At 39.9% G+C, this 72,089-nt stretch overlaps 1 non-coding gene across 1 annotated transcript; it reads right to left on the minus strand.

Annotated features, from left to right (window-relative positions):
• Nucleotides 1-29,147: 29,147 nt before the first annotated feature.
• On the minus strand, nucleotides 29,148-29,266 carry LOC145401547 (5S ribosomal RNA). The gene has a single exon (XR_013897636.1). It is a non-coding gene; the product is annotated as a 5S ribosomal RNA (ribosomal RNA).
• Between the last annotated feature and the right edge of the window lie 42,823 nt (nucleotides 29,267-72,089).

Below are 72,089 nucleotides of genomic sequence, written 5' to 3' on the forward strand. Positions count from 1 at the left end.
AAAGCATGTTCCTCTTCAGATAACTCTCTACTTCTGCTTTCGCTCTCCATGTAGCTTGGGTATCCAAGCTTCACTTCCTATGTGTCACGAATCCCAATTCATGACATAAGATTCCTTTTATGTAGAGAAACCACCGAATCTATTAGTGGAAAACTCACTGTGTCATCAGCTCAGCTAACCGTTTCTCCCTCCATTATCGGAGTATACTTTTCAAATCATTCGTCAAATCCGTTTTCAAAGAGTGACCGATTTGCTAATGCACGATCACTAAGTGCTGTAACACTGAGCTTGATACTATTGTTTTTTATTGTTCGCCTCTGCTCATATTCGACAAGCCGTTTAAAAAATGCGGCCGAGTGCTCCAGCTTTCCCACGACTTAGTCTTGTGTTTGATGTGACGGAGGAAAGGTCCTGTGCCGCACTTTGAGTAGGTCAGCTAGTATTGCCAAACTCCACTTCACGAGATTCTGAAGTCCAGTCTTCTCACACACCATCATGGTGATACGCAGCCATTCATCTGACTATAGTATTTCTTTTGTGTATTTTCAGTTAATATAAGAGTTTAATTAAAAGGTGTTTTTTTTTTTTTAGACAGTGAAGTAATTTAGCCTCGTGTGAGAGTGAGTGAGTGCGTCTCATTGATTTGAAATGTAACGTTAAATTTATTTTTGTAATTAATAAATTTAACAGTTCTCCTTTCTCGAGCTTAATGTAAAGTAAAAATCTTTGTTTCATTTCTCATAATTAAGCTTATTTTTCCACTATAGCTCCTAGCTTGCACCAGCGTTTGCTTTCATAACTGGTACTTGTAGACCAGTCTTGTATTAAACCATAAAATCCGTTGTGCCAGGAGTTAATGCATCAGCAAGAACCTGATGTTATTATTATTAGTATTAGTTATTTATTGTCAGGGGTGATGTAACTTCTTCTCCAGAGGCTAACAGTACAGTAATTCAGCGATTGTGAGTAATTAGTCTCTGCTGTGTACTGTTGAGAAAGTTTATAAATTCTCGTTCTTGAGAATCTTAGCAAGTCAGCGTAAAGTACTCGTTGCTTGGATGTAGCAAGACAATCATTGTCTCTGCTCTTCAATATTATTGAATATTATTATCAAATTAAATAATATTTAACCATTTATTTTAAAATTGCTGTGGTAGTATAAAAATCCCGTGACAATTGGCGACCTCATTCCAGGATATTAACTCCTAGCTCTAAAGCTATTCACGAGATAGTGCTCACTCATTCGTATTTAGGTATTTATCATTAAAGTTTATAGGCACAAGCTTACTGGTGTTTACCGTTAATTTAGCAAGTGAATTTTTGCTTTATCAATCCATACAGTACTTAACTCTACTTTATTTTGGTAACGCCAGACGATTTTATTCGCTCCTGGGAAGTCGCCGTACCCATTGTGTTTATTATTGAGTCTTCCCAGTCATTTACACTTTTGATTTATTCTTTGCCAGTTAACTGGATAAGACTGGTCACCACTAGCTTGTGTCTGTACTCTTTACTTGTGGTTATTAGCATTCGTTTGCGAAGCAGCAATCAGTACCGAGTCGCTAGTTATTTAGATTGAGTTAGCGACATGGCTACCACCGTATTTTTACAGGAAGCCAAAGATATGGGCCTTACGGACCCAACTGAAATCAAAGAATACATACTCTCACGGTTCAATTACGAGCAAGAACGTGAGAAAGATGCTCGTGAAGAGCGTAGAATTCAGCGCGAATACGAGCGAGAACAGCGTGAACACGAGCAAAAACAGCGCGAACTCGACTTGGAACACGAGCGAGAACAGCGTGAGAAAGAGCGCGAATACGAGCGTGAACAACGAGACAGAGAACGAGAACACGAACGTGCCGAGCGAGAAGCACGAGAAAAACATGAACTTGAAGTGCTGAAGCTCAAGCGAGATTCCTTGGGTTCAGATACATCTGGTGCAGTTGGTTCAAGCTCCACGAGCGCTCTCCCTGCACATGTTATGGCGACCCCACACATCAAGCTTCCCCCATACAAAGATGGCGAGCGAATCGAGCCATACATAGCTCGATTTGAAGACATGGCTCAGCTTTACCAGCTCGATGATGCAGCTAAGCGGCTTCAGTTTCTTAGCCTGTTTGAGGGCCCTGCCCTCGATATTCTCCACAGAATTCGTGGAGACAATCTCACGTATGAAGTGATGAAAGCTGCACTCATTAAGGCGTATGGTCTCACAGTAGACGACGCCAAAGCTCAGTTCATGCGAGCTCGTCTCCAAGACAAGGAGACAGCTGTTCAGTTCCTCGACCGTCTCACTGCTTACCTAGGTGAGTGGATGGAGAAAGATGAAACTCCTTCCACGCGTGAGGGGATAACTGACCTTATGCTGCGTACACAGCTAGAGAGGTCATGGCCTGCTGAGCTCATAGCACAGCTTAAGATCTGCCAGGTGAAAGATGCCAGCCAAATGGTAGAGAAGGCTGACGCATTCTTTACTGCATACGGGTATCAAGCTCGTAAGCAAAACACCTGGAGCAGAAAAGATACTGCCAAGTCTGGGAAGCCGTCTCAGACTGAACCCCAGCAACAAGGCCATTCTCAGAATAATGGCCAAGGTCCAAAACCGCAGTGGAAGGACCAGGGGCAAAACACTCAGAAACCTGAGTGGAAGAGGTACAACAAGTACCCTAACCAGCAGCAGTATCAGCCACGCAACCGACCGTCGGGACAAACTTTTCCACCACCAGCTCAAAAGAGGCAGGAAGCGAATGCAGCCTTCATTCCTCAGCAGCAGCCTGGTGGTCACGTCCCTACCAGTGTGGGTACTTCCCCACAGTTCACTAGTCCCACAGTGACAGTGAACCCCCTCCACAGATGGCCAATGTTCCATCTTATAACTCACAAGGCACAATGTTTGCCACATCAATTCCAGCAGCCTCATGAGTGGCTAGCTGCTTCCTCCACAGGCCCTCCCACAGGTGACAGTACCTTCCTTGTACAGCCAGGGTTAGTGGGAGGCATTCCTGTGAAGGTCCTGAGAGACAATGGTTCCTCAGGTTGCTCTGTTAAGCAGAGTTTAGTTCGGCCTGAGCAGTATACAGGTCGACAGATCCATGCAAAGCTTATTGATGGATCAGTGAGATTGTTCCCTGAGGCATGTATCCAGGTGGCATCTCCATTTTATACTGGTATGACACTTGCAGTTGTCATGCCAGAACCTTTATTTGAACTCATCATTGGAAATATTCAAGGAGTCAAGGATAGTTGCTCCAATGATGATGCTACTCAGACTTCGGCTGCTGCGGTAACACAAGCCATGGCTGAGGCTCCAGACTGTGTCACCCCAGTGATCATTGAATCGCCGCAAGATCTGATGTGCAGTCAACTTGTTGTGCAAGAACAACATTCTGACCCGACACTTGCTACCGTGCGGAACAAACAAAAGGGTCGAGTGATCAAGTATTCACGGGGAGGTCGAGCCAAGTTCCTTCGCAGACAAGGACGGCTCTACCGTGAGTCCACGAACACCCGAGGGCGAGGTTCGATTGCAGTTTGTCGTTCCCGCCAAGTACCGCCTAGCAGTGTTACAATGGGGTCATTGTTCAGCCTCAGGAGGTCACATGGGCAAAAGGAAGACCCAGGGCCGTATCCGAGCTGACTTTTTTTGGCCAGGGATGGGACGGGACATAGATAGTTTTGTCCGTTCTTGCAGTGTGTGCCAAAGTATCACCACTAATCAGGGACATGCCCTTCCTGTGCCATTTGTAACTACACCTGTAATCTCTGAGTCAGTTAAGAGACAGGGTAGTGATAACGTAGGTGCAGACCTGATGGTCTCACCTACTAGCTGCTTACTAACTAGCAACTGTTGTATGTTGGGTTCCGTAATAGGCATCCTAAGCGATTTGAGTAATCCAAGGACCAGCCTGGTTCCCAGTTAAAAGTGTAGACCAGACGTCTCACTCGTTGGCCCTACAGGACACAGTATATCCAGGGCTTGTACATACATGTATACCATAAGTTAAGGGGAAGTTTGAGAACCTTGCAGAGACAGTCCGAGGCTGTGTATGAATTACCTTGTGGAATGTCTCGAGCTGTGGGCCTCTCTGAGGATTCCCGGAGAATGCACATTACCCACATGAGTGTTCACACCCACGGTGGGTGTTAAAACGTGACCTGCCCGAGATTGCGTAGCGATTTTCAGCTTCCTGTATTACTCGTAAGTGTAGAGTTAGGTTAACCAGTAAACTGCCCGTTCTAAGCAATTTGTGAATTCAAGAACTGGCACGTTTCCTGGTTAATAATGTTAGGTTAACCAGTAAACTGCCCGTTCTAAGCAATTTGTGAATTCAAGAACTGGCACGTTTCCTGGTTAATAATGAAAGCGTTAACCAGTAAGCTATAAGGGTTCTAAGCAATTTGTGAATTCAAGAATTACGTTTCCTGGTTAATAATGACAAGTACTGATTGCTAGGCAGAGAGAGAGAGAGAGACAGAAATAACAGTTTTGATGCTCCACCTTAATTCCTTTCGCAGGTGTAGCTGGTGGGTGCAGCATTGCCGTGCAGATCAGCTGGCCGTTCCTGTTGCATGCTGCCGCCCCTTCACTTCTGCCTCGTCATCATTATTTTACTATAAATTTGTATTACTGTGTCATTTTACACGTAGGTACAGTTACACTACAACTGTCACACCTACACCGTGTATTACATACACAACACTACATAACAATTAGTTGTTAATGTAAATGTAGCGAACTTTCGCTCAGTTTGACCTGAGTACAGGATTTTCACAGTCGTCACGGAGTTTTTCCCTCAAGCTTGTTTCTATTAACGTAAATACGAGGTTTTTTCGCTCACTGGCGACTGCGACATACTCCTGTAGCAGGATAGCACACACACCACAGTGTGAATCTTGTGTGACTGAGTTAGGATGTATATGTATGTATATTGAAATCTTTCTTCTGAAGGAAGAAAGATTTAATTTTCAAGGGGCGTAATGTCACGAATCAATTCCCGACATTTCCTTTTTGTGAGAAACCACGAACTATTAGTGGAAAACTCACTGTGTATCGCTCAGCTAACCGTTTCTCCCTCCATTATCGGAGTTTTTTCAAATCATTCGTCACCGTTTTCAAAGAGTGACCGATTTTAATGCACGTCACTAAGTGCTGTACTGAGCGATACTATTGTTTTTTATTGTTCGCCTCTGCTCATTCGACCGTTAAAAAAATGCGGCCGAGTGCTCCGCTGTCCCCCGACATAGTCTTGTGTTTGATGTGACGGAGGAAAGGTCCTGTGCCGCAGTGTGAGAGGTCAGCTAGTACCCAAACTCCACTTCACAGTTAGTCCAGTCTTCCCACCCATCTGGTGATACGCAGCATTCATCGACTATAGTATTTCTTTTGTGTATTTTCTAGTTATAAGAGTTTAATTAAGGTGTTTTTTTTTAGACGTAAGTATTTAGCTCGTGTGAGAGTGAGTGAGTGCGTCTCATTGATTTGAAATGTAACGTTAAATTTATTTTTTTGTAATTAATAAATTTAACAGTTCCTTTCTCGAGCTTAATGTAAAGTAAAAATCTTGTTTCATTTCTCCATAATTAAGCTTATTTTCCACATAGCTCCTAGCTTGCATAAGCGTTTGCTTTCATAACTGGTACTTAGACCAGTCTTGTATTAACTTAAAATCCGTTGTGCCAGGAGTTAATGCATCAGCAAGAACCTGATGTTATTATTATTAGTATTAGTTATTTATTGTCAGGGGTGATGTAACTTTCTCCAGAGGCTAACAGTACAGTAATTCAGCGATTGTGAGTAATTAGTCTCTGCTGTGTACTGTTGAGAAAGTTTATAAATTCTCGTTCTTGAGAATCTTAGCAAGTCAGCGTAAAGTACTCGTTGCTTGATGTAGCAAGACAATCATTGTCTCTGCTCTTCAATATTATTGAATATTATTATCAAATTAAATAATATTTAACCATTTATTTTAAAATTGCTGTGGTAGTATAAAAATCCCGTGACACCATGCGTTACGACAAATTAAATATATGTAAAATTTGATATTGAATATGATTATAGGCGATCAGAATACGAATGACCCAGTAAAAAAACGAAAAAAATTATGAGAATAAATTTAAACGTGATCAGATTGATCTGATCAGATTGATCACATCGCTATCAGTAGGAGGCATAGAAGTTCTCTGCTAGATGTTCATGTTAAACGGGGAGCGGATATTGGTAGTGACCATCAACTCAGCATTGCAAAAAATAAGGTTTAAACTTAAAAATCAGAAGAAGGAAAAATCTGGTGTTGGTAGATACGATATTGTTAAGCTTAGAAGGGAAGGAGAAGAAAAGGAGGAATTCAGATTAGAATGCAGAAATAGGTTTTTGGTGTTGGAAACGTTGGAAGAGGGGGAGAGAAGTGTAGATGAGATGTGGGAGGATGTGAACAAAGTTTTGCATGAGACTGCTGAATGTACGATTGGAAGGAGACATAGATTCAGGAGAAAGAAATGGATATCAGAGGAAACGTGGGATATGATAAAAAAAGAGAGGTGAGGCTAAATTGAGGAGTGAGATGCAATGCGTTGATGAACGAGAGATTGAATTAGCAAGAGCTGCGTACTGGAGTTTGAATTCAGAAGTAAGAAGGTTAGCTAGGAGAGATAAAAGAAGATGTGTGGATGAAAAGGTTGCAGAGACTGAAATCCTAATAAACAAAAATGATGGACAGAGTCAAAGAATAGCATATGAATCGATTAGAGAACTGAGTGGTAATGCAGGTAAACGCAAGGAAATACCAATTAGAGACAGGGAAGGAAATTTATTGACCAAAGGTGAAGATATTAAAAATAGATGGAAAGAGCATTTTGAGACAGTTCTTAATAGACCAATACCACCAGAAGAGGATATACCGTCTGCTCAGGAAGATTTAAATATAGAAACAGGAGAGTTGAGGCTTGCAGAAGTGGAGAAAGCAGTAAAACAGTTAAAGAATAATAAGGCACCAGGGGAGGATGGTTTATTTCCGGAAATGTTTAAAGTGGAGGGGGATAGATTAATAATGATCTTGACCAAGCTATTCAATAAGATATGGGTGACGGGGTTACTACCATCAGTTTGGAAGAATGGTGTAATTGTTAAAGTTCCGAAGAAGGGAGACCTGAGTGAATGTGGTAATTGGAGGGGAATCTCTTTGTCACCGATAGCTTTGAAAGTTTTCAGTAGAGTGTTGTTAAATAGGTTGGAGCCGGTGGTTGAGGGTATTCTGAGGGAAGAACAGGCTGGTTTTAGAAAGGGACGTGGTTGCAATGATCAGATCTTTATAGTTAGGCATTTGATGCAGCAAGTTAATGAAATGAGAGTACCGTTAAGTCTTTGTTTTGTTGATTTTGAAAAGGCTTTTGATAGTGTTTCGAGAGAGTCTATGGGGAAGATCATGAGACATTATGGAATACCAGAGGAGTTTGTGAGGGTCATTATGAACATGCATGAGGACACATTTTGTAAAGTGATGGTTGATGGTTGTCTGAGTGATTCGTTTGAAGTCAAGTCCGGAGTACTTCAAGGTGGTGTTCTATCGCCTTTACTATTTATATTGGTCATTGATTACATTATTAAACGTGCTGGAACAGAAACCGGTGCAGGTATACTTTGGGGAGAGAACAGGAAACTTTTGGATTTAGATTATGCAGATGATATAGTTTTGATTTGTGATGGGCTAGAAGAGATGCAGAGAGTGTTGGACTGATTGGTGAGTGAAGGTCGCAAGGTGGGTTTGGTTATTAATTGTGGAAAAACTGAAATAATCAATATGAATATGGAAAATGCGCAGGAATGTGTAATTGGAGGTATGGTTGTAAAGCAAGTTGATAGGTTTAAATATTTAGGTACTTATTTAGCCAAGGATGGTTCTTTGAACCTTGAATTCGAGGAAAGGTTAAAGAAGGCTAATCAGGCAATGGGAATGCTTAAAAATATTTGGAATAATAACAATTTCTCTGTGCATACAAAAATCAAACTTTATAAGGTAATGGTTAGGAGTATCTTAATTTATGGACACGAGTCTTGGTACAGCACAGTGACTATGGAAAATAAATTCTTGGTGTTTGAAAATAAAGCACTTTAGAAGAATATTAGGAGTTAAGTGGTGGGAAAGGATACCAAATAGTAGAATTAGAGAAATAACGGGAGTGCAGCCGATCGATGAATATGTTAGATTCTCACGATGGAAGTGGCTAGGACATGTGTATAGGAGACAGGGAATAGTACGAGGTACACCAGGGTGGGTGGCACCTGGTAGGAGAGGTAGAGGAAGGCCAAAAGAGACGTGGGTGAGGACAATGAGACGGGAAGCTGGAGATGAGTGTTGGGGAGATCTTGAGGAATTAGCACAAGATAGGATATGGTGGTGTGAGTTCATCGAGGCCCTATGCATCCCCGAGGGTGCCACAGGAAATGATTGATTGATTGATTGATTGAAAAGTGCCACGAAGAATAAATACTCCAAATCCATTTAAGTGCAAAGCATACACCATAAGAAACAGACATACTCGAGCCCACTACGCAAACATACGTAGCTTCACACCAACCGAGGCGGAAAACCAATCTTCTCTCGGCATAGACAGTCCTTTCCACAGGACCACAGGGTAATTCCTTTCACTCCAGAACGTGCATGCCACATTATGAAGACAGTAAAATACTTGGAAAACATAAGGCTGGATAGCCTCCAGCAAACTACACCTGACACACTTCCGACCACATGACATCCAGGGCCTCACAAACATCAGCATCTACTCTATTGCACATTGCAGCATTTCCATAATTTGAGAACATGGAACAATCATCATTATGCATAAACCAACCAAGGATCTAAAACACTCTCTCTCATACAGACCCATAATGCTACATTGCACGCCATTCAAGATACATTAATGAAATCTAAAATCTTTTTAGTCACAGCCCACGGCCACACTGCTCACACAAAACAGGATTTCAGAACACTACACTCCGGAAACACCTTACTAACCAATATCAGACAACATGCACCTGAGAAGCATCAATTCCACCAGACCCGCACAATGTAGAAAATTTCTTACAATAGACATAATAAAGCCTCTAATACTACCCCTGTTGCAAACAAGTCACCAAAACCTACAACACAAAATGAAGAACAGCACCAAACGCTTGCTTGCCAAATTCTTATCTGGTAGACAAGCTCATGTTACATTTCAGGCCAAGTCATCACGAACACAAAACTTTCCCAACGAAGTGAGACAGGGCTCCGTTCTTTCACCAGCACTATAAGTCTATACATGCATGATATTCCCACACCCCAACTACCCATAGATATTGCCTCATATGCAGATTACATATCTATAACATCCTCACATAACAATGCAGATGCAATCTGCACACACACTTCTCGCGTGAGTCGAGAAGAAGCTGACAATCGCTCCATCCAGATCTATGATCATATTCATCACCAGCAGCAAACATCAGAACACGTACAGCCATAACATCACACTTAAGAATGTACTTGGAGAGATGACACTGGACTCACCTTCAAGAATCACATACAACACACAAAGAGGTGTAACACCTCTATTCACAGTGCATTCCAGAGCACTTACCGGGGCAAACTCCGGGCAGCATAATGTAACACTCTCCTTCGACAAATAATGTATTAGACCAACTATGCCCTATATCTCTCTGGCAACAGTTTCTACTACACATAACACCCATTACAACACCTTGTGGACCCCACAGAACAACACTACACATAATCTCGGCTGCACTGAAACCATTCCTACAGCGCACTTGGAAGTATGAAATTAAACTTCTCCCTGTTACAAAAATATATTGATATGAGGTACACAGTTCAACCCGGCATCCTGTGCTAACACACAACAACCCTGTCATTGTATGACAGATACAAGTAACACAATAAGATAAAAACCAGTCACACTACCAGACCACCTTCAGCAACACTCCACCTCCAGGCAATCCAATTTCTAGCAGTGAAGCACATACATACTTATTTCACGTGGATGGCAATACAATACCCTCAGTCGAAACGCTATACCATATGCCCCCCTCCTGACATCAACCCATCAGAGGCAATAATAAACAGAGCTGAAAGAGTATACAGAGCAAGGCTTAGAGCAGGACCCATCCACTCCTTTTCAGATACCAGTTCAGATTTGATCCACACAAAATAACTCTTATAATGGAACACTGCACGCCATTTCACCAAGTTTGGCACAATCAGCGATGTCCTCAACGCCTGAAGTGTTGCTGTAAATCCTGAGCACTAGGTGAACCTGTATTTATTACCTTGAGACCCAATATAAAAGCAATAAAAAAATGTATATCCGCTACTGAGGACCTTTGTGAGTGCTACAGGTGCTGAGAGATCACTGATTTGGTGCCAGACTTGGTGACGTGGAGTATAGTATACAAGTTTCCAATCATAATTTTTAAGGGAGTGGGCCAGAGTTCAGCCCACTGACCAATGTAAAACTCTCAGAAAGAGTGAAAGGAGGGTAGATACGGCTTTGATATCTTAGTACATGGCGTACAATGGACTCTCATTCGTAATGTGATGTTTGTGGGACATGATCCCCCGCCATGATTCTTGAAGGGTCAGTCACCCTCCAAAAACGATGAAAAATAGGAGAAATTGAGAGCAAGGATATAAAAGAAACGTCTCAGGTCATTTTGTCAGGTTTCTTGATAATGTCTTCCACTCTATAATAATTTCCACCATCAGTTTTCCGGGAGGTCAGTCACCCTCCAAAAATGTTAAAGGTTAGAAAACAGGGAAAGGAGGGAAGATATCGCTCTGATATCATAGTTCCTGTTCTACAATGTGCTGTCCTCCTTCATACGATATTTAAGCAAAGTGACCCCCCTCCCCCCACACTGATTCTTGAAGGGGTCAGTCCCCCTCTCCCCCCAAAATTAAAAATGATCAGAAATAGGGGAAAGATTTGGCTGAAGTGTTTTGTTACTCCGAAAGTTTTCCACTACATATGATTTACCAACCATGACTTTTGGGGGGTCAACCCCCCTCACCTATATGAAAACGATCAGGAATAGTGAAAGGAGGGCAGACATGGCTTTGATATTTTATTTGTTGTTCAATGGGCTTTCACCCATAATGCGATATTTGTGCAGTGTGACATCCCCAGTGATTCTAGAGAGAGTCAACCCTCCCTCCAAAAAATAAAAACGACCAGAACCGGGGAAAGTGAGCACATGAGTTCCACAGAATGGGCATAAAAATAGCTGGGTTGTAAGTATACAGTTTCCAATTTTGCTCTGAATCCACCGGAAAAAACTACACAGATACTTTATTTTCACAACGTTTTTGTCGTTCCTCCTTTGATTATTAATGATTTGTTGAGCTTTATGAAGCTCATAATAACATCCACTAACACCGGGTGTACTACACTGCCCTGCCCCTCCATCCACCACCGACTCAGCCTGTCCCACTCATTCCTTACCCTACTCCTCATCGTTTTTCTGCCACCACCCTATCATTCCCATCTGGGTACAAGTTCTAAATGAAATCGTTCCTCCCATGGGAGTCTGTGGTGCATGGTAAACAGAGTCAAGATCACAGCTGGATAAACCCGAATTCATTTCTCGGACCGGCCAGGTTCTTGGAAAAGGTTTGTTTCCTCCTTGTTCCAGTCAGCCCATCAGTACTATTAGCGCCCGGGATATAACGTCGATGTTCGCGATTCGTATTCTATGGAAAGACTGAGACTTAGCAAAATTTTGTCGTCTGCCTTAATGATTCTCGATTAATCGATAGGTATTAATGCTAATCCTCCTCCTCCCCCTCCACCCCTCCTATTTCTTCTGCAGCGCGTCATACAACAGTCACCTCCAAAGAGCATACTCGTCTTTCCATGACTCCTTCTCCTTCATACTAAGCCAACCGGTCCACTCTACGCCACGCACCTTTAGCCACTCGGTAACCACTGAGCCTCCTAACTCATACATATAAATCGGTAGCCTACGTAGCGACCATGCTGAAATCCATGAGTTTTGGAAAATTTCATTAATCGTGTAAAAAATAATATACATAACTTTTTTGGAATCTGCCTTCGTTGGTATCAGCTAAATCGAGTTGTATTTACCTGAGTTAATCTGATAGACGTGCGGGGACTCGAACGTATCATAATGACCTAAATTAACATACATATTTATGAAGGCTCTTAATAAATCTACATGGCTTGAAAGGACCTAGTTAGATCTTAATGATCTTAACTAGGCCATGGTGGCCCTAAACTTGTTTTGAAACAGAACCTTATCGAAACTAGTCAAATCTGACTGGTCCAACATGGATTTAAAGGTTCTGAATGAACGTGAAATGTATACGATTAACTTCAATAAACCGACTTGTGCTACAATAATTTAAAAGTATGAAGTCATTTTCAGAGGCTGGAAAACAGTAAGCAGGTCTTTTCAGAGATAATTCAGCAAGAGAGAGAAAATAAATCATGATCTGTCCAGGTCAACTCTGGAACTGTCTCCCTCTGTCTGTATTTCCTGCTGCCTGTGATCTCCAGTCTTTCAAACGCAGTGTGTCCAGGCATCTCGAAATGAATGGATCTTGAATTTGGCTCTCTTTTGTATTTTGTTTTTCTCTTGAAGGGAACTCTTATTGCGGGCTCATGGCATTTGGTTCCTTCTTCCTCGCGTTAAAAAAAAAAAAAAAAAAAAAAAAAGATTCTTAGATACCGGTACCGTGTTTAAACGACTGGAGATCATGGGGATCGGAGAATAAGGAATGAAGAAGATAATTCAGTAGTTCAAAAGATGCATGTTTCACAAACTGAGAGTCTCTACTGACTCTTGCATTAAAGAGTTGCCTAGAAGAGGGATGTGAGTGCGTTGCTAGATGAGTACTGTATGCCCACCATAATGAGGGATGGTTGTAAGAAGATAAATCAGAATGCAACTGAACACAGAATGAAATTAGGGGGAACGAGACATAACACTGCTGTGATGAGAGACGGGTTGTAGGGAGTAAGGGTGAGACTAAGTTGGGAAGGCTAAAATGAAGGCGCTGCTAGAATTATATAATTCATAAGATGGAATTATGAAAACTGAAGATCTGTTCCAGAGTCGGTTTAAAGCCTGTGAGACATCAAGCACAACAGCAAAGCCTTAACCATTTCCCGTACTAAGAGACGAAGATGGGAAGACTAACGTGAAGGTGCTCATAGAATTATAAAATTCGTAATGTGGCATTATGAAAATTGAAGATGTGTGCCAGAGTCGGTCTAAAAACTTTGAGATATCAAGCACAGCACCAAAGCCTTAACCAAATTCCCGATAGCAAAATGAAGAAAAGCATGAAAGGAATGGAAGATGATCTTCAGAAGAGAATCCTAGACAGTGTGATGGGGTACATAATTGGCCGCGTAGGCAGAAGGCAAAGTTGGGCACCTCTCTTCGGCTCAGTTGTAACATGACATGCATTGTGGTAAAGTGTTGGGACCTGAGTGTTTGAATCCCGGCGAGGATAAAAATTTAATGTTAAATTTCAATTAGTTATTAGAGCAAACCCCATACTAATGGTGAAAAAGAATATGAAAAATGTGCTTCAAAATCTTCCCAGTAAGGATAGCCTTAAAGAATTTGGAAATACGTAAAAAACAAAGCGGTTTTGCGATAGTTTGAGGGCTGGAAACGATCATTCTTCCTCAGATTATTCTGAAACCGATCGAACTTACAACAAAAATGAACGGTGCAGTTTCTTGATGCACTAAGATTCTGACGATTGATCGGCATATAATTATATTTTCAATACCTGTACATGTGTATATGTTGGTGTGTACTTTCATTTTCATATACCTTGTACATAATGTCATACGGAATAGGAAAGTGAGCATGGAAAAAAGAAAAACTCACTGAATGTCAGTATTGTGCCTCCAATCTAATTTTCGGAAGCAAAGATTGGACCTTGTTGGAGGGACACTAAAGTGAGAGCAGAGGAAATAAGTTATATGAGAGAAACATTTGAATTTACATGAAAGCAGAAAGAAAAGTTGGTAAGTAAAAGAGAAATGTGATGTTGTTTATGACTGACAGCATTCAGAGAAATAATTTGAGATTGTATGGCCAAGTGGAGAGGATGGAGAATGAGTAACTGGTGAGAATAGTGCAGGTGAGCGAGGAGGTGAGGGATAGGTGAAGGGGGAGAGCAAGGAAGTGTAGAAGGGGTGGAGTGGAGAGATATTTGAAAAAGGATGGTGTGAGTTGGATGAGGGGCGGCCAAATGGCAGAGGTGAGGACCACATAGAGGGCGATGGTTTGTGGCCACCCCTTACACCATTAAGACATCTGGCTAATGTTGTCATGTAACGAGCTGTATTTACGGGAATATTTCACATCTCCAGTACGCAATGCAAAATTTAAGGATAAAAACAGTATTACAAAGAACTAAATATTCAGTGAGTTTGCAAATGAAAGCTACGGCAACACTCTGCCCATATTTTATTCCTGGTTTTAGTAGAACAACTTCCTGGTTTGGTAGGACAACGTATGGGTCGAGGTGTCATATATATCATGTCATGCATGGCGTCCAGAGAATATAATAAAAGCTGCGAAATTTTGGTCGCTGCAGAGTATATTTTGTATGTAGTCATATTACGCTCGGATGACACACACACACACACACACACACACACACACACACACACACACACAAGAATCAGACGGGGAATTCTTATTGGCTCTAATCTTCAGGCTCTGAGAATGATGTCCTGAGAAGTCTTTTCAGGATGAATTCAACTAAGGTTTGAAGGTTCTCGGTTAATTAAAACACCCTTCGTACTTTATTCTTGGGACCAGGAGAAAAGCAGTCAATATACACTATAAAACAGGTTAGAAATTGAAAGCAGAGAGAAAAATCAAGTCACCCAAATCATGTGTATCTGGTAATATCGCTACTTACATAATCATGGCTTGACGATCACTGATTTATTATGGAAGGTAAACAAACACACCTTTGAATTGTGACAAGATTTATTTGGGTGAGACATGTTGAGAGTTTAAGGGAATCTAGAAACATAGAGATGACTTATACAGTAGAGTATTTTGGATAATGCCATGGTAAAATACAAACTAGTCATGGCTAATAGAATAGAGGGGAATAGTGAGAAATTCTTGTTGCATGTAAATGTTACCATTCTGCGAATATGTTATGAATCAGCTCACATATCTTTCGTTAACAATATGAATTTTCGAAAGTGCTCAGAGAGTGCATACCTCCGCCTACGCCATTGCCATTAAAAAAGGATCCGGATCCGCCCCAAAACTTAATCAATTCTTTCTTGGTCCATGGCCCACCATTCCACAAAATTTTATTGATATTCATTAAGAACTTTAGATATTGTGAGGGATACTCTGGATCCGGATTCAGATCCACCCTCATATTTAATCATCTCTTCCTTGGCCCATGGCCCACCCTTCCACAAAATTTCATCAAAATCCATTCATAACTTACTGAGTAATCCCGGTTCAGGATCCGTGGATATAGGATCCGGATTCGTCCCCAAATTTAATCAGTTCTTTCTTGGTCCATGGCGCACATTTCTACAAAATTTCATTGAAATTCATTAAGAACTTTTGGAGACATTGTGCGGGATACTCTGGATCCAGATCCGGATCCGGCCCAAAATTTAATAACTTATTCCTCGGCCCATGGCCCGCCTTTCCACAAAAATTCATCAAATCCGTGTATAACTTTTTGAGTAATCCTGCTAACATACAAACGGACAGACAAACCGACAAACCAACCTACGCGGGATAAAACATAACCTCCTTGACGGAGGTAAAAAAAAAAAAGGGTTGTTTACCCTGGCCACACTTATACCATACCTACTGACTAAGGCAAGTCAGGCTGATTGATTAGGTTGTTACCTTCGCCAAGAAGGTTATTTTTACCTCGCGTTTGTTTGTTTGTTTATCTGTTAGCAGGACTACACAAAAACGGATCTGGATGAAACTTTGTGGAAGGGTGGACCATGGGCCAAGGAATAAATTATGAAATTTTGGGTGGGATCTGGATCCGGATCTGGAGTTTCCCGCACAATATTTCCAAAAGTTCTCAATGAATTTGAATGAACGTTTGTGGAAAGGTGCGCCATAAACCAAGAAAGATTTCATTAAATTTTGGGGCGGATCCGGGTCCGGATCCGATACTACTCGAAAAGTTATGAACGGACTTTAATGAAATTTTGTGGAAGGATGGGCAACGGACCAAGGAAGAAATCAATAAATTTTGGTGCGGATCCGGATCCGAATCCGGAGTATCCTGCACAATATCTCCAAAAGTTTTCAATGAATTTCAGGGAAAGGTGGGCCATGGACCAAGAAAGAATTGATAAAATTTTGGGGCGGATCCGGATCCTATATCCACGAATTCGAATCCATTTTAATGGCCATGGCATTGGCGGAGGTGTGCACTCTGTGAGCGCTTTCTACTATTTCACATGTTTTTGTTGTTGTCACTGTCACCGCACTGTTTGGCCTAACTAGGGCGCTGACTGTAGCCTACCATGCGTGTGGTATCCTGAAGAAGTTTTCTTCGGCAAAACGTCAAATAAAATGGGCCCCTGTCGAGTACCTGGGGATTCTCTATACATAATATATAATATACAGTAGACTCTCGCTTTACTGTACCCCACAAGACCTGATGTCGGATTTAGCTAACACTCTGGGGTCCGCAGACAAACTGTCGAACGTACTGGATATCATCCAGTAAATGGTAAAAGTCTTGCGGACCTTCCGGACAACGCAGATATACCGGATCACTTCCTGTGTGCGGGGTGACTCAGAGTGCATTTACCAATGCTGAAGAGGCTTTTTTTTTTCTTTTTCTTTTTTTTTTCTTTTTTTTTTACCAATGGGGCTAGTCATGACAAGGGTGTGAAATGATGGGACAAGTAAGTGTAAAATGGGTGTAGTTTTCATTTCTGTTATAAGAATATACTATTTCACTCATTATACAGTATGCTTCTAATCCTACTTCAGGGGGGAACCTTTAGACTTACCAGATTATTGCCTTTATAGGATCTCCTTCCCCCCAGTTGATCCAGTATAGAGAACTCTACTCTATTCAAGAAAATATCAAAGAACTTATCAATTACATGACAAGGTAATTATTAACTTTTTCTGCAAATGCCTTTTCTGTATATTTTGGCAAATACAAAGTTTACGACTGACTTTCATTGGTATTCATTTAAAGTTTGCTTTTGGACGCCCCACGTAGTGACTTGGTTCCTAAAGATCATCGTTGGTTACATTGGTCATTTTGTGAAAGCATTGAGACAACTGGTGTATACTTCTTTTGATTTTTGAGGGGGGGGGGGGGGAAGTGCTTCTGAGAGTGCACTGTATGGAGAATAGATGGCCACCGCCAAAGAGGTGAGGTGATACAGCTACCTAAGTCGGTCAAAAACAGGGAGATTATCAATTTGGTATCACGAGCCCAAGATAAGTAGCACTAGATGTTACACGTACCACATCTGGCAGCAATGTAAGATGACGCTGGCGGTCGTTTTAATTGCTTAAATTGCTACGTTTGATCAGCTTACATATTCTTGGTTTTAATATTTCTAGCATTTTAAGTTCTCCTGTTATTAAAGTATCCACATTTTCCATGTAAAGACAATAATGACTCTGTGGGTAATTGTATGTGTCCGACTCTAGGCAAAGGCTTCAGGGCCTATTGTTAGGGGGCAGTGGCCTATCACAAGGCCCAGTAGTCCTCCTACTCCTCCACGTCACCACTTCGGCGCTAACACCCACCGTCCATATTAAATACATGCTAGGGCTGTCTCGTACAGGACTGGTGTACTGGTATTACCGTGGGTACTTTTACATGTCGGCGGGTCTTCTTGTAGATCAGTAAAGTCAGCATTATGAAATTCAAATCCATAAACTGTTCCCTGCCCCAGCCGGGAATCGAACCTGTGACAATCAGGACTGCAGGCCGCTTCTCTACCGATTAAAAATTGCATTACTTATTTTTCTGTTTCATTTTTATTAAACATTACTATTTTCTAATTTTTCAACTATACTGGGGATGGCTGCACATGTTATCCCCACCAAACCTGTTGTAGGGTTTTTGGCCTCTTACCCCATCCTCCTAGGATCAATGTCCATGCTACACAGGCAGAAGCTTATGCTGCATGTAAGAAGAGAACCTCTGAGGCTACAGCACTGTACGCCAGTGGTGTTCTTTGTGCAGATGTGTGCATATGGGTAAAACGTCCACCACTGATATCACTGGTGTCATGAGCGTTAACCTCGACTAGTTACTGTCTGTCTTCTCAATGCTCCATTATTATAACTGTTATTGTGGAAACTATTTCCCCCAGAAGGAGATATCCTGTGTGTTGCGGTATATTCGCGTCTTTCAGTATGGTTGTCTTTGTTAAAAACCAGAGGATTATAACAGAAAACATATAGTGATATAACAGAGAACATTTAGTGATGCTTGAGAGTGGTTTAATAACCCAGGGATTTGCTCTAGTTTTCTGGTTAAGTCTTTAATATTAATATGTTAAATGCTACTGCATTTAACCTTTTATGGACAATTGTAGTGTAAATACGTGTATGAATTTCCGATGATTATAAGAATCTTCCATGTACATGACTGTGCATGCATCGCATAATGACATGGAAAATGGAAGGTTTCATCATCTTAATATAGATAAAATGAATATTTGGCTTTGGTTTTTATTTAAAAACAAAGGTTAACTCGTTAAGTTGGACCTTCCTTGTAAATTTCATAGAGTAATTTTCTGTATTTAAGTAACTGTAACTGAATGGCCTAATATTTGGCATCTCTGAATCCAATGAAGGAGGAGGTGCACCATTTTTAGTTCAAATAAGCTAGCTGATGGGAAAGCATTGTATATACTGACAGCACCAGGACGCTTGGATTCGACCCACACAACCCAACCAAGACTGCAAACCCATCAATATCTGTCAATCCGATATATCTAGCTAAGTATGCTTTAAGATTTGGCCAACTCAAGGGAAGTTAGCTAGGATAAATTTATACCTCACTTATTCAGAGAGAATCCTATTACTTTAACACGTTAGTGGTCCGACCCCCCTGCAGCCAGCAGAACCCTTGGGCTTTCCCCCACCCCGCTCTGCCTCCCTCTTCTCCTGCCATGCGCTCGAGTTTGTTCTTTTTCGATCATTTTTTCACACCAAAATATTTGGATTAGCGGATTTGTTTTTATACTGTTAAGTTGAAAGAGTGCATAAGAATGTTTATACGAAATCCGCGCCCTAGAGTATTTTCTATTCTGATAATTATTTCACCCCGAAGTATTAGGATTAGCGGATTTGTTTTTATACCGTCAGAAAGCTGGGACTTTGTAGAATAAGACTGAAGAAAACAGAATATGGTATTGCATTAAGTAAAATAGTTATGACGAGTACACGTTGAAAGTGCGCATAAGAATCTTTATACTATTTTTTTCTAAGCGTTTTGTGGTCGTGTTTTCGAATCTTCCCATGAATGGAAATAGTATCACCAAACTGAAAATTCAATCAGGCAAATATCAGACCAAATTTCAGGGCGCTAGAAGCAGTTCCTGATGGATGGCGAGTATTTGTTTGGACGCGGTTCCGCATTTAAATAGCTGCTTGGACACTTTCAGGTCGGTCCGCGAAAGTGTTAACATTTGATGTCTTGATAGAAAAATAAATTTTCTTACAGTTATGTTCTTCATTAAGACGATCACCAAGACCAAAGTGGTAAAGCAGCAGATATAAAGGCGTTTAGTTGAGCACAAATGTCATTTACTATACAGTACTTTATACTAAGTCTGTGTTTAGCAAACCAATTTGCCCAAAGATGCCATTTTTTATGTTATTAAATTTGTATCCCCAAATTATTTTACTTAGATTAGCAGAGCACTTTACTACTTTGTGTATTACTGATAGCTACTCGTATCTTTTATGGCTTGAAAAATTCATCTTAGAGTAAATTAAATATCCGTCATTTGGAGTACTGTCCCTTCAAATCAATGATTTTTTTTAACTCGAAAGATGAATTGAAGTAAAGAAGAACTTCTAGGAACAACTGAATTGTTGAAGCACATACCTTACTGCAGATAAATGAATAAATAAAATAAAATAAATGAACAGGAAGGATAACTTAAAGGCCGTATTATAAAACCCCAGAGTTTAGGCGGTCCAACGGCGACGTTCAGTCGTCAGACGTTCCTGAGCGTCAGTCATCCTTACTATAAAAAATCTAGACCATCAGTCTTGGCGAAACCCAGTTCTGGCGTTTGAATGCCACTACAGTCGCTAGATTGGGCGAGAATGCGCTGCATGAGCACTAAAAGCACGCAAATTTTGAATGTTTCTTCTGTTTAATAAACCAGACACTTCGCTAATCCATTCTAAACCGTTATTTTTATGTACGAAACAAGTATATCTGCTCTAGAATTGGTATTAAATGATGGTAGAACGCATAAAGAGGATGCATTTACAAGCAAGATACAGTGTAATGTATAGCCTAGATTGAATTATGATTTATCTTCCTTTTGCAGTCATTTCCATGAAAATAATTATTGAGATTATCCAGACGATTTCATACGAGCAAAGTGAATGAATTATTGCATTCTTCATAGATTTCCATGTTGTTCCTGGCCAGCTCACCAGTAGTGAATTTTACAGCAGTTTATCCAGGTTATGTGCACTTTCACTCATGCAGCAGTACATCATGTTCCCAAATTTTATTGCAAAATGTAAATATAGAGTTACTGGAGAATTATTTTAGCATGGAGACTAATTTACTTACAAAGCTGGTTGAATGGTGGCATTCATTGCAGCACCAACACAATAGGGGTGCAGTAACACTCCATTCTTTTTCAGCTGCTTCTTTCCACACCTGTCATCCAGCCATGACCAGCAGACCATATTGGAAACTATAGGTTTAAGATGTGTATACTGTAACAGTTGTTCTTTCATCCATCCCTCCATCCATCATCCAATCCTACGTTGCCCCATGAGGAGCATAGGAGCCCGGGGCTAGGCAAGTTGGTCCTGGCATTTAAGATGAGAGTGAAATTTCTATATATCTAGCTATAGTTTTTACCCTACATTATTGTCACCTTCCCTGTTTGAGGTATTACTAGTAAATTTTCAGTTTAGCTCAGTAATTATACTACTCTGAGATTCACATTCTTTATCATTACCTTTCCCTTCAAGTAGTATGCAATGATTTCCTAAGTTACGTGGTATATACAGTAGCTAATTATTTCTGTCCCAGTCTACTAGACAAGCTTTCCTTTTGGTTTCCCAGAAATCATTCCACTTCTATAGTACTTTCATCCAGTTATGTTTTATATATTTTCAGACTGTTTACTGTTCAGTTTTCCTACCTTTCTCCTACTCTGATCATATGCTTGATGTTTGTCTCCTTCACTAAATATTTATCTCATTACTTCCTGTTTGTTAATCAGTGCTTAACTGCACCTTTCATGCTTTTGTATAATACTTCCACCCTAATCAATATTCCATGACTTTTCTACACCTATCTACTCTTCCATTACAATAGCTGTCATTTATATCCAATTACTGTAACTAGTTTTTATATTATATATGCATGGAACAGGCCATTTCCTCAGGCATGTAGCTATTTTTAATGACAGCTCTTGGGACAGAAAGATGCCTTTTTTTTTTTTTTTTTTTTTTTTTGTAATTCATATGCAAAAATCTGCATTTACTAACAAGTTTTGCTTTAGTGCCAACACACCTGTGCTCAAATCTGAGGACTTGATTGAAACAGGCAATATTTCAGCCAGCATCCTAACCAACCAATTCACTCATACCGGTGTCATATGCACAGAGTGACTTTATGCTGGAAGTTACCGTTCCCTTCTCTGTTAAGCCTAAATTAACCAAACCTAACCAAACCTTAACCTAACGTTATCCTAGATCAACCTAACCTAAATAAACCTAAATTAAACTAATCTTAATTCACGAAATGACTAATTTCATAATCTGCCTGTAACATATATATATATATATATATATATATATATATATATATATATATATATATATATATCGACCTATAGTTACCTACAGGTCCATAAGATATCCAACTATCTTCCTGGCACATGTATTTCATACAATGTTGTTGATAAATGGCACAAAATTTGGGATAACATGCAGATACTTTCAAAATGGAAGCCACTCGGCGCATGCGCAGTGAGCGGAACGGTGACTTTCTGCATAAGTTACTCCGTGCATACGACACCGGTATCTGGTAACCTTACCCAACTATCTTAACTACATCAGCTTATCAATTTATTTTGGTGCACAAACGAAACACATTTTTCAAGAAAGAGCTTAAGTGATTGCACATACTTGTCGTTACTGGCGAAATATTTGTGTTTGTTTTATTATCAACTTCTGAAACTTAACAGAGAGAAACTAAAACAGGTGAAAAATACAAACCAAACAAACCATTTACCAACGCTGACCAAACTCTGATATATGTAATTTCTGTCATGTAATATAATATTGTATATGCAGTTCATACACGTCATTTATTCATGACTTTTCATAGGCAAGAAGTGTCAACAATGATGTTTGTACTAGAGGCGAAGCTTACTGGCTTGCCCACAGATGTGCTAACTAAAGCACTGAGCTGGCTAACACACAAACTTTCAAACAGTTGCCGTTTCAAAAATCAATTCAGAAAGTACACAGGTAGCCTGAAATAAAGTAGAAAGCATAATTTAATATCCTAACTCGATATTACGCGCCACGCCGCCACCATAGAAGTTTTTGTTTACTCGTATTCGTTACGGAAGCGTTTAGTCTTGTAAAATCTTATGAACAGCCTTGTATTTCTCATATATTTTAGCCTGCTAGGGAAAATTTGATTCCTGAATTATTCAGTTTTTAGAAATGGAAAAACCGGTCATCATATTGATGAATATTTAAATTTGTTATACGAAAGGGGGGTCTCTTGTGGCGTTTATCCTCCTGTGACATTCCAATACTATTTTACGCCATAGGTGACGAACGCATAGTGAACAGCAAATTTATTTATTGTACGAAAAACAGGAACGTCAGACGCTCACATTCGTCATTACTGGCGTTTAGTGTTTATAGTATGGCCCTTTGTCTTCAACACTTTGGAGATAAATAACTCGAAAAATCGAAAAACTTCATAATCTCATGAACTTTAATCCTTCCACCAGCTACGTTTCAGATACGATCAAAAAGTCTGAGTCGGCTTTGGCAGGTGACCTTAACCTCTGAGCTTTCCTTGTGACCTTTACCTTTGCCTGACTTCTTATTCGAACATCATTATCCCTATTTTACCCTACGCTCTTCCACAACGTTTAGGCCTCATCAAATTAAACTGTGTAACTTGACCTTGGCATTTGACCTTCATCTATTTGTTTTCTCAAAAGCAATAGATCAGCCTTTTTGGTGATCCTCAACTAATTCACAGTATTTGATCCAATTTGGACCAAAACTGTTGGAGTTATTTTGTTCATACTCTAAGAGAAAGGTAGAATATTTGCCTTGCCTCATGACTTTGACCTGTGATTCAATGTTAAATTCCTGTTTAGTTGTTTAACCATTAACACTTCCACCATCTTTGATTTGTATATCAAAACTGCATTGACCTTGCCATAGGACCTTGGCCTATTACATTTTTCATGTGATCTGCACATTTGACTGGCTGTTTTTGAAATTTGATAATTTTAACCTGATTTCTCCACAGTCGTTCAACAACGTTTGGTCTAAATCCAACAAAAAAATATTAAAGTGACCTTGCCATGTTACCTTGATCGTTGGCCCATTGCATTAAAGAAAACAGTGCTTTTACTCAGAGTGAGACCGTCAACCCTTGCTGGTTTAAAGAGGATAAAAACTTTTCTATCTCTACATTGCCAGACACCTTAATCCCTTACACGGGGTAGCTACAAACAAATCGCCTCCACTTCTCACTGCCCTGCTCCCAGCTCACACACCCCCTCTTTCATATACCTCTCCACTCCATCCCTCCATCTCATCCTTGGCCTCTCCCTCCCTCTCCCCCCCTCCACCTCACTCACATACACTCTCTATGTCAGTCTCTCACCCTCCATCCTCTCCACATGGCCATATCACCTCAGTGTGTTTCTCCTAACGCTCCCTATCACATCCACATTCACACCATAACGCTCCTTCACATCCTCATTTGTCAGCCTGTCTCTCCATGTGGCTCCACAGGCTCCTCTCATTGTGTCTCTCCAACAAGGTCCAAGCTTCACTTCCATACGTTTGAGTTGGTATCACAATACTGTCATGTAGTAACTTTTTCACTTCCATGCTCACTTCCCTGTTTCTTATCACTGCTTTCAAGGAACCAGTAACCTTTCTTCCCTGTTGTATCCTTTCAAACACTTCACCCTTCAAACTTCCACCCTTACTCATCACATTACTCAAGTACTTAAACGCACTCACATTTTCCATTTCCTCCTCAACCAACCTCACTTTTACTTATATTTAACAACCACATATGTATAACGGCCTGCTTTTTCCTTCATCTTTATCAGTGTTTTTGTCTATCATCCTTCCTGTCTCTTTTTTTACTCTTCTTTCCACTTCAGGTGACTCGGCACTGAGTACCACGCCTACAGGTTTCCTGTAACTCAAGAAACCATTTATAACACCGGATGAAGAACATACAGCTAAATAACGGGGAAATGTGGAGCATACTATGGTGCCTCTGCTACCTGGGTGGAGAGACGCTTATGTGGCATCCATCCAGAAGCCAAACCTCCAAACGCTTCCCCACGCCACACTATGACAAGGTGCTGTCTGCCACAAGGGAACATTGGTTCATTGGCCAGGACGGCCCTGCAGGAGTGAATGCTTGCCTGTGGTGGATGGGTCTGCCCAGTCAGAAAGATCGGGGTTGTTCAACAACAACAACACACGGGTCGAACTTTGACCGTACCATGTGACCTGACCTCTGAGTAATTGTTCACGAAGTTGAGTCACTTCATTCTTGCCTTACCCTCATGCACTTAATTCAATCTGATCTTTAAAAAAAAAAAAAACGTTCCAACGTATTTCCCTAAACCAGTGTTTCTCAGACTTTTTCACTTCATTCCTCACTTGTGGGGGTGTTAATATCCTCGTGGGCCCCCTTCAGTTTTCTCTCAAGCCCCTAACAAATAATGATGGAAAAACTGTTTTGGTGCTCTCCATTTTTTCATTATTCACAAATATCAATCAGAATGCATATTTTGTTACATATCAGTGATGCTGATGACACTGTTTGCCTTTAGTTAGTCGACAGATACGAGGTTGAGTCAAGGATAACGCACATCTCATATCTGGGTCAACATCCAACTGGTTTCGAAAATGACATTTTATGTGTAGAAGGATGGAGAAACCAGATTCACATAAATATGTTGTGGAAAATGACGAGAGGGCCGTAAGTGGGATTTATTAACTTTTGGAGATGACTGATACATGGAGCACCACAACGCAGTCAGAGATTTTTCTTCATAAAGGTTTATGGCAGCAGAATCATTATTAAGGGCAAGGAATTCGTCCTGAACATCATCGGTTATGGCAGCAATATCGAGTTTCAGAGAAAGGATTCCTCACCAATTTCTCTTCTTCCTCCCTGAATTCTGGGAGGTATCTTTTGAGGTCATTTTCCAAGGATTTCAAATGCTGAATTATTTTACTTTTGAGTGATAGGTCAAGTGGTTGATCCTCCTCAGTCTTGTCAGGAACAGTTGAAAGATTCTCAAACATGGCAAAATTTCCTGCACTCACTTTCCTTTGTCAGGTCTGGATTTTAGCAAGATATAAATGCATACAGTCCATGAAGTGAAATACATTTCTTTCCTTGCCTTGTAGCTTGAGATTCAGCCTGTTTAGCTGCTCAGAAATGTCGGCCAGGTATGCAAGACATGATTCCCTCAACGCCTTATTGAAGAGAGTTGATAATGATGTTTCCCTTCATTTCCCGGAAAAGTTTTAGCCATCTCCGAAGCTCAGATACTCTGTTCCAGTAGTGCCCTTCGAAAGCCATCGCACTCTGGAGTAAAAGAGGCGGGATTCAAGCTCTGAAACCATGCCTTCACAGAGTTTCTCCTGTTTTTACAAAGTTAATACATTTTACAACTGCCTCCAAGATCTTGCAAAGGGAGGTTTTTTTTTATGCCATTGCAAAACGATAGATCATTCAGCGAACCACTTCGCATTCGGAACTACTTCCTTGACATACTTCTGTAGCCCCGATTTTGATCCCAGCATTACCGGAACCCCATCTGTACAGACTCCACAACAATTTTCCCAGGATATTTCGTTAGTTGTGAAGAAAGAAGTCAACTTTTCCATCATATCTAAAGCTTTTGTGGCAGTTTCAAACAGTGTACAGAACATATATTCATCTTTGATGTCATGCATGAATGCATACTGTCGAGATGCGGGATTTGCTAGTTATGTAGTACGTGTAAGAGTTGCCAGTTAGCCTGCTGTGTGTGAGTGAAGGTATTTTGTAAGTCCTACATTATTATTATTATTATTATTATTATTATTATTATTATTATTATTGCTCTTTTTCTGTATCATGTTTTATTTATGTGATTGGTAAAGTATGGAATTTTATCTCTGTATGCTGATTTAGATTGTTAGGCAGCCTAAGAAAACTCTGGATATTTTGGACGTCTCCGAGTTGGTAACTGTTGCTTCTCCGAGAATGTAGTAAATCATTCTACTATATAGGAAGCATATCAATTAAGGATGGGGAAGGGATAAGAGGAGTTTCAGTTCAGTCTGAGTTTAGTTCAGTGTCATTTCAGTGTCAGTGCACACTGCATAGCTCCAGTACTTGTGAAAACAGTGAAGTTGACAAGCATTAAGTGTAATTATTTGGAAAATAAAGACAGCAAACTTAAGAAGCCAGTGTTTATTTGCAGCACCTGAGCTGATCTCATTGTTGCACACTGAAAGGCCGAACAAAAGGAGAACAGTTCACTTGGCAACGTCTTTCCTATACTGAACCACTGGTGTTGGAGCCTGTGGCAGTGTGGGATGGGGACATAACAATACCTAACAAACACGAATAGCTGTGTACAAGAACTCACATCAATTGACTAATCCAACTGTACTGTGAAGATACCAGTTGGAGAAAATTTAATCTCCTTTATCACTTGTTCCATGATATCAGCTGACATTTCACTGATTCTCCGTTTCGCTGTGTCGTTTGACAAGGAAATATGCTAAATCATATGCGCACTTGACCCTCTAAGAGCCCACTTGACCATCTTTACAGCACACGGCTTAATCAAAATTTCACCAATCGATTGGTTAATTCTCACATGATTACAATCGTGTGGGAATTTTTCTTCCTTGTTATAGCAAGGGAAACGTCATATACTGCTTCCACTAAACTTAAGTTCTGTTGTTGGAAAGCACCACTCCAGCCAATCTCTGTTTTCCCAAACTCTGTTCATGGTACTTGAAGAAACTGGGGTCTTTCACCACTTACTGAGCGTGGATTGTCGTCAGATGATGCTTCAGCTTACTAGACATCACAGAATCCTTCCCCTGCACTTTGAAACACAGTACATTCTGAGGTTTCTCGATGCCTTCAACGAGGATTGATGTTAATCCGTAGTTTATGTATTCATCATTGTACCTCTGCTTCTTAGCAACACTGGCAGCCATCGCAAATCTATCTATCTATCTATCTATCCATAATATGGACAGATAGATAGATAGATATAAGGAAACCAAACAGATACAAGCAGACGAATGGTAAAGTTAAAAATTATGTGGCCACCTGCACCAAAATAATTTGATTTATTGCTGTACACTGACTTAAAATCAATGTCGAATAAAAATCACCAGTCAAACGAATTTCACCAAATTAGCATGCTTTATTTTTAAAAACACCCAAGTGAATTAAATTTTAAGCAGTATGAAGTCACAGGTTTTCAGTATTTGAATTTTTAGCAAATAATACAGCATACATCTCTTCCTTATTTTTTGTTTCTAAGTTAGAATAAGTTTCATTAAAGAAACTTTCGAGTTACTAATGTAGATATCACCACTAGTACAACTGAAGGAAAATTCGTCTGACATCATAGTAACTACTAAATTCTCCGTTTTGTTGCCAGGTTCCGTCGCAACCTTTATTTATGCAAATATTATGTACAATCATGGTAGCATTGTAAGAAAATAATGTGAAATATCATATGATATTGCTACATGCAGCATTACACTTTGAATTATCATATTTAATCATTACCATATCATTTTCATACTGTCACAAATTTTGAGAGTAAACAGTAAATGTTGAAGCCCCCTTTCCCCCACAAAAAAAGAAGCGGTGCCAAGGCACAGCAAACCCGTCCCCGGCAATCATTTTAGTGTTGACGTATAAACATAACAGGATCCCTAGTCAAAGATGTCAGGTATCAAATTTGGAGAAAATTGGGTGAAAATTGACGGTTTTATTACCATTTGAAATTTTAGGCCCGACCCATCTGACACTGACCCCTGATGTAATGAGGCATGTTATATGATGCAGATTTTAAAGAAGCACCTTTCGGTTTTGGTTTCATGTCGATATGACGAATTTGAAAGGAGTTATGGTGAAAAGTTATTTTTAGCCATCCCCCCTCTTTAACATTTTTTTCGGCCTACAGCCTGGCCCGGGCACATTTTGGCCCAAAATTTAATCAGGTGATCAGGAGGTCAAAGCCCATCACCCCTGCAATTTTAGTCAAAACCTCACTAGTAGTTTTCGAGTAAAGTTGTTAACAGACAGACAGACAAACAAACTAACTAACAGACAAACCGAGTGAAAACAATACCTGTCCCCGAGCCCCTCCGGGGCGGGGACGGATACAAAAAAAAAAAAAAAAAAAAGCAAAAAGGTGTCGGACGCAACAAAAGAAACATAAAATACCAAATATAAATACATACTCACCCCCAAAACATCGATAATTATTTCATTCATTCATTGCCAGACGCCATGTATCCCAAACGCGGTGGCCAACGGCTTAGAGTTAATTGTTTTACAGGGAGGGGCACTAATCCTCCACCAACCCCACTTGACACGTAGGGATGCCAACAGCATCTGGTGTTCCCAGGCGGTCACCCATCCAAGTACTAATCAGACCCAACGTTGCTTAACTTCGCTGATCGGACGGGAAGCGGTGTACCCAACGTGGTATGGCCGTTGGCTCGATAATTATAAGTGGCCAAAAAAAAAAAAAAAAGACAAAATACTGCTTTACATTTTTACTGGACTGTGTGCTGCATTAAAATTTCACTTTGTAATCAGTTTCAAGTCAGAGCTGCTAAATCTGCATTGAAATCGTGTTTGGAGAAAGCCATTTCATTTAGCGTAAAACTAACACGATTTTTTTTTTTTAATCATTGATATTAATTGGCATCGTTAGGTGAAAGTGAATTAGTTGATTTTCGTCATATATTTCAATTCAGTGCTGTATTTTTTTTTTTTTTTTCGTGCAAGTGGCCAATGCTAATAAAAAAAAATGAGTGAATTCGAAAATGAATAGAAATGAGATTGCAGAGAGAATATGTGAGGACAATATCAAAGGTAGAGGTGTGATAGGGAGACAGGACAATATCAAAGGCAGAGGTGTGATATGGAGACAGGACAATATCAAAGATAGAGGTGTGATAGGGAGACCACCAGTCAGCTGGGAAGGCAGAGTGAAGGAAAATATAAACTATAAAACTATATCTATATCTAGGTATATCTATAGGTAGACAGATATATGGGAAAAAGAAATATGTCAGTTTCACAATACTAATATCAGCTATATGTCTCGCAAGTAACACTAGAGAACTTTACAGAAAGCAGCAGATATTTCTCATGAACTTATATCTGCGAGTTTCAGCTGGGGTCGCAGCGGAGAGGGAGATTACAACAGGGAGCGAGGGAGACACACCTGCAGTGTCCCATGTGTCTAGGAAGATTTCCTTATTTAGAGGTGAATAGGAATTTATATGTGGTTTCCTCGACAACAAGATCACTCCTGCATATTGGATACAAACTGTTGCTACTCAGCCACACTTTTCCCTTGCCCAATCGTTGATCCTACGGTGTCGAAATGTAGCAAGTATTACGCTAGAGCGAGAAGGAGCAGGGCGACAAGTTTTAACACGTGGCCTGCTTGCCCAAGTGTAAGGTAGACGCACTCTGATTTACTACATACACTTGCCCACCACAGCCCCCCTTAATTCCTGTCGTGGTCCCCTTGAAGGCCATGGCTCCCAGTTTGAGAACCAGTGGCCAGTGTTTGACCAATGCCTGTGATCGTGACCACTAACCTCTTACTCTAAAAAAAGGTGATGGGTTTCTTTCCTTTTAGTCCCTCAACCAATCCATCAAGTTTGGTTAAAAATGGAGAAAATCTCTTTGAGCTATGTTCACGCACACACACACACACACACACACACATATATATATATATATATATATATATATATATATATATATATTTATATATATATATATATATATATATGTAATTCATCATCATCATCATCATCATCATCAGCCATAACTAGTCCACTGCTGAACAAAAGCCTCCCCCAACCTTTTCCATGAATTCCTTGACTGAGCTAATCTTTGCCACGTTTTCCCTGCAAATTTCTCTATCTCATCTCTCCACCTCATGTCTGGCCTTTTTCTGCTACGCTTACAATCTCTTGGTGTCCAGTCAGTCAGCCTCTTGCTTCATCGGTTATCCCTTATCCTTGCTATATGGCCTGCCCACCTCCATTTCTGTTCTTTTATAACTTCTATAATATCTTTGACTTTAGTCTGCTCTCTCACCCAAACTGATTTCTTCCTGTCTCTTAAAGATATACCCAACATTGGGCTTTTCATTGCCCTCTGAGAACGCATTCAATTATTTTCCATTGATATTGTCAGTTTCCAGGTCTCACAACCATACGTCATAGCTGGAATTATACATTCGTTATATACTTTCCGTTTCATACAAGCTGGCAAGCTACTTTTCATAATGTCTCTATGTTTACCGAAAACATTCCATCCAATTGTAATGCGTCTTTTTATTTCGCTTTCATAGTCTTTCGTTAATTTTAGTATTTGTCTCAAGTAGTTGTACTCCTCAACTTCTTCAATAATTTTATCGCTTATTCTGATGATGTTCATTGGTGTTTGTGGATTAAACATTACTTTAGTTTTACTTCGGTTCATCTTCGGCCCTAATTTCAAACTTTCTCTGTTCAGGTCATTTAACATTTCTTGCAATGCCTCTGCTGTTTCTGAGATTAGGACAATGTCATCTGCAAATCTTAAATGGTTTAGCTTTTCTCCATCTATGTTCACTCCTTTGTTTTCCAAGTTTAGCTTTCTAAAAATACTTTCTAGGCATGCTGTAAATAATTTTTGGTGAAATCGTATCTCCCTGACGCACGCCCTTCTCAATCCTAATTTTTTCCGAGTCCCTATGTAATTTAACTGTAGCAGTTCCCTCTTTATATATGTTTTCGAGCAGTTTTACAATGTTCTTATTTACTCCTTGTTCTCTCAATGAATTTATAATTGCTATGTGCTCCCGTGGATCAAAAGCCTTTTCGTAATCAACAAAACCTAATCACAGTGGTTTATTATATTCTGAAGTTTTCTCAATTAGCTGATTCATTGTGTGTAGATGATCAGTGGTTGAATGCCCGCTTCGGAATCCTGCCTGTTCACGAGGTTGGTTTCCCTCCAAAATTGTTGTTATTCTGATCGTAAGGATTTTAGTGAAGAGTTTGTATATATATATATATATATATATATATATATATATATATATATATATATATATATATATATCTATATATTCAGAGAGAGAGAGTTTCTGTGGTACAGTTGTAGAGTGTGTGCTTTGCACACGGACGAACTAGGGTTCGCGCCCCGCCAGGATAATAAACTTTGAGAGTGTTCATCCAGCAACGTACTGCATTGGCGGACACAAGGGGTGCTGTGGTTGAACCAGTGTCGCATACTATAAAGTATGCTTGCACCCAGTCGCCTTGCGCGGGCCGATTACACTTGGTTCACAGACTACACACACATCCAAAGCCACTACAATTACACTTACAAGCACTTTTCACCCTACATACAATCTCCACCAGACAGCCTAAGCCACTTGGTAGAGATACATTGACTGTATCGTCCCGACTTCGGTCGAGATAGGCCGGTCCGGGCAGTGGATACTTAAACGGCTGATGATGATATATATATATATATATATATATATATATATATATATATATATATATATATATATATATATAAGTTGATGACTGTCACTGATTACATTGCGCAGTTGACCCTTGTGCGGTGTGGTGCGGTGAGGATCTGTCCGTTCTCCCCTTTGGGGCTAAGATGCGAATGAATGTGTTTGAATGGATGAGTAAATGGGGAGTGTGTCGTCCTGTCTCGGCTACCTCCCTTTTCTTGGGGGAAACAGCCTAGGTATATATAATGCTTTGATAACGTGGCTTATTAGAAAAAATGAACTTTATATATTAAATAGTGCTTGGGTTAATGATATTTGCGCAACTTAATTTCAAATAAAAGATTACTGTAAGACGCAGAGCCACATCCTTTCTGTATAATTTCTGGCAGCCTGAGTAGAATATTAATTAACTCTTTTTATCATCTGCCAAATCACGATCACAGTTCCATTAATTACAGTATATCCAACATGAGGCCATCACTGTTAATCTGTTCTTGCTACATTCAAATTACTTTTTTTTGCTTGAGTCTTTTCCAACTGGATGGGTTAGATATTATTTTCATTAATCACTTCAATGCGGGTGGGTTTGCTTAAGCTGAACCATATTGTCAGAGTGAGGTAAGAATATTACAATAATATTATCAGCATGAAGAAATTAGAATTATGCAAGTACTGTTGAAGTACTAAATATATACTCATTACGTAGCTTCTAATTTTATTAATTCATTTATTCATTCATTTTTATGCTTGATCTTTCTCCAAATACACAAATTAATGAAGGCTATATTGTTTTATAAATGAAAATATAAAAACCACACCTAAACTGAATGATACCAAATGACTTCATCGTATTGAATTTTAAATATTCTTCCGGCCCTCCCACTCTGAATACCTAGGTAAAAATTCTTCTGAATTTCGTTTATGTCATCCTGGAGCCCAATAGTTATGGCGTTAATAAAGTGCAAATGAGAAGCAGTATTCTTTCTCTCTCTCTCTCTCTCACTCTCTCTCTCTCTCTCTCTCACACACACACACACACACACACACACACACACATATATATATATATATATATATATATATATATATATATATATATATATATATATAGATAGATAGATAGATAGATAGATAGATAGATAGATAGATATAGATAGATAGATATAGATAGATAGATAGATATACAGTATATATATGTGTGTGTGTGTGTGTGTTGTGTGTGTGTGTGTGTGTGTGTGTGTGTGTGTGTGTGTGTGTGTGTACTGACCTAAGGAAAATGGAACCCTTTCAGCTCAAGGATGTAGTTTTTCTTAGGTTCTTCCTAATTCCAAAGTTCATTATTTGCCGAAATATAATTTTTAAGGAAAAGCCTATGATCTAACCTTCGCCAAGATCACTCTTAACGATCCTTACTTACTTCAGGAAAATTGTCTGGTATTATCATGGTTAAAATAAAGAAAAAAAAAGACATAACCACACTGGACTTAGTGTACATCAAAGGGTTAGGTTATTTTATGCCTTGTGCTAAACATGTCGAATTATAGAAGATCCAACCTTCAACAACCCATTCAGTGCTACTCTCCTCTCCTTATTTAAATGAAATAATCTGCAGCTATCATGAATAATATAAAAATTACATCCTCGTGCTGAGTGACTAACGATATAGGTATATACTAGAGTAAATGGTGTGTGTGCTCTGCTGAACAGTATTATTTTTGTTACTTAACAGCTTCACTCTCTCACCATTCTTTCCTTCTCGCAGTATTTCTTGTCAGTTTCCCTGCCTGTGTAATTGTAGAGTCTTGACCCCGTACCGGTTAAGGCAACTCAAGTATTGATATTCTTTCATTGGCAACGGCAGAGGTTTATATTCAGCTGTGTGTCACTGGAGCCTAAATGGGAATACTATACCATTAAACATCTGATAGGTGAGACAATTATTCCATCTAACGACCAAGTATTTTAATATCAAAGTGCGTCATAAGAGTTCTTATGTTAGAAGTCGAGTTTTAAAAGTGAGTGAACGCAGACGTAAGCATTCCTTTAGTATTTGATGGTCATGTATGGAATTCCTGTAAGTTGATGACTGTCTGCATCACACATGACTGAGTGTTGTCAGCTGTGATTCAGACAAAGCTCAGACACGTTCTAACATTGATAGGCGCTTCAGAAATTATCGTACAATATATGGGACCTTTCTACACCAACGCGCTCTGAGTTTAATAGCTCGATCCCAATCCTCTACTAGTTCCCGCCGAAAGGAGAGTATGTTTTCTCCCATGATTGTTTGTTTGTCTGATAGCAGAATTACTCAAAATCCAATAGAGAGATCCGGACTAAATTTGATGGGCAGATAGCCCATGTCCCAGGGAACAATCGATTAACTTTTGGGACCGATGTTTGTTAGTTTGTTTGTCTGTTAGCAAGATTACTCAAAAACTAAGGGGGAGATTAGGACCAAGTTTGATGGGTATATAGCCCATGTCCCAGGGAATAATCGATTAACTTTTAGGACCGATCCGGATCGTATTATAGATTCTGGATCCGGAAAACACTTTTTGGAAAACCCTAATCCACGACCAGAAAACCTAACCAATTATGAAAAGTGGTTTGGAAATTACTTTGCCTTGATACGCTCCAATGAGTGCCCTTCTAGTATTACTAATGTAAACTGATGAATAAATCTGGGATGAAACTTACTTGAAATGATCGAGTGTCGAGAACTTAGTAGTTGTGGTAATACAGTAGGATTGCTCCTCACTCCGGGAATGTGTACTTTGTTGTCATCTCCAGACGATTTTATTCACTTGAGTGAGCACTCTTAGCATGAGGTAGATTCAAAATATATACCCATCTCTTCCAGTTTCAAAAACGCATCCGTATTTAAAAAAAAAAAACTGTACGTAATGAGCAAGAATTAAGTGAAGAACTCGTCATCTGACGGACGGGGTAAAAAATTAATGGGAAATGGTTACAGGGGACGCACTAAGCTCTTATAAGGAATCAGCTGAAGGTAGTCGGGCCTTTAAAGAATGAATGGAATCTCTCTCTCGTGGTGCAACCGACATAATAGGACAGCTTCTTTGGCTGGTTATAAAAACGTCCTCAACAATATGTCTGTATCTTCAAAGGAGAATTTCAGCCTACACTACCAGTGTTCGTGTTCATAAGAGCCTGGGGCAAGAATATCAAGAAATTATAGACGATTATTCAAGTTAAGAGAGTCTCCTATTGGTGAAAAAGTGAAAGCTGTATCCAACCACTACGGTTCGAAAAATCTCCCCAAAGAAGAATACCGACGTCTGTAAGAAGCCAGACTAAAATGGAAATAACGGAACTGGGACTGCACTGGACAATCCCTTGAACAACATGATGCTTTGAATGTTCTCCTTGCTGGATGTATGTTTTTATTTACCCAAAGAAGAACCTCTCGAAATAATGCGATTTAAAACAACTTTTTTTTTTTTTTTCACCTTGTATTACGTTTCCCGTTTCTTTCGTGGTCACAGCTGAAATTTTAATCATATAGTGAATTACTCGTCGTGGTGAAGTGGTTAACCCTTCTGTACGATGGCATCTTTTGGGGCGTATGTTTCTGCTACCTCCAGGCACTGTTCTTGTGATTATTTGATTTGATTTTGTCGAAACCTCTCTCACTGAGAATGTTAGACACAAGCTCCATTAATCACTTCACTTCTTTGACATATTTTATTTCAGCACTACAACCAGGCGATTCTGTTCAGATCTGGAGAAACATACCCAACAGAACTCAGTCTTCATCAAGTCTTTCACTAGCTGATATGTATCTTGAGTGGAATGTAATCGTCTGCTGGTAGCGAGAGTAGAATAAAAACAGGCTACATCATCGGAGTGAAGGGCTTTAACATCCCCACTATGAATACTCTGCCAAGCAGTTAGAGAAAATTGTACCATTCGCTCGGCGTGTAATTGTATATTCATTCAAAATGCATTTTCATTTCATTATTTTATTTACCCAGAGTGCGTCAAAGGAGTCACAGTGTCAGCACTGTCACTTTCAACCCTCTCATGAGGGGGACACTTCAGGCATTCTGTTCCAGTTAACATCAAATGGTTTTATTCAGCCATGAGTGAGTCATACGAGAGTGAGTGTTAGTTTTACCTCTCGTAGTTGGCGCAGTTAACCCATTAGCGCCCAATGTCCTCAGTATAGGACGGAACTGGGCATTTTCAAAATTTAATAAAGAAGGGAACCCCGGGGTAGGGACCTATGAGCTTCGCGACTATAAGCCGACAGGCGAAGGGAGGTACGCCCAGCACCCTTCCAGCAAAATCCCTCGCTCAGGAAATCTGGGAGCCAATTGGTTATCCTAGCACTGTAATCCAGTTAATGCTAAACGGTTTACCTCCGCCAACGAAGTTGGAGGAGATTATGTATTCACCTATGTTTGTCTGTCCAGATGATGTCTCCATAAGTTCTCAATGAATTTCAATGAAACTTTGTGGAAGATTGGACCATGGGCCAAGGAAGAAGTGATTACATTTGGGGGCGTATCCGGATTCGGATCCGGAGTATCCCGCTCAATATCTCCAAAAGTTCTTAATGAATTTCAATGAAATTTTGTGGAAGGGTAGGATATGAGCAAAGAAAATTATGATTAAATTTGGGGGCGGATTGGGTCTGGATCCGGATCCGGATCCGGATCCTTTTTACTGGCAATAGCATTGGCGGAGGTATGTGCTCACTGAGTACTCACTGAGTGCTTTCTAGTTGCTTCGTGTGCTTGCCAAGAAAAATAGTGGAGATAATACCTTTTAGCCTTTCTCCATTCTGTCTGTCTGTCTTTCTGTCTGTCTGTCTGTCTGTCTGTCTCTCTCTCTCTCTCTCTCTCTCTCTCTCTCTCCATTACACACCACCACCAAACCCATCTCACACACATCACAGAACCATACACATCAACACCACGGCCATGCAAATAACAAACCCCATCAAACACCATCACCAAAACTTCTACTGTGATAAGGCGATATAGAAAGGTATCGTTCTGGTGAGTAAGAGCCTCTGTACACCGAGGTTGCATTCGCACATATAATAAGGCACTTTCTCCAGTCGGTTATGTTGGAGTAAGGGTAACAGTAAGAACAGTCCGGGTCAATGGGTCATGTACTGGGAATTCTGTTTTTCAGTGCTATATATTTATGTACAGTACGTGGGAGAAGGAGAAATAAATGGCTGGGATGAGGCCTTATATAAGAGGCATTTTTCTCCCAACTTTTACCCCGGCCCACATGATCGGACAATTTCCGTCAAAGTACAGCCGATTTCCACAGCCAAATTAGGAAGTTTTAATGAGCACAGGTTTTAATATTGGTGAGCATTTGAATGGTAAGATTTACAGAGTAAGAAGTAATGTTTTATTATAATCACCATCCACCTATAACAGTCGGCAGCAGATTAATGCCGTGAAGTAGGTAACGCTTTTAATTGGAAAATTCCTGTCATCTCCTGTAGATTATATTTAGCTCTGACAGATTTTACGGAATTAAAGGTTGGACGATAGTCTTTATTATCCCCTTGAATACTTGCTATTTAGTAAAATCCATAATATCATCTGGAGTTAAGAATAAGCAAAAAAATAAATAAATAAATAAATAAAATAAATACACACAGAGGATTGAAGAAACTGATTGGTATTTCCTCCTCTGCTGTTCATCATATGGGTCCCCTGAACCAGCAATATTTGTGGGTTTCCTCCCCTGACCCTGTTCTTCCAATTATTTATTCTCATGATATCTATAAGGAGATTTTTCATATAATAGTTGTTTGCTTTCTACTTTTTACATGAAGAACTGGGGGAAATATGTTACCTGCTTCAGTATTCTTATCAGTCATTATGGTAACAATGTTATGACGATATATATATATATATATATATATATATATATATATATATATATATATATATATATATATATATATATATATATATATATATATAAGTAAATTCTAGGTGAACGATGCTTTATCAACAAGGATCCAAATCTCAACTGTTGCGGAACAACAGTTACTTATGACCTTGTGGGTAACTTGTGAAAGGGACCATTGTCTTCCCTAAATCATCAGTAGCTGTATATCTGTAACAGTTCAGATTTGAACCCATCTTTACATAACAATTTTTACTTAGATTTCTATCATCTGTCATTTACCTAAGTTTATGCCTCTTTTCGCAGGTACTCCCTGTATTGTTAGTTACGTCTGTTATTCTTTCCCTGTGTCTTCACTTGCTCCGTACCTACTACAGCCTTTGTCGGTCTCTGATAGCTTCACAGTTATATTTGACGACCTTTGATGTTAATGAAGTGTAGAAGCTTCTATTAACATGATTAAACACACTCTTCCATTAATGGTCTCTCTCTCTCTCTCTCTCTCTATCGTTTTTATGTCGTTCTGGGTCCCATCCCATACCTCACAAATAGGCTATTGGAGAGCAGCCAATCACTGCCCGTGGCCGTAAGTCGAGTAATGATCACCACAATCACCCCAGCCACTTTCAATAATACCTTGAACCTTGCACTCTGCACACAGTGTTGCCATATGTATGATAATTATCATACAAATACGATATTTTCAACTTCGGTACGTGTACGGTTGTATTTTTCATTATCGTACATTTTGTACGATAATTTTACGATTCTATCTCTATCTATCTATATCTATCTATGTATGTATCTATCTCTTTCTATATCTATCTATCTATCTATCTATATATATATATATATATATATATATATATTTATATATATATATATATATATATATATATATATATATATATATATATATATATATATATATATATATATATATATGTTAAAAGCTTTGTAGCCTTAATTTAGATATGTGTAACTCTTAATTCTTGTAATAGGTGAGTCTTGAGTTTTTATTGTTATTTTGATAACTGAAGAGCAGGAGGAGTTAAAGATGAATACAGGGAGTTGATCTTGATTCATTATCTTCAGAGAAAGTCTTAAGTTGAGTAGCGTATAATACAGAGACAATATACTTAGTAAATCTAGTTGGACCCCTCTCTTAACCTCCTTCTCCCTACTACCTTCTGTTTCTATGGTCTGTCTCCTTTTGACCTGAAAATCCTACATTCTCATTTTGGCAGAGGTTGTGTCACGTGGAATAATCTGATATGAAGTTTCTAGAAGCCTGTGTGTGAGTATGTGTGTGTATGGTCACGATGCATTGTTCGTGTGCCTATCTCGATGACACACTACCTATCTCATCCCCTGACTTGCTGCTTCCGGTGTATTGTCAACATTCCTTCACTTAGAGTTGCAAGCCCATATCCCGTTCCCAGGCTTGCCTGGTGCTCTGTCTATCTATCTATCTATCATGTTTTCTATAATGAATTGTATTTGTAATATCGAGTCCTGACATATCTATCTATCTATCTATATATATTTATATACATATATATATATATATATATATATATATATTATGTATGAATGTGTGTGTGTGTGTGTGTGTGTGTGTGTGTGTGTGTGTGTGTGTGTGTACGATAATTTTTTTTTTAATTCTATTATTATGTGGTGTCTGTGCGATAATTCTGTTTCTAATATGGTAACTGGCTGCACCTCGTCTTTATTTCCTAATTTATCGTTGCTATTGTGGTCTTCATAATGTTATTTTTCCTTCTTATCTCTGTATATCTTTGTGATCGTTGCAGTTCTGATCATCAGTCTGCCTGTCTATCTGTCTGTCTGTCGGCCACTTACGTCTTTCATACGCTCGAAGTGGTTCTGCATCATTTATTTATTTACTCATCTTTACTTATTTTTGCATCTTGATGTGCCAATCAGCTGCAAGCCGTAAAGTCTGTCACCTTCTCTTTCATATTTCAGTGTCTTTCTCATCGTCAAAGTTACAGTATTTCAGGTTTCCTTTCACTCGTATCTTTTTACCCATCTGTGGGTTAATATGTTTCCTGTCTTATTTCTGTCTGTTGCTTGGTTTGTCTCTCAGTATTGTGTTAATCGCCTGAGCAGCCATCCACCAACCATGGCTGTATGGCAGTAAATCACCACCGGCATCATACCAGCCACTGCCAGTTAACACCTCGTTTTCCACTCCTGTCACCCACTCACCTCCACGCGTCTCATCTTTCATTTTCTTATTTTTTCCCTTCACTGCCCACTTGTGCCATCTTTTCTGATCTTTTGTGCCATCTTTTCTGATCTTTAGTATCTCAGCACGTGCCTTTATATATATACAGTATATATATATATATATATATATATATATATATATATATATATATATATATATATATATATATATATATATATATATATTGCTGTCAACAGACGAATTACTTCACAATAGGAGAAACTTTTAAAAAATTGGGGGCTTGATATAGGTTTCTTTAAGCACTTCAGTAAAATGCTATTTTTGTAAGCTAAATCAATCCGTTTGTGTACAAAAGAAGTCACCGTATCGTAGCAATTAATGCATTTTGCCATACGTGTGCAACAACTTTTTTTTTTTTTTATTCCTAGTTTTGACTGAGCCATCTTGAGCCCCCGTAAACTGGAGGCAGCGTTTACACCTACCATTTTTTTTCTGGATTGGATTCAGTCCTACCCGGGGTGAGACAATAAGGAGGGACACTAGTATGTCTTTTCATGAAATTTCCAATTTTCACACGGTGTCTTTGTTCCCTTGATGACATAAAAATCTTTCATCCACACGTGCAGCCACAGCAGCAAATTATACACACACTTTGTCAGCCTACATCCCCAAAACCATACATACCTGTTCCTTAGCGTGAAACACCCACTGGCGGTGGGTAATTTCTCCAGTGACAGATAGTGGTGGTCGTCAGATCTACTAATCAGTTATCGTTTAGGACACGTCAAACCCAGCTTGAACTTGCATAAAGTGTTGTCCGCCTAGGCCAAGGAATTTGTACACAGGCTATTGCAATAAATACAGTACACACTTTGTCGCAACCTCAGACCGATTTTCTCATGGTTTTCTTTTAGCCACTTGTTTTTAATAGCTTGTTATTACACCCGGCTTGCTGAGTAAGAGCGATTTTTTTTTTTTTACAGGCGCGCTTGCGTTTTAACAATATACCTTTAACAGTTTTTATCCGATTTTAACCTAATTTGCTTGTATGGAGGAGGAATACCTCATAAGAAAACTTTTTTTTTTTTTTTTACAATAGGTCTGTAGTCAGGTCAGGTCAAAAGTTAACTTAGCAAAATCAATTTAAAAAGTTTATTAATTTATTTTTTTTAATTCAAATCACACCACACTTGAGGGATGTGTTGACGGTAGGGCAAGAATGAAGTTATTCAGCTTTCAAAACATGTAGTTAAATGTTAAGGTTGCAGGACAGTTCAAAACTATGCCTTGTATGTATAAATTCACTTTTGAAAACAATAAGTCAAAGATCAAAGTTACCTGAAAAAGTCAGCTCGAACATTTTTAAGCCGATTTGGACCAAAACCTAATAGAAAGGTTTAGGGTTTGGTGTTGCTCTCTCTGAGTGTTTTTCTTTACGTATATATATAGAGTATTCTTATTTGCAAAGTTTTTTAAGCACATTTATTTCACTTGTTTTAAGTTCTTTCTTTTTTATTGTTTCTAAAACAAAATGGGTACATTGACAGCAGTTGTTAATGTTTTTAAAAGTTTCCAGAAAATTAAGTTAATAAAGTCGGAATGTGTATTATTTTGGTAGAATGTATACGGTTTGTATTTTATTGTGGCTGCTTCAGGTGTAAAAATATTATGGCGACTGTTAGGCGTTATTGTTCATAAGGAGTAAATCTCTGGCAGGTAAATATATACGGCACAAGTAACGCATCTAGCACAGTGTGTTATTCCTTCATTCCGGCAATGTATTTTAAATGTTATTTTGTATACTTTAAAAGGATATTAATCCGCGTAGGAGACCTCCGTTAGAGTGAAAGAAATCATGTAAGTTATATCTAACTTCTCCAGTTTGAAACTTGTATCCACACCAGAACAAAATTCTCTGTAAATAAAAAGGGTCGTGGGAAAGCAGGTCATCAGACTGAATATGTTATAGAGTATCAGTTTTCAATAATAAGTACACAGAATTAACGGATGACTGTGGAGAGGCAAATTGGAGGGATGAATGGGAAGATCAGGCGACACGAGAGGCGGCGGCGGCTTGGAATGGCGGGAAGTGGTAATGATGATTTGTGACACAAGCCTTCACTGTGGCTTTGTTGCCTTTGCCGTTGCAATAAGTACACACGTTTTAATGCTCTACTGTGGATATTAACCTTAGGAATGGTTTCTAATTTTTCCACTACCTATCCTCTTATCCTATGGCAAATTTATTACCTCCATAACTCCCGAAGCGAGAGCAAATACTAGGTTTTCCTTGGAACTCTCGTGCATGCGCTTGTACTGTGTGTGTGTGTGTGTGTGTGTGTGTGTGTGTGTGTGTGTGTGAAAATATTTCAATTTTCAATTTTAATGAAAGTTACTGAAAGGGTTGGTGGGCTTCAACTAAGTATATTTCTTGGTTTTCAGATAATTGATTCGATGATCAAGATCACATGGCTCGAAGTCCGACTGCACAAAATAAACTATAGCAGATTTGATTCTGTTCTGGCCTAACCTGGGTGAAGTAATGCAATAATGAGAACAATCAAAGGTCAAGGTCACAGGGCAAGGTCAACGTTCAACCAGTGAGTATGTGTTTCCTGCAAAGATCTATGGGATCACAGTTCAGGGTTACCAAGTAGTAAACTAATTATTTTTTATAACAATCGGCTAGAGGTCAAGGCCAAAGGACAAGATCAGTTAAAATGGTTTTAATCTGATTCGGACCAAACTTTGTGGAAAAATTTAAGACAAGGCAAAAATACAAGTGTTGAAGTGTGAGGATGACAAAATCAAAGGTTTAGGTCATAAGGAAAAGTCAAAGACCAAGGTTACTGGACAACGTCATCTCAATGTGGTTTGAATCAAACCTGGTGGAACTGTTAACAGTCGGACAAGGACAAAGGGTTTCTGTTTTGAAAGCAATCTGTCAAAGGTCAAGGTCATAAGGTACGGTTAAATTTATCTCGTGTCTGTGTGTTTTGATCTGCTTTGCACCAAACTTGGTGGATTGGCCTAGTTGAGGCTCACCTGAAATATTGACCAACTGTTTTTGATAATAGGTCCACTGCCAAGGTCACTTAGGAAGGTCAAATTAAATAGTTCTGATCTGGTAAACTAAGCTTTGTGGAAGGATCCAGTTAAAACGATTTAATTTTTAGAACAACCAAAAATAAATACCAAAGGTCTAGGTCCCACGGAAAAGTCAGTTCAAATTGTCATGATCTACTTAGAACCAATGATGGTGGAAGGAATATGGGTTAGGCAAGATTGAAATAATTCGATCTGTAAGTAATCACCCGAAGTCTAGGGTCATGAGGCAACATTAAATTTTCCAGCCTTAGACCAGTTGGTGTCCCAGGTGTTGTTGCATGCTGCTGCCAAAACTCCTGCTTTCCTCGATGTTTTTCTCTAAGTATAAACAAGTTTTCCTTTTTCACCTTCTTCCAGACCATTCTGTTGGTAATTCTCAACGTTTGCCTTGCTTTCTTTTCATCTCTTCGTCAATTAATGCTCTTTGGTAATACTCTTTTTACCCTTTCTCCATTTCCATCTTTCGATCCTATCACATGGAACAATACTCGTTAACTATTTTTTGGGGTGGGGTGGGGGGTTACGGGACGTTTCAGCAATTTACACCGTTTTCTCCTGTCTTTCCCCTACTTGCTAGTAATAATTTAGTCATTTTATTTTATTTATTTATTTTACATTTTCCTCTCATAATTTTGCTTCTGTAAAATACATATCTTTTTCATCTTTTCATCTTAAGTCCCTCATTTATTCTTTCAGTAATGTCCATTTTTTATACTATTTTCCTTTACGTCTTCCTGTTAATGTTCTTTTGCTGCAGTTGTGCCAACCTGGCGATTCCTCTCCCATTCATCTCACACGAAATTCCACGCATTACATTTTCTTTCGTTTACTCCTTTTTGCCATCGTCCTTCTGCTTCAATAATAACATATGTCTTTCGTCTCACGACTCATTTCTCTGCCATCCGTCTGAAGTTATTACCGTCATTATTCTTCCTTTCTTCTCCACTATTGATTCATTCACCACCTGCCACTGCTCTCTCTCTCTCTCTCTCTCTCTCTCTCTCTCTCTCTCTGGTGTGTCATCTGTCATCTCACATGATGCTACTGCCGTCAGTTCCCACGCAAGTTACCTTGTTGTCGTCTCTCTCTCTCTCTCTCTCTCTCTCTGGTGTGTCATCTGTCATCTCACACGATGCTACTACCGTCAGTTTCCACGCAAGTTACCCTGTTGTCGTCTCTCTCTCTCTCTCTCTCTCTCTCTGGTGTGTCATCTGTCGACTCACATGATGCTACTACCGTCAGTTTCCACGCAAGTTACCCTGTTGTCGTCTCTCTCTCTCTCTCTCTCTCTCTCTGGTGTGTAATCTGTCATCTCACATGATGTTACTACCGTCAGTTTCCACGCAAGTTACCCTGTTGTCGTCTCTCTCTCTCTCTCCACAATGGTCTGTACTCTTATTCTGGTTTAGTTTCATTTTTTGTCTCTTGCTCCTTTCGTCAAAATGTATCCATCTCAGCAATCCTACTGATTCTTCACCTTGTTATTGCCTACCTAGAGAGGCGATAATGTAATCACCTGCGTCTGTGTGTGTGTGTGTGTGTGTGTGTGTGTGTCTTTTCCCAAAATGTCTCAAAATCAACTGGGCAAATTGTATCCAAACCTTGTGGCCAGTGTCCCGGAGTATATGGCTTGTTTGTTAATAATTTTGGTGAAGCTGCAACAATATGCCTCCGATTGCCAGAAAATTTTGCAAGAAAAAAAAAAAAATACTATCTCTTTCTTTTCTTGCCATTTTTCAACACTTTCTATCATACCCTCAGTGACGAGAAGAATAGCTATTTAAAGCCAATGACTATTCATCAAATGCCTGTTATACTCAATGACCTTCACCAATATAATACCCCTGACTTCAAGCTTCTGAATTTTAGCATGATATTTAATTTAGCAGGAGTAAACAGTAAACTCCAAAGATTTTTCTTTTTCAGTTTTGGCAAAGCTGCAATGCTATGTCTCCGGTTACCAGAGGATTATTGATATTTTTTTCAGTATTGGCTGGCGATATGCAGTCATGGACAAATGGTTTGGCTTTAATATTCTTCACATGTTCTGCTCGGTCTTGTTACATAGCTCACAAATTGCACATACATCTTTACTACGCTAAAACTTTGGTAACTACCCTATTAAGTAAAAAACAACCAATCAGCGATAATCATATTATTTTGGTTTATGTCTTACAATCTGATGTCATAGTTATATTTATGATTTACTTACAAGTGGTTTTATTTAGTTTAGGAGAGACGCTTTTCAAAACGGGTGGGTTGGACATTGCCTTCATCATCGTTATTTTCTATTGTTATTCAGTAAGTGGATCCCCTATTGTTTCCGGTTCATTTTTATTGCAACCTGGTACAAAACCACGAGGGTGCCACGTGTTTGACTCAGATAGTGTGTTTTTCTGTCTGTTTGTCCGTCTGTTAAACAAAATGGAAAAGATATTCCATGAAAATGTACCCAATTTGACAAAATATGAGTAGCTGAGGTTCATCAGAAGAGGGGCAAATAAGTTCATAGGTCACTGGACAAAAAGTGGTCAACATCAACAGTATCGATCCGTCTTGTGTCATATTTGGTGGAAGGGCTAAAGAACAGGGAAGGGTGAGCTGAATTATTGTAAGAAGAGGTCAAAATTTCAGTCCTTTATTGAAATAGCTTGATTCGATTTCGGTGAAACTTGATGGAAAAGGTTAACGTTACCCGAGAATGGAATTATTCTATTTTCATAACAATAGATGAAAGTCAAGGTCAGAAGGTGGTGCACTCTCTTAGTGCTTCTTATTGCTTTTTATTGCCATCCATTGTTTCTGTCTACCTTTACCTGTCAAACGGTGCGTGTATCTGTTAAACTATCCATCCAGCTCTAAATGTTTAATCCTTTAATTATCTGTCTGTCAGTCTGTCAAGTAATCCCTTCAGTCCAAGAGGTCATTTCCTGCATTAATGGTAGCAAGGGTTTAATGTACAAAATCAGCACACTGTACAAGAGGCGTTACAGTGTTCTTCTTAACACCTGTTTTGCATTATGTTCCCTTTTTATGAGAAAAAACGCTGTAAGGAAAAGTGATCGTTGAAAGTAAAGATTTAAACACTTTTCCTGCACTAATACGACCAGGAAGTCGTTTTCCTCTTCGAGACTCGGTGGTGGTTCAGGTGGATGGAAGATCAAAGAGGGGAAAAGAAGAAAAGGCAGAGCGGAAGTTAAATGAAATTAAATACCATCACGTGTATGGCGATGACCATTTTTTCTATTTTTTTTTTTTTTTTATGCCCCCAAATGAACGTATTTATTTCAAAAGTGGATATAAATATAAAAGTTTATGAAGATAATATCTAACCTCTCCAGTCCGAAAAAAATATCATATACTGAAAACTCGTCCGGAGAATGAAAGAATCAAAGAATTAGAATGACACTCAATAGAGCGCATACCTCCGCCAACGCCCTATCTCGCAATGTTAAAGAACGTGAAAAAAAAAAAAAAAATCCTGGATCCACGCCCTCACCCGGATTCGTACCAAAATTTATTGCAGTGTACTGTATTTTGGACCAAGGCCCATTCTTCTACCAAGTTTCGTGGAAATCCGTCCAGTAGTTTTTGTGTAATCTTGTTCTCAAACCAACCAACCAACCAACAAACAAACGGACAGGGGCGAAAACATACCCTCCTTGGCAGAGGTAAATATAAGACTGAAGGGAAAGAAAATTATTGACAGGAAACATCACCTATAGTAAGAATATCAGGAGCTACTCAGTATATAAAACGCTCCTTATAAATCACCCTTTTTCGATGTTCATTTTTGTAACTGAGTCCACAGTATCTTACTAAGAAACCGCATCTTAAATTCCCCTTGCTTTCTATAAAGCTGATCTTCAAGTTCTCTCACTTTACAGTACAAGCTATACCGAGAATGTTGAGATACTCTGGAAATCTTTGCTGACGTGATGTAAGGCTGACTGTACAAGTAAGGTCTGAGAAATCATGTGGAGTAATTAAGGACTGAAAAAAAAAATGGGTTAATAAAACAAGAAATACCAAACACTCTTAACACCAAGAAGCACTGAGACAGTGCAGTACCCTCGTCCACACATCACCACACATCAATGGGCATCTGTGGTGATGAAGTTGGGTAAAGAAAAAATGCTGCAAACTAATCTTGTAGGCGTGATGAATTGAAGCACCTCCCCACCTCTTATCTACTTTTTATACTGATTCTTTGTCACGGCTCAAGATTGGCAACGTCCTAGGATACGACAGGTGCCCACTGATCTCGTAGGTCTCATGGCCGAACAATAGACCCTGCCCTGTGACCTTGACCATTGGCTGATTGCCCTCATAACCGAATCACTTCATATTTATCTCACTCTAAAATCATCGCACGAGTCTGGCTCAGTCTAGAACAAAAGTTATTTCCTTGACCTTACCCTGTGTCCTTGACTTCTGACTTATTGTTCTGAAACTAGAGTAAATTCAGCCTTGGTTAACTTTGAACCCCACTACCAAGTTCGATCCAGACTGAATCCAATGTACTGGCACTATAGTTCTGTGTGTGTGTGTGTGTGTGTGTGTGTGTGTGTGTGTGTGTGTGTGTGTGTGTGTGTACCTGTTCCCAACATATTTCGAAAGCTGTGGACGAATTCCACATTCATGTACTCAGCTTCAATACGGTAATCTTATCTGTTACGTGTGTGATATATCACCAGCTGTGGCAAAATGGAGAAGTGAGTCTCTCTCTCTCTCTCTCTCTCTCTCTCTCTCACACACACACACACACACACACACACACACACATATATATATATATATATATATATATATATATATATATATATATATAATATTTTCTTTGAGGCATTTCACGTTGACAGCTATGGCACATTCTTCTTTATCCTGTATTTGCCGTACAATTGTTCGGTGATCTTCTTGAAGACCCTCGTCGTCTCTTGTTTCTAGAGGCAATCTTCATTGTCACAAAACAACCTACAATAAACACACAAGTCGAAGAGTTTCAAATCCTGCCATCCTCTAAACGCCACATAAGCTTAGCCAACGAAGCAGCCGATGAGCGATCAGCTTAGCTGATCAGCTACCCCCACCTGTCCCCACCTGATTCACCTGATTCGTACATAAGCAGCCACCCACGACAGAACCATTAGATCCAGCCTGAAGGTGGAACAAGATAGTTCCGAAACGTCACTGCTCTTTGGGGAACTCCTGGAGAAACTTCAAGATCACTGAGGATTTGTACGGCAAATAGAAACCGTACATAAGAAAATCAGTAAAGGTGAACGTGCCACAACTTTCAACCTCGTATGCCTCCAAGAAAATATCCTGCCCGGCTACACCAGCGTATATATATATATATATATATATATATATATATATATATATATATATATATATATATATATATATATATATATATATATATGCAACGTTGGGTCTGGTTAGTACTTGGATGGGTGACCGCCTGGGAACATCAGATGCTGTTGGCATCCCTATGTGTCAAGTGGGGTTGGTGGATTAGTGCCACTCCCTGTGAAACAATTAACTCTAAGCCCTTGGCCACCCCGTTTGGGATACATGGCGTCTGGCAATGAATGAATATATATATATATTTATAATTTTACATTTGCCGTAAACCATACTCTGTGATCGACTTTTCTGTATTTTATCAAATGTTCAACTACTGTTTTTTTTTTTTTTTAATGTTCACTATGAATGCTCGTTCACGATGAACGAAGAGTCTTTATGTAGTTATTTTTAAATCTGTTACATAGTTTATATACTTTTATATACTATAAGCCATTAGTGTCCTTTAGCTTTTTTGTATCTTTCAAATGTTTCGTACTCTAAATTTGATGTACTTGTAAAATATTGAATGCTTACATTAATAAAATTTATTTTGTAGCTCATGATACACAAAGACCTGGTATATATTTACCCGTCCCCGACCGGGAGTGGTTCTGGGACGGGTACTGTTATCACTCGGTTTGTCTGTTTGTTTTTGTTTGTTTTGTCTGTCTGTCTGGCTGGCTGGCTGTTAATAACTTTACGCGAAAACAACTGGTGTGATTTTGACTAAAATTACAGGGATGTTGGGCTATGACCTTGTGATCACCTAACTGAATTTTGGGCCAAATTGGGCCAAGGCCCAGGCTGTAGGGCCAAAAAAAAAAAAAAAGTAAGAAAAGGGGGACAGGTAAAAATCGTTTTCTCACAATAACTCCTTTCAAATTCGTCATATCGACATGAAACCTAAAGCTAAAGGTGTATCTTTCAAATCTGCATCCTATAACATGCCTCATTACATCAGGGGGGTCCGCCCCTAGTTTGCGGTAGGGGGGGTCAGTGTCAGGTGGATCAGGATTAAAATTTCAGAAGGGCATAAAATCGTGAATTTTCACCCGAGTTACTCCAAATTTGTGTTGTCTTTGAGTTTATTCATCAGGATTAAAATGACTGCAGGGGACGGGTTTCCTGTGCCTTGGCACCGCTTCATGTTATTTCTTGTTCTTTCTCCTTTGCCTAATGCCATAAACGGTCTGCGAACCTTTTTGTAATTATGTAGATGTTTATTACTCTAAAGCCATCACAGATTTTTCTTAATAACCTTGGATTTCCCTTTGACCCCTGCAGAACAGTGGTTTTGTTTTAAGCTGATTGTCACTTTGAAACTGGAATATTTAGTAAACCTGTAGATGAGAAATGCGACGAAGTGAACGGCTCTGCAAATAAAATGCCTCCCGTAAAGTTCTGCTGAGCTCTGTATGTTGGCTTTTAGGTCTTGCCAGTCGATGAACCTGTATAATTTAAAAACCATCCTCTTGTTTTTCCAGGACTACTTCAGAAATTGGCCAAAGCTCATTGGTTTTACATGAAATTTGGCTAGGCTTATCGTGCAGTGCCAGTGGTTGATGTAAGACCTTCAGCGACTTGGCTACTCAGCGATTACGGTTTAAATTTCTGCAGTTCTTACTGATCTGCTCAAACCGGGGACAGTCAGACACTCATGTGCATGGATAAGTGGCTTAGAGCCTTAAGCCCACGTTGAAAGGCTGCGGACAGCACCCGGTTGTGCCTATATAATATGCTGTTTCTTGGGAAGTGTCGCAAAAAATATTTTTCTAAGAGCATTACTGTATTATTTCTACTTGTAAAAAAAAAAGTATTTTGATATAACGTAGTGTCAAACATGGAGCGCAGAACACTTCGAACATGCCCCTCCCCCCCCCCAAAAAAAAAGCTCTTATAGAGTAGCCAGATACCTTCACTTCACAATTATAGTCGCTTTGTGAGGTAAATCACGTGGTTATTATTCTAATCTTTTATTTTTATGCAAAAAGTCATCATCTGAGTGTGAATGAGGTATATCTAAAAAGGCGCTGGATCTCTCGTGTATGTGAGGTTTACACAAGCATCAGTCTTACTCTGTCAGCTCTCATATAAACAGGTGCACACCGTAGTAACTTAACCTCAGACCTCGGGAGGCTTCGCAGTGGCGAGTAAAAACGTCAGACGAAGCCAAGGAAACAAAAGGCCCTGCATGTGACTTAAGGATTAAGTAGTCATTCAGAACAAAAATATCTTTAAAATCAGCTTTAGATAGTTTTTCCGTTGCCATTACACCAGAAATTTATGCCAAGTGAAATGTTAGGTGGTTATGTAGGTGTAGTGTTCGTTCAGCTTGTAGTGCGAAGGACAGTGTAGACAATCTCGATGTACTCGTAGATGTAAATAAACGGCGCTAAACACAAAGAGTGCAGACTGGGAATACTTGCGTACCATTTGTGCCTTTTTTGAAAATATAATAAATGACCAAAAAGATAAGAGGAAGCTGTAATCGGAATCAAAATATTGCAGAGGGATTAGATTAAGGAAATCTGTAGACTATCAGTGAGAACCAAATTTGTGAATCTGATTAACGGTGAACTAAGAAAAGCCTTAAGAATGTTTACAAATAAAAGTGGGTGAAAGATACAGCATACATCATAAAATTAAAGGAATTATTTTCAAAGGGTGAATCGTTGTAGGGATGCCAAGCTTATTTCTGGTACTGTAGTGAAAAGAAGAAATGTGCCATCTCACTTGCAAGATGGCAATGAACAATTTAGTATTTTAAATAAGCAGACATACTTAAGTAAACCATAATACTTTTCCTGAAGTTTTCCAGCCATGTGTGCAGGTCTGCTATAGCCTACATAGTTTATCAGATAATCCAGTTTTGGTGCCCTAGTTTTTTTTTTTTTCGGAGGGGGGGGGAGGGAGGGGGATTAATACTTAGTCATACTGTTGCGATTTTTTTTTTTCTTTTTAAGGATAGTAAATAACACCAATTACTTTTCCATAAACTTTCCATCGATATGCATATATTCTTTGTAGTTGTAAGTTTCTGAAGTAGCTCAGATTTTGCACCACACATGGTGCTTTTTGGCTTTTTTTTTTTTTCAGCAAAATAGCGGCGATCTGTGAAACCCTCACTTTATATATTACCTATTACTTGTTCATATGAGTATATTCTATCTATCTATCTATTGCCAGACGCCTCAATCCCGTTTGGGGTGGCCACAAACAAATCGCCTTCAAGTCGCCCTGTCCCCCGCCATTTCACTGCCCTGCTCCCAACTCACACCCCCCCTCTCTCATATACCTCTCCACCCCATCCCTCCATCTCATCCTCGGCCTCCCCCTCCCTCTTCCACCCTCCACCTCACTCACATACACTCTCTTCGTCAGTCTTTCACCCTCCATCCTCTCCACATGGCCAAACCACCTCAGTGTGTTCCTCATAACGCTTCCTATCACATCCACATCCACACCAAAACGCTCCTTTATATCCTCATTCGTCAGCTGTCTCTCCATGTGACTCCACGGGCTCCTCTTAAATAACTCATTTCCACTGCTGTCACTCTTGACTTGTGTCTTTCCAACAACGTCCAAGCTTCACTTCCATACGTTAGAGTTGGTATCACAATACTGTTATGTAGTAACTTTTTCACTTCCATGCTCACTTCCCTGTTTCTTATCACTGCTTTCAAAGAACCAGCAACCTTTCTTCCCTGCTGTACCCTTTCAAACACTTCACCCTCCAAACCTCCATCCTTACTCATCACACTACCCAAGTACTTAAACGTACTCACATTTTCCAATTCCTCACCATCCAACCTCGCTGTACATTCACTGACTTCACCCCTCTCAAAGACTATCACTTTACTCCTCCCTACATTCACCTTTAGATTCCGTTTCTTACACACTCTCCCAAACTCATCCACCAAGCCTTGCAGCTCCCCTTCGTCTTCACTCAACAACACAGTATCATCTGCAAACAACAGTACAGAGAGTTTCCAAACACTATCCTCTCTCACCAGGGCCACTCCAACATCCACTACCCTACCTTGTACCTCTTTTATTACCCCATCCATGTACAGATTGAATAACCATGGAGACATGACACATCCCTGTTTCAACCCAACTTTCAAAGAGAAAAATTCTCTTAGTTCGCCATCCACACGCACTGCAGCCTTCGCACCATCGTACATACTCTTCACAGCATTCAACAACTTCCCATCTACTCCATATATTCTTAACACTTTCCACAATCCTTGTCTATCCACCCTGTCATATGCTTTCTCCAAATCCTTGAAAGCCGCATACAACTTCTTTCCATTCTCTAGAAACTTTTCCACTAAAGATTTAAGAATGAATATCTGATCTACACAACCTCTTCCCTTCCTAACTCCTGCCTGTTCTTCTCCAACTAATTTCTCTGTTCTTTCTCTAACTCTGTCAATAAGTATCCTACCATACACTTTTCCTATTATACTAAGAAGACAGATGCCCCTATGGTTACCACACACTTCTTTTTCCCCTTTTCCTTTGTACAAGGGAATAATTATACCTGACTTCCAATCCTCTGGGATTCTACCTTCCTTCCAGGCCAATCTGCACATCTTCCACATCCATTCTACTACTATCTCTCCCTCATGCTTCAGCATTTCACCACACACTCCATCAATTCCTGGGGCTTTCCCTGATTTAACTTTCTTCATTGCTTCCACAACTTCTATCCTACTGATTTCTTCCTGTCTTCTCACCTCCCTCCTTGTCCCAACCATTCCCTAGCCACTTATACTCACATTACTTCCATCCTCTATGTTCAACAATTCCTTAAAGTGTTCTCTCCATCTGCTCACTTTTTTCTCCCTTCTCCACTAGTAATCTACCATTTTTATCTTTCACTCCCCTGCTAACTTCATTTCCACCCTGTCTTACTCTTTTCACCTCATTCCAAAACATTTTCTTACAGTCCCTCCACTTTACACTCAGTTCCTTCCAAATTCCTCATCCACTCTCTTCTTACTCTCTCTTACTAATCCTTTCACCTCTCTCTTTCTTTCTACATATAACTCTCTCTTCCTCCTCTCAACTTCTTCCACGCCCCTATTTCTCATCCATTCATTGTATGCTTTCTTCTTTTGTGCCACAGCCTGTTTCATCTCTTTTAGTCCACCACGCTCTTCCTGGCACCCCCCACCGTCTTCTCTTCCTTCCACACACCACATCACATGCTTCACATATTTCTTCTGTAAATATCCTACACACATCTTCCACGTCTCCCATCTGCTCCAATTCATATTTGCCCAATCGTTCCTCCACTTCTCTCTTATACTCTGCCTTTTTCTCATCCTCTTGTAACCTTTCCATTCTTCTTACAACTACTCCTTCCTCTCGTCTTTCCCTTCTTCTATTCCTCCATCTTACTTGAATTCTAGTTCTGGCCACCACCAAGTAGTGGTCAGAAAGTCCACTCCCCCAACCTCTTTAAACTCTTGCATCCATTACACATCTTCGCATCGTTTCATCCACACACACATAATTAATCATTGCCTTCCTTTCATTCAGTTCACCACCCACCCTTCTCATCATTCGCCATGTATACCTGTGGATCATTTTATGCCTGAAGAGGGTATTGGCTATCACCAACCCCCTCCCAGCACAAATGTCCACTAACGCACTCCCATTCTCATCTCTCTCAGCATGCACACCTCACTCACCAACTATTCCATCCACCTTCACATTCCCAACTTTACCATTCATATCACCGATCAAAAACACTCTCTCATTCCTTCCAAACTTTTCCATGCACACTTCTACATTTGTCCAGAACTCTTCTCTCACTCTTCTAGCACGATCTTGCGTTGGCGCATACACACACACACACACAATCGCCCACATTTGTATTCCAACTTTCAACTTTACCCACACAATCCTTGACCCAACTGATCCACACTGTCTTATGCTCTTCTTCCATCTTTTACTCACAACTATACATACTCCTTCCTTTGCCCTCTCATTCTCACCTACTCTTGCACATATACCCCATCCATACTCCCATTCTCTCACACTTTCTCCCCTCCATTTTGTTTCAGTTATTCCACATACATCCACTTTCGCACCCTCAAGCACCTGGACAATCTCTCTCTCTTTCACCTCATCATTATCTCCCCTTACATTCCACGTTCCGATAACCATGTTCTTTGTCCGGTCCTTGGTCGTCATTGTTTGGTCAGTCCTTGTCCGAGGCTTATTGTTTGTTTTTTTAGTTAGTTTTAATTGCTTCTAAGGCAACATAGTTTCAGTGCTGTGCGTTAACCCCCAGCTACATGTAGTATAGTTTCCCCTCTTGCTTGCTCGAACAGTATTGAACTTAGCTTAATACGTGTTAAATGGATGGTACTTGAGTTCAAATGCTAGTCTGCGGCAGAGGATGAAAACCAAAATAGTTTGATAATGCTGAGGCAGAAGAGAAAACGAACAGAGAAGTTTTGAAGATAATATGTATGAGAAAAAAGATAAAACAAAAATTGAAGATGAAATATTCCAGAAGACCAGACCAAAAGATCATGGTAAAGGAGGGAGGAGGTAAGAGAGAGTAAGAGGATAAAAGTAAGGCCACTGCGGGTGGAGAGCTGCCTGAGGGATGAGGAGGGCTTCAGATGTGTGTGCAGAGAGAGAGAGAGAGAGAGAGAGAGAGAGGAGATAAGGTAGGTAGATATATAAGGTAGATAAAGTAGACAATGGAATATCAGATTAAAGATGGACTAGATAGTTTGGGTAGTTGCTGTTGTTGTTGAGGAAGCCCGGTCTGTATGGTCATGCAGACTCACCAACATAAGCAACCACCCCTGCAGTGTCGTCTCGTGCAGTGAACCGATGTTGCCTTGCAGCAGACAGAGCCTTGCCACAGTGAAGTGCGGGATAAAGTGTGGACGTTTGGTTCCCGGATGGATGCTGCATTTGTCTCTCCATCCAGTTAACGGGGGGACAGCAGTAGGCTCCACACTACATCATTATTTGGTTATATGGTTACCATCCATTGCTGTGAATGACTTCCAGAGTTACAGGAAACCATTAGGCTTGTCACTGATTGTAAAGCCACGTGAAATGGAAAGATCAGGAATAAAAAATGACAGGAAAGATGGAAGAAACAAAGGAAGGGAGGAGGGAAGACAGGAAAATAATGATAATGGATGAATGGAAGAAGCAGACAGCAAAACTAATTGCATGAAGGTTGGTCACCACCACCTACCACTGGGTTCGATAGTGGTAATGAGATGTGCTAATAAAAAATTTGCAGGAAAGTAAAGTGAATAAACCATGTGAAAATGACAGTACCATAGCATCTATAGAGATTGAAATGTGAATAACCACGTGAAGAGGGAAGTGTTATGGAAATTGTTATGCACATGTGCGTTGTTTAATAGATGGGGCTGTGTTGCACCCTTCTTCACTCATTAGTACCATGCTGAGGTGTGTACAGTAATATTATTTCTGTACTTCGGGTGTTGATTTAGTGGGGATTGATAACTCATTCTGTATCAGTATTGTTCCTTAGAATTTGGTACTGTACTTTACCAGCAAAATTCTGCCAGACTATGTTGGATAAAGTCCTGACGTTTATTCCTGCTGCTACATGAAATTTTCTGACTGTCTGCTCGTTCCTGTCTCTTTCTTCCTCCCAGCTTGGTGATAAGCCTCGCAACATTCTGGGTACTTTCCTCGTCATCTTTGGTAAAAAAAAATAAGAAATGAGCAGAAAATGAAGATCGATCTGCTCAAATCGTTGTCGTCTGTGATAACAGTCAAGTTTTTCTTTGACAACTTGGCAAACTAATTTGAAGAACACCCGTCAAAAGTGTTCATAATTAAGAAATTAATGTATTGTTGCACACATGCACAGATATGTGTGGATAAGAACTAAAATGAAAATGGTAAAAAATGGGTGTATCTCTTGTTTTACGAAACCATTTAAATATATCCCCACCTCAATTTAGGAGCTCGACATGAGACGCAGACTAGTCAAGCCATCTCTGCAGGATTTTCTCTTAGTAAAACAAAATCAAAGTCAGATTAATAACCAAACAATGTATGAGCATCAGAATTAAAGAAGCCTCACTGCAGTCAAAGAATTTACTTACGATAACGGCATTTGTAAAGTTGAAAATAATTCACCGAGGAGAGCAATTCGATGTCATGATAATAGAAGAAACATGATAATTATCTGGCAAAATGTTGTCCAGATCCATGAATGACATAAAAAATTGTAGCTTATTGTTCTGATGAGATCTTCTGATCAGATGATTAGCAAAAACAGATTATTATTGAAACAGAATGACGAAGAAGGCATTCTTGGAGATGATTATGAATATAACCAAACTCATCTACGGCGGGCAGGTAATTATGCATAGTACTATTCAATGGGGCTGAAACTTGGAATATGGGTGTAGCAGAGAGGAAAAGTTTGAATGTAATGGAGATGAGGTGTCTGAGGGGTATGTATGGAGTGACTGGTATGGATCGTGTGAGAAATGATGAAGTGCAAAGGTGAACTGGAGTTGTTCGGGAGATGGATGATCGAGTTGAGCAGAGGGCGTTGCGGTGGTTTGGGCATATGTAGAGAATGGATTTTTGTTTTCTTTTAATGCGAGAAAGAAGGAACCAAAGGCTACGACTCCGCAAAACAGTTCCTTCTAAGAAAAAAAAAACAACAACACGAAAGAGAGCCAAGTTCAAGATCTGTTCATTTCGAGATGCCTGGACACACTGTGTTTGAAAGACTGGAGATCATAGGAAGTAGGAAATACAGACAGAGGGAGACAGTTCCAGAGTTGAACTGTTGCATAAATGAAGGACTGGGAGTAACGACTAACTCCTGCATTAGAGACTTGGACAGAAAATGGATGAGAGTTTATTGCTAGATGGATGCTACGCACCTGTCCTAGAGGTGGAAGGATGCAAGCAGACAGTTCAGAGGAGCAATGACCATGGAAGTAGCGATAGAAAAGAGATAAAGATGCAACAGTGCGGCGAACAGACAGAGGTTGAAGGGAGCCAGTAGGAGGAGCAGAGTTAATGAGACGAATGCCTTTGACTCCACCCTATTGAGAAGAGCTGTATGTGGGGAGCCTCCCCACACATGAGAGTTGTACTCAATACAGGGGCGAATAAATCCCATGTATAAAGTCAACAAATGTGGAGGGGTAAAGAAGGAACGGAGTCGGCTTAGCACACCTAATCTCTTGGAAGCAAATTTTACCCGAGATGTAATAGGATCTTTCCAAGATAAATCCCGAGTGAATGAAACCCCAAGCTTGTTCAAGGATGATGCTGGATTGTGCTGGATATTAGTAAATTTTAGTGGGTACTCCTGTGGAAGATTTTGTCACGTTGATAAGTGTAAAAACTGAGTCTTAGATGCATTAAAAACAACAAGATAATTTTTACCCCAGTCAGAGATACAAGCCAGGTCAGATATTAGGAGTGCCAGAGCCTCATCCCTTATTTGTTGAAGTAACTGCTGGGATGGACGTTGCTGGAACCGACTGGAAAGGTGAAGGATGGAATCATCAGCACACGAGTGGATAGGGTTAGATGTACAGCTTAGAAGATCATGGATGAATAGAAAGAAGAGAGTTGGTGATAGGACAGAGCCCTGAGGAACACCACTTTAATAGATCTGGGAGAAGAACGATGGCCGTCTACAACAGCGACTATAGAACGACCAGAAAGGAAGCTGTAGATGAAGGCACAGATAGGATAGAAACCGTAAAAGGGCAGTTTGGAAAATAAAGATTTGTGCCAGACTCGACCAAAAGTCTTTGAGATGTCAAGTGCAATGGCAAAGCTTTCGCCTAAGTCCCGAAAAGAGGATGACCAAGATTCTGAAAGGTAGGCGAGAAGATAGCCAGTCGAGCGTCCCTGACAACCCTTACTGATGATCAGAAAGAAGGTCGTGATAGGAAAGATGCTTTAAAATTTTTGTGTTAAGAATAGACTCAAAAACTTTTGAAACACAGGATGTTAAAGCAATTGGACGATAGTTAGAGGGTTGGGAATAGTCACCCTTCTTTGGGACTGGCTGAATGAGAGCAAACTTCCAGCAAGAAGGAAAGGTACCAGTTGATATACAAAGGGAAAAGAGTTTACCTAGGCAGGGTGTAAGCACAGAAGCACAGTTCTTGAGGACAACAGGTGGGGCTTCATCAGGCCCATATGCCTTGCTAGTACTGAGGCCAGTGATGGCAGAAAATACATCAGCTGAAGAAATTTTAATGTCAGCCCAAGGAAGTCAGAGGGGGGGAAGTGATGGAGGACGAGCGCCAGAATCGTCTAAGGTGGAATTGGGGGAGAAAGTCTGAGTGAAGAGGTCTGCTTTATCAGAAGGAATAGCTACAGAGCCATCAGAGTAGAAAAGAGGAGGGAAGGATGATGAGGTAAAGTTGTTAGAAAGGATTTTGGCAAGGTGCCAGAAGGAGCGGGAAGAATTCGAGCTGGAGAGTTGAGAGCATTTAGTGCAGATGAAATTATTTTAGCAGAGTGAAGAACAGACTTAGCACGATTCCGGGCAGAAACATAAAAAAATTGTGATTCAAGGGTGGGTTGGTGCTGGTACCTTTTATAGGCCTTCTCCTTGTTGCGGACAGCATTAGAACAAGTGCGATTAAACCAAGGCTTTCTTGCATTAGTCAGAGGATGTGAGAAATGAATGTATGGTTCCATGCCTGAGAGAATAACTTATGTAATGTGCAAGGCACACTCATATGGCTCCCGGCCATGGAAGCAATAATCATTCCAGGGAAAATGAAAGAAGTACTGCCTAAGGGCCCCCCAATCTGCAGCTCCAAAGTGCCACAGTCCGCGTTTCTTTGGAGGGTCCACAGGCCGTACCGGAGCGATAGGACAGGTTAAGGTAATAAGGTTGTGATCAGAGGAGCCCAACGGAGAGAAAAGATTAACAGTGTAAGCAGAAGGATTAGTTGTAAGGAAGAGGTCAAGTTTGTTGGAGCTCACTCCAAGGCGGTCAGGGATACGGGTAGGGTGCTGTACTAGCTGCTCTAGGTCATTAAGGATAGAAAAGATGTAGGCTTGTTCACCAGGTGGATCAGTGAAAGGACAGGAGAGCCAAAGGTGGTGGTTAACATTGAAATCTAGAATGGAGATTTCAGAGAAAGGAGAAATGGATAGAATGTGTTCCATCGTAGAAGTAAGATAGTTGAAGAATTTTTCATAGTCAGTAGAATTTGGGGATAAGTAAACAGCGCAGATATTTTTAGTCAGAGAATGACAGGGAAGCCGAAGCCAGAGAGTAGAGAATTCAGAAGAATCAAGTTCAAGAACACGAGAGCAAGATAAGTCGTTGTGTACATATACACAACAGCCACCTTTGGCTTTGAAATGAGTATAGAGAAAGTAGGATACAGAAAAGGGTTTGCCGTCAGTTGCCTCAGACAGCTGAGTCTCCGTTAAAAAGAGAAGATGATGTTCAGAAGAGGAGAGGTGATGTTAAACAGAGAGAAAGTTAGAGGAAAGGCTGCGAATGTTGCAGAAATGAAGAAGTGAGTCAGTCAGTGTTTCCAGGCAACTCACTGAGTCGTCACCGGGAGAGGGGCAGATAATGAACGACTGGTGAAAATGATAACAAGATCTGATGTGGTAAGTGTACGGCTGAGAGGAAGACCAGAATAGGATGGATGTACAGTGTGAAGAGAGCGTTAGATGCGAGAGAGATGTCTGTTGAACAAGGAAGAGTGGCTGTGCGTGATAGGAATGAATGGAGAGAAATTGTGAATGACGCAGCCCTGAGGGGTTATTCCCCCCCCATTTTGTCTGATCAGCTGATCAGGTCAAGTGCATGTAAGGGAATGGATCCATTATGATGTGGCAGGGGTAAACCAGCTCTGCTGTTGGGCCCTGCTGCGGATGTCACTGACTGCACTGCATAGTTGACCTTCGTGAGGTGTGGTACTGTGAGGATCTGTCTCTTCTCCCCTTTGGGGCTAAGATGTGAATGAATGTGTTATAAATTGGAAGTGTGTCGTCCTGTCTCGGTTACCTCCCTTTCCTTGGGGGAAGCAGCCTAGGTATAGAGATAGATAGATAGACTACTCAGTGGCAATGCAGACAACTTTTGGCCGTTTATGGCTAAAATAAGTGAAACGTATGGATGCTGTTAAGTAATTTTTGGCACGTTCTAATGATATTAAATAAACGATTTCACATGCTGAAGGAATTAAGTGAACAATGTCAAATTTTGATTATATTAAGGAAACTGTCACGTTCTAGTGGTATCAAGTAAACTATGTCAAATTTAAATGATGTTAAGTAAATAGTGGGAGGTTCTGATGGTATTATGTTAAATGTTTAGGCACAGAAGGTAATAAGTAAACAATCTCACGTTCTATAAGACAAATAACCAGTGTGTTGCTCATGATGCAGTTCATGTATCAGAACCTTGAACCACTATAACGTCTTAAGAATTTAAATTTAAGGAGTATTTAGAGAAAAACTGAAATAGCTAAGTTGTATATTATGGAGAGAGATCAAGGAAAAGCTACTTAGAAACCGGAACATGTGGTAGTTGTAGTTACAAAAAATACACAGATGCAGGTCAGGTTTTTCCTAAAGCAGATAACTGATTCCAATAAAGGATAACACAATTACATGTCAGATACGAGTTGGGAGGAGGGTGAATGCCAAAAAATAAATAAATAAACAAATAAATAAATAAGTGAATACGTAACAATAAAAGTAAACTAAAATAGAGATGAACATATGAAATTTCCTTGTATGCCAGAGTGACATGGAAAAGCCCTGGATGGAAAAAGTTGTGCAAAGCATTTGTATATCCTAATTCCAAAGGACTGACGCACACTAATGATGATGATGATGATGATGATGATGATGACGATGATGACGATGATGATGATGATGATGATGATGATGACGATGATGATGATGATGATGAATGAATGAATGTAATGAAGACAGTGTCTTGTCGACTTTAATCAGCTTAGGAGAGACTTGTGGAACTGACGGTGTTAGGTTTAGCCTTCTCATACCCTGTAATATTAAGGTGATCTCCAAAAATGAATGTGATACTCTGACAGCAGTCTAAGAAAGCTGATCCTATGATAGTAGTAGTAATATTAGTAGTAGTAGTAGTAGTGGTAGTAATAGTAGTAGTAGAAGTAGTAGTAGTAGTAATAGTAGTAGTTGTAGTTGTTGTTGTTGTTGCTTTGTTGTTGTTGTTGTTGGTGGTGGTGGTGGTGGTGGTTGTGGTGGTGGTGTCCTTGTTTCATTTGGACGTGATGGTGGTGGAATGTAGACTAGAGCTGTCTTTCTCCAGCGAACCACCAGGAGGATTAGTAGTTAAGGGACGTTATGCTAATTTCTTCCATTAATTCTATATCAACCTCGCTACGTGAAAGCATCCCTCTTTAGCAATTTCACAACACAGCACCGTAGAAACAGTTTAGCAGAACCACTAGAGCAGTCTGTTTGTTCATGGCAGTGTAAGATACTGGGAGCTGAGGTGGGGGCAAAAATTCAAAGGGCGAAGTGGGACTGTGGCAATACGACGAGGTGATGGTGGGTGTAAGGAGGCTTGAACGCGGAATTGGATTTTACGCCTTACAAGTTCTGACGTCTCCTCCGTAGGAGAAAAGTTGGGGGTTATATCATACGCCTCCAGCATCTCCTTGAAGCCCTGGCGTGTGGGGAGATCAGTATTATAGGACATTAGGGTACATTTACTTTCTGATTTACAAGGAATACTAATTTCAGTAACACGAAACGAAATACCTTACTGGATTAATATTTTTTTCCTGTATAAGTTTATATGTAAACATCAAGAGTCAGAACACTTCGGGGCCTCTTGTGTCACCGCTAAGCAGCTTAGAGGAAGATAAGGGTGGCCCGCATGGCATGATAAAAATTCAAGAAAGCAGTTTTAATGAGTTGGTCGGCCACACGGATTCCTCCACAGTGACAAGCCTGTGCTCGTTGAGTATTTATACCTTGAATTAATGAAACTAATTGTGCGATGTTTTATATATCAGCAAACGGCACTGTCTTTGAGAAACTTTTTTGACAGACACATATATACCAAACTTGCATTAATCCCTTAACTATAAAATGTTTTCCTAAAACTGAATTAAGTTCTCTCATAGTAACAAGAAAATCGTGTTGAAAGGATTAAAGAATGTAAGAAGATGATCACAGCAGAAATGTCTGAAGGCGTGAGAAAGTGAGAGAGGCTTCACTTCGTAGATCGCTTGAATCCTGCAGTTAGTTAATAATAATAATAATAATATTAATAATAATAATAATAATAATAGTAATAATAACAATAACAGTAACAGTAACAATAATAATGATAATGATAATATTGGTAATAATAATAATAATATAATAATAATAATAATAATAATAATAATAATAATAATAATGATAATAATAATAATAATAATAATAATAATGATGGGAGACAGATACTCTTTGAATGGATGTAGAAGATGTGCAGACTGACATGGGAGGAAGGTAGAGTCCCAGAGGATTGTAAGTCAAGTATAATTATTCTCCTATTCAAAGGAAAAGGGAAAAATCAAGTGTGTAGTAATCATAGAGGCATCTGTCTTCTTAGAGTAATAGGAGAAGTACATGGTAAGAACTTATTGACAGAGTTAGGGAAATAACAGTGGAATTAGTTGGAGAAGAACAGGGAGGTTTTAGGAAGGGAGGAGGTTGTGTAGATCAGATTTCCATCCAATGGTCTTTAGTGGAAAAATTTCTAGAGAAGGGAAAGAAGCTGCATGCGGCTTTCATGGACTTGGAGAAAGCATGTGACGCAATAAATAGACAAGGAATGTGAAAAATATTAAGAATATATGGAGTCAATGAGAAGCTCTTGAATGCTTTGTAGAGTTTATGTGTATGAGGCGCTAGAACTGCAGTGGCTGTTGTTGGTGAACTGAGTGAATTTTTCAATCTGGATGTTGGACTGAAACAGGAATGTGTCAAATCTCCATGGTTGTTCAACCTCTATATGGGTGGGGTTATAATAGAGATACGAGGTAGGACAGTGCATGTTGGAGCGACCCTAACGAGACAGGGCAGCGTTTGGAAACGTCCTGTTCTGTTGTTTGCAGATGATACTTTATTGTCTGGTGAATACGAAGGGGAACTGCAAGGCTTGGTGAATGAGTTTAGGAGAGAGTGAAAGAAACGGAATGTAAAGGTGAATGTAGGGAGGAGTACAGTTGTGGTCATCGAGAGAAATTAAGTCACTGAATGTGCAATGAGACTGGATGGTGAGGAAATGGAAAATATGAGTGCGTGGAAAATGTAAGTGCGTGTAAGTACTGTACTTGGGTAGTGTGATGAGTAAGGATGGAAGTAGGATGAAGTGCTTGAAAGGGTTCCACAGGGAAGAACTGTTGCTGGTTCTTTGAAAGCATTGTAAAGAAACGGGGAAATGAACATGGAATTTCAAAAGTCATTGCATGAGAGTACAGTGATACCCATTCTAACTCATGGAAGCGAATTTTGGACCTTGTTGGAAGGACACAAGTAAAGAGTGAGAGCAGTAGAAATAACTTGTCTGAGAGGAGTATGTGGAGTTGCATGGAGAGACAGACTGAAAAATGAAGTGAAGGAGCGTTTTGGTGTGGTTGTGGATGTGATAGAAAGCGTTAGGAGAAATACATTGTGGTCATGTGGAGAGGATCAGAGAGCGAGAGACTAACGATTAGAGTGTATGAGAGTGAGCTGGAGGGGGGGAAGAAGGAGGAGCAGACCGTGGGTGAGGATGAGGGATGGAGTGGAGAGGTATATGAGAGAGCGAGGTGTGAGCTGGGGGGAGGTCAGCGAAATTGCGGGCTATAGGGTGACATGGAGGCGATTTGTTTGTGGCCACCAAATACAGGGTTAAGGCGTCTAGTTATAGATTAGATAGATAGATAGATAATTATTATTATTATTATTATTATTATTATTACCATTATTATTATAATACTGTTATTACTACTGCATACTTTAATATCAACCACTGCTATATAACCATATGTCTTTATGTCAAATGAATCCCTCCTGTTTCTCAAGCATTATATCACCTTCCAGTGTCAGTAATGGCTGTCAGTTATTAGAAATTTGATTTTTTGAAATATGTATTTTTTTTTGCCACATTTGCAGTATCGTGTGGTTACTTCCCGGGCATGGGATGCTCGTGGCTGTCCTTGATGTAAAGTGCTACGGTGCATCGTTGTTTGCAGGACCGGTCTAAGGCAGGCCAGGTTAGGGGCAGGACCGCTTTGAAGCTGTCTTAACCAATCATATATTGCCTCACCAGAACAACCATGGGGCCGATATGAACCAGCGGAAACTGGCCTTAAAGCCTCACGCAAATGCGGCTCAAGTTACATCCGTTTTACTGACCTTGCCTCAAAAAAAAAAAAAAAAAAAAAAAAGTCTGATTTTCTTCTAAGGGTAACTTTACTGTATATCACGAGGAACGTCCAACGTCTCCTCGAATTCCACCGCTAGCTTTGTAAGATACGTTAATGACAAGGCGCCCAAATCAACGTGAAACGCTTGTTGAATGAACATAATAGGGCTGTCCCGATTTAACTGGAATTAGTTTTACAAAATGTTTAATGACTTTAGGACCTAATTAAGAGACCGGGTAGAGTACAATGGAGTCATGATGGGAAGAGTGAATATTCAGTAGCTTTGCCCAAATTTGCACCACACTTCGAGTTGTTGGTTTACAAGTGGTGGGACCTTAACAGATCATGAATACTATCTGGGTACTGTATAAATGGCTGTCCTCTACATTAGGTACATTGCTTATCAGTCCATACTTATCCGTCGTCAATGGTTTGCTTCCTCATCTCCCTTACCTCGTTCCTTCCTGTCTTTAAAGTCAGGTTTACAATTATTCTTCAATATTCCTTTCGATTTTATCAAGCTAAGGAGGCTCAATGGAAATTAAGGGGTTAATGAAGGCTGCATCTTACTCTCCAGATTGGTAAATGTTTCCTTAGCATAATAAGACCGATCAACAATACGAAGAATGGATAATTATTTTATTGGTACGAAGGAATTAAGCAAATAATGAAAACAACCAAAGGTAACAACATGGAGAGAGTATGAAGACTAAAGGAAGATGACGATGAAGACTGTAAGCAAAGATGAAGAAAGAGAAAGAGGAAAGGAAATGGCCGCCTAATGGTTACACGATGGTCATAAAGGCAGATGATGATTTTTTTTTTTTCTTCGTCAAGTACCGAGCTTCCCATTGAATACAGCCCTCAATAATAAACTTCATATTTAGAACCTTACTTACATTTTTGTGTGGAGAGAGAGAGAGAGAGAGAGAGATGGTGGTAGACGCAGGTTAGTTGAGACGCTGAGAAAAGAAAGAAAGAAAAAAAAAAAACAGGGACTTGTAACAACTGTCTGCTGGAACTCAGATTTTTATTTTCAGGGTGAATATGAGACACAGAAAGAGTCCTCACTCTACTTGTTCTTCCTGAAAAGAAAAGAAGACGATGAAAATTTTGCAGTATAGGCTGAGGTGTAATTTTAGGTGACTGAACAAAAGACATGAGAATATTTGACATTTACATCTATTGACTTCCTCTTTTATCTAACCCAAACTGTCATACTTACCCATTTCCTCTTTCACCTACTCTCACGCATTCCAGTTCCAAATTCAAACTCATTTATATTTCCACTTCCCCCACCCCCTCTCATTCTCACTTCCTTGTAATTGTTTTCTCTGATACATTCTTATTATCTTAACCTACATCCTTTCTCTCTCTCTTTATTTTCCGTCTCATTTTCTCTTTCCATCCTTATCCTGTTTTCGACGTGAGATGGCCTCTTTGCCCCGCCCTGTGTATGCAAATCCCAGGCCGTAACAATGAAGTAAAGGGAAGCTGATGATTCCAGCCCAGCGCCTCCACTTGTGCCGCATTAATGGACCTCATCCCAGACTTACGCCAGGCGCCTGATTTTTGAGGCCAGGAGAGATGGATAATTCCTATTTACTTTTGTACTTTGGGTTTACTCTGAGCTTTAACCATTTTCATCGCTGAGACATACTTCGCATTTTTTTCTTGTTGACGTCAGACTCATTTACCCATTTTGAATACCTCTATAATAATGAAGACTATATATCCCCTCCATATTGGTTGTCTATCTAACGTTACACAAAATAATATGGAGAGAACAAGAATATAATCAAGTTTGTTATCTTACTGAAGAGAAAAACTGAATATAATCGTGCCTGGTGGAATAATATGAAACCAATGCCACGCCAATGAATCTGGTTTTAATGGACTATTTAATTGTTGGTATATGGACTTTAAGAAGATCTCATCATTTGCGATACATGTTTTACGAATAACTTACGCCCCTTTCCTTCATTCAGTGGATGAGAAGATGTAAAAAATAAAAACTGTTAATAGTATACAAGAAACTATTACGGCACAGTGAACAACTGGCGAGACAGAAATGCCACTGAATATCCTACGCCAACGAGAATACGGCTAAAGATGAGGAAATTCGGACAGGAATTACATTCGATTTGGTACTGTATTTGCAAGAAAAAATTCCTAAATATTGTAACCTTCATATTCTATATCTATCTATCAACCATTACACACACACACACACACACACACACACACATATATATATATATATATATATATATATATATGGAGCCTCCGTGGTACAATGGTAAAGTGTGAGTTTTTGTACACTGAAGAACGAAGATTCGCGCCCCGCCAGGGTAATATACCTTGGGAGCGTTCTTCTAGCCACGTACTGTATTGGCGGACACAAGGGGTGCTGTGGTTGAACCAGTGTCGCATACTAAAGTATGCTTGCACCCAGTCGGCTTGCGCGGGCTGATTACACTTGGTTCACAGACTATACTCACATACAAAGCCACTCCAACACAACAATTACACTTACAAGCACTTCTCACCCAACATACAATCTCTACTAGACAGCCTAAGCCACTTGGTAGAGATGCATTGGCTGTAACGTCTCCACTGCGGTAGGGATAGGCCAGTCCTGTAGTGAACACTCAAACGGCTGATGAGATGATATATATATATATATATATATATATATATATATATATATATATATATATATATATATATATATATATAATTAAATATCTGCTCAGTGCCTTTGATATTTCTTCAGACTGGCTGAGTAGCTGTCTAAATGTTGGTGTGCTAGGTAACGTTTCATTCCTTCCTGGGAACATCTTCAGACCCATCTGATGGCGGGTGGAGCGAGACCTCATTATGCAGTGGATGGTGAGACGTGTCATCACGTGATTGGTCTGCCAGGAGCCTGTGATCGAAGGTGTGTGGTTATCTAACTGGTGGAATGAGTTCCTTCCATCACACCCTCTTGGCCGACCAATCACCTGGTGACACGTGTCGGCATCCACTGAATAAAGAGGTCTCAATCCACCTCCCATCAGGTTGGTCTGCTCCAATGAAAGAAACTTTTCCAAATATATATATATATATATATATATATATATATATATATATATATATATATATATATATATATATATATATATATATATTTATAATGTGATTTATTTTAAATTTCTTTTTAATATTATATTAAAATATGATGTGATGGAAGCACCCTAAATGAAATTTAATACTGTGTTCATAAATGAACAAAAAACTGCTTAGAATTTAAACAATTTTCAATGACTAATTTTGCAAACCTGTGTAAGAGTTTGAAATGTAATTATGTAGCAAAAACACCCAAGACAGATACACGCAGTAGCTTAGTATCAATACCTCCACTGTGAGAGCTGCCGTCAGCTTTTTTTTTTTTTTTTTTTTTTTATGCGAGGAAGAAGGAACCAAAGGCCATGAGCCCGCAGTAACAGTTCCCTCCAAGAGAAAAACAAAATACAATAGAGAGCCAAATTCAAGATCCGATCATTTTGAGATGCCTGGACGCACTGCGTTTGAAAGACTGGAGATCATAGGCAGCAGGAAATACAGACAGAGGGAGACAATTCCAGAGCTGACCTGTTGCATAAATGAAAGACTGGGAGTAACGGTTAACTCTTGCATTAGAGAGTTGGACAGAAAAAGGATAAGAGTTTGCTGCCAGACGGGTGCTACGCACCCGTCGTAGAGGTGGAGGAATGCAAGCAGACAGTTCAGAGGAGCAGTGACCATTAAAGTAGCAATAGAAAAGAGATAAAGATGCAACAGTGCAGCGAAGAGACAGAGGTTGCAGGGAGTCAGTAAGAGGAGGAGAGTTAATGAGACGAAAAGCCTTTGACTCCACCCTATTGAGAAGAACTGTATGTGGGGAGCCTCCCAACACATGAGAGTTGTAATCCACACAGTGGCGGATAAAACCCCTGTAGAGAGTCAACAATTCTGCAGGGGTAAAGAAAGAGCGGAGTCAGCTTACCACACCCAGTCTGTTGGAAGTAGATTTTACAAGAGATGTAATATGATCTTTCCAAGATAAGTACCAAGTAAATGAAACCCCAAGCATGTTCAAGGATGATGCAGGATTAAGCTGAATATTATTAAACATTAGTGGGTATACCTGTGGAAGATTTTGTCGGGTTGATAGGTGTAAGAACTGAGTCTTAGATGCATTAAAAACAACCATATTATTTTTACCCCAATCAGAGATACGAGCCAAGTCAGACATTAGGTATGCCGTAGCCTCATCCTTTGTTTGTTGAAGTAACTGTTGAGATGGGCGTTGCGGGAACCGAATGGAAAGGTGAAGGGTGGAGTGATCAGCGTATGAGTGGATAGGATTAGATGTACAGCTTAGAAGGTCATTGATGAATAAAAGGAAGAGAGTTGGAGATAAGACAGAGCCCTGAGGAACACCACTATTGATAGATCTAGGAGAAGAACGATGGCCGTCTACAACAGCGGCTATAGAACGACCAGAAAGGAAGCTAGCGATGAAGGTACAGACAGAAGGATAGAAACCGTAGGAGGGCAGTTTGGAAATTAAAGATTTATGCCAGACTCGATCGAAAGCCTTTGAGATGTCAAGTGCAATGGCAGAGCTTTCGCCAAAGTCCCGAAAGGAGGATGACCAGGAGTCTGAAAGGTAGGTGAGAAGATCGCCAGTGGAGCGTCCCTGACGGAACCCGTACTGACGATCGGAAAGAAGATTGTGATAGGAAAGATGCCTTAAAATTTTTCTATTGAGAATTGACTCGAAAACTTTTGAAATACAGGACGTTAAAGCAATTGGACGATAGTTGGAGGGTTGGGAGTGGTCACCCTTCTTTGGGACTGGCTGAATGAGAGCAAACTTCCAGCAAGAAGGAAAGGTACAAGTTGACAGACAAAGGCGAAAGAGTTTGTCTAGGCAGGGTGTAAGCACAGAAGCACAGTTCTTGAGAACAACAGGAGGGACCCCATCAGGCCCATATGCCTTGTTAGTACTGAGGCCAGTGATGGCAGAAAATACATCAACTGAAGAAATTTTAATGTCAGCCATGAGGAAGTCAGAGGTTGGAAGTGATGGAGGAACGGCACCGGAATTGTCTAAGGTGGAATTCGAGGAGAAAGTCTGTGTGAAGAGATCTCCTTTATCAGTAGAAGAAATAGCTACAGAACCATCAGAGTAGAAAAGAGGAGGGAAGGATGATGAGGTAAAGTTGTTAGAAAGATTTTTGGCAAGGTGCCAGAAAGAGCAGGAAGAATACGAGTTGGAGAGTTGAGAGCATTTAGTATGGATGAAATTATTTTTAGTAGAGCGAAGAACAGACTTAGCACGATTTCGGGCAGAAACGTAAAGATGATGTGATTCAAGGGTGGGTCGGCTTCGGTACCTTTTGTAGGCCCTCTCCTTGTTGCGGACAGCATTAGAACAAGCGTGATTAAACCAAGGCTGTCTTGCATTAGTCAAAGGATATGAGAAAGGAATGTATGCTTCCATGCCCGAGAGAATAACCTCCGTAATGCGCAAGGCACACTCAGATGGCTCCCGGCCATGGAAGCAATAATCATTCCAGTGAAAATCAAAGAAGTACTGCCTGAGGGCCTCCCAGTCCGCGGCTCCAAAATGCCACAGACGACGTTTCCCTGGAGGGTCCACAGGCCGCACCGGAGTGATAGGACAGGTTAAGGTAATAAGGTTGTGATCGGAGGAGCCCAACGGAGAGAAACGATTAACAGAGTATGCAGAAGGATTAGTTGTGAGGAAGAAGTCAAGTATGTTGGAGCTCTCTCCAAGGCAGTCAGGGATACGGGTAGGGTGCTGTACAAGCTGCTCTAGGTCATTAAGGATAGAAAAGATGTAGGCTTGTTCAACAGGTGGATCCGTGAAAGGAGAGGAGAGCCAAAGGTGGTGGTGAACATTGAAATCTCCTAGAATGGAGATTTCAGAGAAAGGAGAAATGGATAGAATGTGTTCCATTGTAGAAGAAAGATAGTCGAAGAATTTTTGATAGTCAGTAGAATTAGGGGATAAGTAAACAGCACAGATATATTTAGTCAGAGAATGACAGGAAAGTCGAAGCCAGAGTGTAGAGAATTCAGAAGAATCGAGTTCAGGAACACGAGAGCAAGATAAGTCGTTGCGTATATATACACAACAGCCACCTTTGGCTTTGAAATGAATATAGAGAAGGTAGGAAAATACAGAAAAGGGTTTGCTGTCAGCTGACTCAAACAGCTGAGTCTCCGTTAGGAAAAGAAGGTGAGGTTTAGAGGCGGAGAGGTGGTGCTCAACAGAGCGAAAGTTAGAGGAAAGGCCGCGAATGTTGCAGAAATGAAGAAGAGAGTCAGACAGTGGTTCCAGGCACCTCGAGTCGTCATCGGGAGAGGGGCGGATGGTGGGGGCATTTATAGTCCACCCCCCTGGGGACTCCGAGGCTTGATGAAGAGACGCCATTTTTGTTGAATTTTGAATAGGAAGTGTAGTGTGTACTGTGCATGTAGTTTGGTGGCGACATAGGGGCAGAGTGTGCTCGGTGTGATTTTTGGTTTGAAGAAACGAAGACTGCTACCCAAGTTTAAAGAAAGTTTCACACAGAGTATCACAAGAAGCCTCCCGGTAGGCCTACATTTCAATCGTTGCACAATACATTTGTCGAGACCAGACGTTCTGTGTGCCATGCAGTTACCCGGTCGCCTATGTGTTACTGACGATGTCGTGGAACAGGTAACAAAATATTTTC

The sequence above is a fragment of the Coenobita brevimanus genome, chromosome 55 (genome assembly GCF_032717465.1).
Source record: "Coenobita brevimanus isolate Jiangsu-jjx chromosome 55, ASM3271746v2, whole genome shotgun sequence".
NCBI lineage: Eukaryota > Metazoa > Arthropoda > Malacostraca > Decapoda > Coenobitidae > Coenobita > Coenobita brevimanus.